At 39.1% G+C, this 72,089-nt stretch overlaps 1 protein-coding gene across 1 annotated transcript; it reads left to right on the forward strand.

The window, feature by feature from the left end:
• Positions 1-3,464: 3,464 nt before the first annotated feature.
• Positions 3,465-58,023, forward strand: SLC17A6 (solute carrier family 17 member 6). The gene is made up of 12 exons (XM_034769812.1): positions 3,465-4,437; positions 7,306-7,558; positions 9,024-9,142; positions 34,578-34,692; positions 36,544-36,631; positions 36,746-36,832; positions 38,235-38,377; positions 42,745-42,894; positions 49,385-49,517; positions 51,227-51,337; positions 54,457-54,584; positions 55,865-58,023. Exons 1-12 carry the CDS (start codon positions 4,352-4,354, stop codon positions 56,198-56,200), a joined length of 1,749 nt encoding a protein of 582 aa, XP_034625703.1. The 5' UTR covers positions 3,465-4,351; the 3' UTR covers positions 56,201-58,023.
• Positions 58,024-72,089: the final 14,066 nt, after the last annotated feature.

The raw sequence follows: 72,089 nt of genomic DNA on the forward strand, positions 1-72,089 counted from the left end.
TTTGGGATTTTATAGTTCTCCAGTCCCAAAGGAGGTTCCAAACTACCATTGTTAAGGTGAAATCCTGGCTTTATTGATGTTAATGGTCAATTGACTTCAATGGACCCAGAATTTCAGACTTAATCTGTGAGCCTTGCTCACACTAGCATCATTCCCAAATTGATTTGGATTCCGTTGCAGTCATGCACCTTACTGCTGAATTTTTATGGGATAAACAATTGTGAGCCTCAAAGAATTGTACTTTATATGATGCTATTTTACTGAAACAGATTTTCAAAGCCTCCGAGGTGCTCTGGATACCCCAAAGTCTCAGGCTGAATGTGAGTGTGTGCGTACAGGGGAGGGTCTTTTAAATCTTTTAAATTTACATCTACAAAGTTGCACTTTTGTAAATAGGATTCTATCGTACAATACCACTTCATTTGTGGATCTGTGTGCATGTCACATAATAAGAAAAGACAATACATTTTGTAATGAGTGATGTAGCAAAAGCAAGGTTGCAGACAATCTCTAGAGAATCCAAATATTTTTAAATTAATAAAAAATCACCAATTTATTTCACTGATGCAATCTACAGATATCTAATATGATAACACTGTACTGTGTTCATCAGCAACACAACTAAATTTAGCAAGTGGACTCAGACACCTAGTCAGAGATGTATATTATCAGGTTGATTCTATAAATCTCTAGATACTATTGTGATGAGTGCTATAGAAAACTTTAAGGATGGATGGATCAATATTAATATGAAAATCTGAGCTTTGAAAAATACAATCATGAACTCTTAGCTTCTATTTTGCTTAATTCATTAGGAATACAGTCAGTCAGAAGACATATAGGGAGACTGTGCAGTATTCGGTTCATTTCAGGCACCCAAAACCTGCAGTCTTCAGTCAGAAAAAAAAACTTCCATTGACAGGTAGTGGGAATGCTGCCTGATCAAAGGGTGCAGGATCAAACATAAATACAATTGTCTGCATTCAGTTCCATGAGAAAAACTTCAGGGATGTGCAGCATCCTGCTGGACTCACACATCAACCTACAATTGTTCCAAGAGCTTCTTCGAGAACAGTGTTCTTATTGGGTTGTTTGAGGCAGATTTATCTGCTTTCAACCAATGTGTGCAAACTCTCGCAGTGCTATCATAACTGGTATTTACTGCATAAGGGCCTGATCCAAAGCCCACTGAGGTCAATCGAAAAACTCCAATTGATTTCAAGTGTGTTGACAGATAGACTTTAACAATAATAATTAACAATGATTCATATCTTCAGGCCACCAATTAAATAGGTAAATGTCATTTAGAAGGCTGACTGGTCTGAGAATGTTTTATAGCACTGGCCCTCAGAGCTTCTTACTACGCAGTGATTCCTGAACTACAGTTGAAACAATTAGTAGAGCTGTCATTGGGAAATGACTCAGGAAACTGCTAATATGGTATACACTAGGCATAGTATACCCACTTCAGAACTACCGCTACACCTATGGATGGTACCATTTTAACTTTCCAGGGTCCATTGTTAGAGTTTATTTTTATATACGTAAGGACTAGTTCATTTTTTTCAATGAAAGAGCACATCAGGCCTCTAAAGCTATTCTTGGGTAGTGTTAGGCTGGATATAGACTGACATTATTAATTATTATTTAATTCTCCCAAACCATTGAGCACTCCTTATTCAATGAGCTTTCGTAGTAGCAGTACAGTAACAATGTGGCAATGCTAAGGAATCCAATTCGGGCTCAGAGCCTGTTCATAGTAGGTACTGTGCAAATGAATAGCACAAAGATAAGCCTCTGAGGCAGAGACTAACACTATCAAGCCCTGATTCAGAAAAGGACACTTTTAATTTTAGATATGTGCTTAAATGCTTTCCTGAACAGGGATGCTTTTTGGAATTTGAGTCTAGAACATTTCCCCATTACTGACTGAATTACTCTCTATCTCTTCTGGCTCTTGGAAATGTCTATTAATAAATAGGTTGTCTTAAATATCTGCAATGATAAACTGGAGAAATGAAGCAACAGGGCACAATGGACAGATGCAGTTATAAAAATTATGGATGGCAATAGAGACTGTAATAAATCCTAAAGTTCTTTTCAACAAACGAAATGAGAAGTATAAAGAAGAATCTATAATGAAACCTGCACTGAAAACCACATCTAGTATTTAGCATGCTGTATAAAGCAAAGCTGAATTACAATATGAGGAAGCATCTTGTTTTAGGAGCATATAGTTTAAATGTACTTTCTATTGTGGTACTTTATGGTGCTTTCATGTCTTTGAAATACCACTACAAACTGGAATCTACTATCATTGCAATAGCTGCAGTGTTATAAGAATTGGCCTTACTGATATGAATGTGCTATGCTAATGTAAAATATCATTGTCCTTCCACCAGGGGGCAACATTAGTAAAAATATTTAAATAATCCAGAACAATTGTTTTTAGAATATTGTGGCAGGACTATATATTTTAGCAGGACATTATTCTTTTCACCTTGGTTTTTAAAATATTTTATTTATAGACACTTTTGTTACAGAGAAAGTAAGCAATGCAAGGGCTTCAATTTTCAAATAAATTTGTTTTGGGGTATAGAATTATGAATTTCCTTTTTTCTAATTAATAAACATTGTAATAGAAACTCTGAGATGGATTTCATATTGGAAAGAGGTCTAATATAAATGCAATCATCATGATTTGGAAATAAAACATTACTTTTGACATGTACAATCAACTCCTGGGTGATTAAAACTGATAAATGACTACCAAATTCTGTTTGCAGTGGACCTGTGTAAGCTGGAAAGCTTGTCTCTTTCACTAAGAAAAGTTGGTCCAGTAAAATATATTACCTCGCCCACCTTGTCTTTCTACCAAATTCTGGAAAGATAAGATGACCAAACTCTCAGAACGTACCTTGATCACTGAAGTGGTGAAAAAATATCGTATGTAAAAGTTATATTAGATATTATACAAAAGTGTCATTAAAGGGCAGGACACAAAGGTATAAAAATTATACATGTATAAGAGTTAGAAACCATGTACATGTCTAATATATGGATCTAAATTATGACAATATATTAGAGAGCTAGAAATATTGAGCTAGAAATAAAATATGATCTTAGATTCTATCTATCTCTGGAGATACATCTGTCAGATTATATCTGGTATTAATATTCCGAGGTATTTTGCCATTGGTGCCCTGTTTTTCCAGGAGCTCTGAATGACTATCTTTAGCGAGATGATCACGTCCTTTATTTACATTAACAGCACAATTGAATTAAGTACAATAGCCTCTGCATGCAGCAAACTCCCTCGTAAACGAGTCTGTAGTCCTTGCTCTGAACAACAGGGTCGGGCTATGCGTCAGAAAAGGCACGGGGGGGGGGGGCGACGCAAGAGTCCAAAAGTAAATTGTCAGCGTCTCATAAACTCCAGTTTCCCTTTTAGCTGCATCATCCTCTGGAAAACCTGGAAGGGGACGATGACACGGCTCCTCTTCGGTTTCCGTAGCATCCAGTCTTCAAGCCCCCCGCAATGAATCCGCCCAGTTCCCCTAGGAAGTTGGCAGCCCGAGAAGCTCCCGATTGCGCTCTCCCTGGTGCTGAGAACACTCGGGAGCAACCCGAGAGCCAAGGGCGCTGTCTGTGGTGCTGAAATCACTCTGGCACACGCTGGAGCGATAAAAGGCGCTGGGCAGATTAGAATCACCAACCCCCGGCGCGCGAACTCCCAGTCTACTCTAGATCGTTGCTCTGTGCGCGCTGCCCTGGGAGCAAGTGGCTGCTGACTTGCGCACAGTAACGAAGCGCTAGGGCTGCTATTGTCCGAGAGCTTGGAACTTAGCCGTCAGGTTCTCTCAGGTTGGCACGTGCTGGGCATTGGGAACTTTTGACTTCTTTGGAGTGATAAACTAGATGACCCCCGCCCCCACCTCTCAACCCCTAGGGGTTAGGGAAACGTTCAGCGGAAAACCAGGATTTATTTTAAACACTGGACCATCTTCTCCTAGGAAGTAGGGTCATTCCCCCTCCCAAATCAGCCATGGCACAGCCTCCACCTTCTGCCAATGACTCCTGCACTTCCGAAAAGACTTTCTAATTGTGGCTCCCAACTCTGTTCTGTTAGGAAATCCGTGGGTTGCATGTAACGCGCTCTGTCTCTCTCTCTGTCTCTCTCTCTCTCTCTCTCACACACACACACTCACTCACGCTCCCTTTATCTGGAGACGCACCAATAGCCATTTAATGGGTGAAAAAGTTAGAGATTAAACCAATATGAGCGATCATAGCTGTTCATAGCAGTGCTCTGTTCAGCACAGAGTGGAGCCCAGTGAAAACCTCTGCAGGCATGGAGTCGGTAAAACAAAGGATTTTGACCCCCGGCAAGGAGGGAATGAAGAATTTTGCTGGGAAATCGCTCGGTCAACTCTACAGGTAAGAAAGATCTCTTTCGGGGGGCTGGATTTCTTATTGGAAAGAATGGGAGGCTTTCCTTAGCCTAAAATTGCTGGATCAGTTCGAATATACGCTATTTGTGTAAGTTTGGTTGCGAATAGACTGATAGCTAATTATAGGTTTTCTTGATATCATCTGGCTCCTACAAACTAACGCTATACCATTACACTATGGCACCGAAATAACTTGTATAGTTGGCTTGCGGAGGATGTTTTTAAATATGTCCTAAGAGATTTCCCCCATCTTTCTACCCCAGAAATTTGATCTCATTTTAAAACTAGAATCAACAGAGAGCAGTACTCCTATACAGTATTTTTATTTAATTTCAATGCAGGGCACCCGTAGGATCCTTTTCACTTTCCTTAGAGAGCATTTTTTTTAAATTAAACTATAAAATCATTCCTGATTTCGATTAACCGATTCCCTTGTGTAATCGCCCGTCAGATGAAGAAAAACACGGAAAAGCATAAATAATTGATAACCGAACGATTTCTTTCTTTGAAGCTAGGACAAATATATTGAGAGAAATACCGTCAATTATTTATTCGTCTGCATAGAAAAGGGTCAATTTCTTTTGTAGAAAATGCACTACCGCAATGGATGAAATCATAAAGTTAATCCAGCAATAGAGGGGTGCGTGTATTTCCATCGTCTTCAGGTGTGTATATAGATGCATGCAACCACACACCTGAAGTGCATTGACACGAAATTTGAACACACCATTCCTCGATTTGAACACACCATTCCATCATAAATGGCCCTGTGAAATCTGACGACTTTGATGACCCCCAAAATATGTTTTTACGATAAAATTATAAAATAAAAATCGGGAGAATATATTTTTGGACATTTTCCTTTAAAACAAAGTACCCCACTCTCTCCAACGTTATTAGAATTTTCCGAATAAAGCAAAATGTCTTAATACCTACAGTGGATGTTGTTTTTCTCCACCTATGCGGCAGTATTGTACACAGGCACAATATTATTCCAACAATAATGTTACACCATTTACAACTTCCTATGCAGTTTTGAGAGGAAAGGCAATATGAGCTAAATTATCAAGGTAAAATGATGCTTTCTATTTTAATAGAAACTAGAACAGTTAGAGTCTAGAAATACATGGTTATTTTACCACCAGCCTACATAAATTCAATCGTTTTAAACTGACTGAAAATATGTAAAATATCTGAAAAACAGAATATATTATTATGGGCCTCTCGAATATTATGGAAAATGTACATTTCTTCTCTACGAATATAACTACAATAATCGAGTTCAGCACTAAATATTCTTCGAGAGATATGAAAACACACTTGCATCTCACAATGCCTTCCATGTCATATCTCAAACAGGTTTTTAAAGAATTATCTAAATAAGATACTCTTTGAACTTCCGAGGACTTAACAATATTCTATCAGGGCTAGCCACATTCTTTTAAGAATCAACGTATAATTTTCTATCCGTAATTTGAAAGTGGAAATAATCAGTTTATTATGTCCCAGGATCTTTGCTTCATTTCAGGGGAGACCAAATCAATTCTATGCGAAAGCTGGTGCTCAGATTTTATCATTTGAATGAACCAGTTTTAACTATAAAATATATTGTTCTATTTTAACTACATTTTAAAAGGATGGGGATCTTACAAGCCTGACTCAGGCGAGTAAGCCTTACCCCAGTGAATAATAAGAGTAAATTCAACTGAGTAGGTGTTGCAGGGCATTGCCCATGCTTTCGTTATACATAATATGAATAATGTGTTGGGTCTGATTCTGCCAATCGTTACTCAGACATTACTCAGGGGAGTTGACCTCGGTTGAATTACTCACCTGCGGAGAATTGTTCACGTGAGCAAGGATTGGCAGGCTTGGAGCGTTCTAGCAAAATGGAATGTTTGGATGCAGTTTTCAAATACCCTGTTCTGCAGGGGCTGCACTTCTGAGTAGTTAATCTGCCTCTTTTGCATCTTACTAAGAATCAGCAGTGTGGGGAATATTTTAGCGATAAACCCAGCACATTTTTTCCTCAAAAAGTCATATTAAGATTTTTCTCCCCTATAAAAATAAAATGCATGTACATGTTTTGAAGCATACTATCTGGGTGCAAATGTCTGCATTGATTCATTATATTATAATCAAAATGTGTAAATATGAATTATGAATTTTCCTTTATACGTTTACACTTAAAACCCTGGGAGCTTCGATTTAATATTTCGGTAAATGTGGACACTGAGAGAGCAACCTATAAACCAGACCTATACTAACTCTAGTTAATGATCACCGTGCAGATTATTGAATGTAATCTTTACAAATTCAAGTTATTAATAATGCAAGGGTATTGAGTCATCTGCAGATGGGTAGTTCTCAAACACTAGCATGTTTCGTTCAAATGTCTATGACAGCCATTTTGCAGATGTGGAATAAATAAAAATAATTGCTCATCTTTACAGCATTTCTTTCTCTCCCACATCCACAAGCAGCATGCACTGTAGAACTAATTCCTCTCATGTTTATAATGTAATAGCAATAGAGTTAAACCTCCAAGATAATTTTTCATCTCCCAACAATGCCCTTTGAATTAGACAACATGGCGCCTCTGCAGTGGTTGCAGCTGATGTCTTCTTAATGTACCCTACATATTTAACCAGAGATCTTTAATGATAGATGAAGAGTTCTCATCTGCTGCTCCTCCCTGTTTTTTTGGGGAAATGAATAATTATGAATCCCACAGGTCTTGCTAAAGAACAACTGAAGGTGATTTTTTAGTCATAGTGACTTTGACATTCAAGTGACCTGTTCGGGAGAGTTGGCTTCAAGTCTCTTGCTTGTCTTTCCCGTTTATGTTGGGCAGAGTCCTAGAGAAGAAACAGAAGCCTGGAGACAACATCGAACTGACAGAAGATGGGAAACCCCTGGAAGCGCCCGTTAAGAAAGCCCCAATGTTCGATTGTACCTGCTTTGGGCTCCCCCGGAGGTACATCATTGCCATCATGAGTGGACTGGGATTCTGCATCTCTTTTGGAATCCGTTGTAACTTGGGAGTAGCCATCGTGGATATGGTCAATAACAGCACCATACACCGAGGAGGAAAAATTATTAAAGAGGTGGGAATCACTCCCCTTTAATCCCGCAACACGAATAATGCCCTCAGGATAGAGTAATAATAAAGAATGAATAGAATAAATAAGGGCCCTTTAGCTTTTTATGATATTTCCAATCATTCTAATAATAAAATCTAGACGGTTTCCTTCTTCTCCTATACTCTGCTAGTTTCTGGGTAGGAGAATCCTATACTGAACTGTCATATTTTATTTATAACTGAAAGGACAATGATCCAAAGAATGTTGGGGGGGGGGAGAATAAAAGATCGATTATGCCTATTTTGTTTTCTTTCTTTCCCAGACCAAGAGGTCATTCCGTGGCACAAATTTGAGTGCAGATATTTTGCTTTTTTACCCAGCTTTGGAGATCGCAATCATTTTCGTAAATTAAATGCACGTAACAGAGAACATGACCATGAATAAACGACTCCAAAGTGGCTGCCCAATTTTCGAAAGGAAATGGAGTGGTTTGTTGCGGAACGTTTGGAAATATCAGGATGAATGAGTTTTGGTTAACAAAATACAACGCTATAAAAGCAATCTATGGCCCAATGAGAAAGCATATTTAATTTATAAGGTGCTTACCCATATGTATATAGTCTATGTACACAAAGACAAGAATATATATGATACATAAATGTAAACATTTATATATCGTATATAATGTATATGTGTGTATATACACATACACATGTGTACACACACAGAGGGATAAACAGACAGCTAGATAGACTGATATGGCCGTTTTCGATTCCCCTGAGTCCATACTATATATATATTCGATGGGTTTCATTGCAAATGCAGGTGATTCACTTATAATGAGACAAATAATTCCCTCCCCCCCAAAAAATACCCTGAAACATTTTCCTCATTCCCATGTTTGTGAGCTTACCTGCGATGTATGCAACTGTCTCTCTCTCTCTCTCTCTCTTTGTAGAGAGAGATGTATGACAACTGGCTGTGTGTGTCAGAGTGAGAGTGAGTGTGAATCTGAGTGTGTTTGTGTGGAGAGAGAGAGAGAGAGAGGCTCTTTCCTCCTCCCTCCCGACCCCAACCTTCGCTAGACTGGATCGGACAGAAAAAAACATACTTGTTGCCACCCCTTTCTCTAGGGGATTCAAGGACATCTTTAGTTCCAAGATTCACATATTTTTAGGGTTAATAGCGATCACGAGATATAAATCATGTCCCTCCTCTCTCCTCCAGTACTAATGCCAGATTTCTGTAGGTATTCTAGCATATTTGTTCTAAAGACCAATTGTAAAGTAAATCGATTATTATTTTGGAGGTGAGCACCTTGCCCCATTTCTAAATCGTACCGTCTAGTAAATGGGCATTTTCAACATTAATCGAAATTCCGCAAAGATTGCCTAGTGTTAAACTATTATTAATAAAATGCTTTCTTTTGGCCTGCTTACATCCTTCCTATTTTCTTTCTCCCCTTTCTCCTTGCTTTTTGCACTGGAAGAAAGCGAAGTTTAATTGGGACCCTGAAACAGTTGGCATGATCCATGGCTCTTTTTTCTGGGGATATATAGTCACTCAAATCCCAGGGGGATATATAGCATCCAGACTAGCAGCTAACAGGTAACGACGATCTAATATAAATATATAAATGTATATAAACATAAACATGTATACTATACATCGGGTTGCTATGTTTAGATTTTGACTGTTAAAACAGCCGGTATAAATGCAGGCACATTTTGCGAAAAGCAGACGGAGCAGGGTGTCTGGTTCGTTAGTGCTAGTCCGCTGATGGCTCCCTACAAATGTCAGCTGTTGAATTCAGTATAAAGCCAGCTTTCCTCTTTTCAAGGCTGTTAGAGGGGCAATAGCGGACGGGCACTTTCCTTCGGTAAAACTCCACTCACTGTAAGATGAGCCTTTATGGATGGTGTAGACGAGACAAAATATGTTGGGCTCTGCTTCGCTGTATCAGCGGTGTCGTGCAAACCAAACATGAACCCCAACGTAACAATTTGCCTCTGCAAGCCAGCATTTATAGCTGGCACTGCAGCACATTGAGGCAATAGTTATATAGCAAGGAATTATTATTCAACTCAAGTCACATAGACGCATCTCTTCAATGGCATATTTCTGAAAAGCATGGGGGTATTGAAAAATACGTCTGTGTTCTTCTGTAGTCATAGAAATAATAACACAATAATTTTAAAGGACAAGAAACAAACATTTGAAATAAATGAAAATGAATACTGGAATTGTATTTTATTACCATTTTAATTATTTTCTGATTTTATATGGATTTCCTGTTTGTTTCTTGTCCTTTAACATGTATATTAAAATAGAGATGCTATGATTATTTTTTACTTTATTCAGTCCCCTTTTCACTAAGATTATCACGATAGAAATTTTCAAAGTTGAAAGACACTGAAATCCCTTTATTTATTTAGACATGGTCTTTTTTAAAAAGAAAGGGGGAAAATAGCAGATATCAGTAGTTATTAATTGACACTGAACTGAATATAGTCCACTCTGAATAAAATGGAAGAAAAACATGTTTCAATGAGCTTTGCACAATGAAAAGGAAGTGCAGATGGTGCAGGGTCTTAAAGATTCGTTTCTATGGTGTCTGGCAATATTTCAAGCACCCAGGGTGTGATTCCACCTGTTAATTAGATCCACTGAGTATTCAAGACACACGAGGCATTCATATCCATCCTTAATGCCACAGACTCGCCATTTGGAGAGGTAGGAAAGGTCCTAGTGCCACTCTTCTTGAGCAGTAATGGACTAGGTACAAATGGATATTAAAAGGGAAGATACAGTTTAGCTCATCACGAGAGTGTGTAACATCAAAGGTAGGAGTAGGAGCGTTAGACAGCCTTATACAATGAAGTTCTCTCACCAGGCTATGCTTTTTTTTAAAATAAAGACACAAATATACTTGCCAAACCTCCATTTCTCTTGAGAGCACAGAGCTCCATTAAAAAATAAATCAATGAATGGTGAGATCCTTAGCTGTGTAAATTGGTGTAGCTCTATTGATGCCCATTCACACCAGCAGAAGTTTTGGTCCATGATTTTGGAAATAAAACAAAAGCACAGTGTTAACATATATAGTAACCCCTTATATTTTTATCTTTTAGTTAAAATGTCCCTTTCCCCATCTTCCCAATAATAGATCAGAAATATAAAAGGCGATTAAAAAAAATCACAAGAGATCATCCCCTAAAAGGCCTCTGTCCATCCAAATACAACACCTTTGGCTTCCTTTCTGTACCAAATCCTGCAATCTTCATTCAGTCCATTACTCATTTACTTCAATAGGAGTTTTGCCTTAACAAAGACTGTAGGGTCTGAACCAGAAAGCCAAATTCCATTCTTGATTATTCCAGTGTAATTCCATCTATGTAATTTGACTCAATATCATTATAAAAGTAGAACTTCTATCAGAATTGGATCAAATAGGTGGAAAAGCCCTGGAAGTCACCAGGAAAAATTCTGTAGTGGAATATGTAACCTGGAATGTTTGAACCAAAATCTGCTCTCCATTACACTGGTGTAAATCCAGAGTCATTCTAAAGTCACTTCAGTGATGAAGGTAGTCTGCATCTACACTAGCATAGCACAGAGCAGGATCAAGGTCACTAGTTGTAATAGCCAGGTAAGTCTTAGAGACAAATTCACCAGTGATGTAAATGGTGATGTAAATTACACATCCAGCCTTATAAAACATTTGCAAATAGTTGTAAATGGCAAAGTAATAGAACTTGCACAGATTTTACATTCAATTTGTGGGAAACATTAATATAAATGTTAAGGGACAGAAGTGAGGTGCAGCAGCAGAAAATTTACAGATAAAGCAAGTTCCCAAACTTTAGGGCTATGTGCTGCCACCCAGGTACTCAATCGAAATGAATGGGGTACTGGAGGAAGAAAAGTGCTACTCAGCGAGGTCTGAGCATCTAGCTCTTTTATATGCATACCAGTCCCAACAATCCTAAGGCCTAAATGAAGTCAAAGTGAGATGTGGCTACTTAGGTGAGGGCTGAATTTATCAGTGTAAGTTACCTACACCCTATTTCTGACCATATTATACCTGATGTGTGACTTATCTCCACCATTTTCATCAGTGATGACTTTGGCCAATGAGGTCCAATGGGAATTTTGCAGAGTATGGACTAGTAAATTGGACCCTATGCTCTCCTAGTTTGTACCACACCCTCCAAAAATGCACACACATGCACAAATTCCCTGGGCCAGATATTCAGTGGGTGTAGATTAACATCGCTCCATTAACTTCAAGGTGATCTGCAGCTCCTCCAGTAACTTCAGTGTAGCTGTACATGTCAGTTGAAGTACACTAGTTTGAACCAGCAGAATATCCGTTTAGAAGTGAAACATCACATCTAAATGGATGATACATTGATTTATTTTTATTTGGGGGAAGGGATAGCTCAGTGGTTTGAGCATTAGCCTGCTAAACCCAGGGTTGTGAGTTCAATCCTTGAGGGGCCCACTTAGGGATCTGGGGCAAAATCAATACTTGGTCCTGCTAGTGAAGGCAGGGGGCTGGACTCAATGACCTTTCAAGGTCTCTTCCAGTTCTTGGAGATAGGTATATCTCCATATATTATTATTATCCATGCTGAAAATCAGGAAGCTTTACCAGTTCCTTGAATCTCCCCCTCCTTCAATGCTGCCTGAACAGAAGTTTGATGTAGCAAAGAATCTAGGCTGCTTTGTTACATTTAATTGTTTAAACTTTCTAAACACCATCTTTGCTTTACTTTCTGTAATTTCTTATTTATCTTTAAATGTTAATATTTAAAGTTTAATTCCAATGTGGTCACTTACTTTAATTTAATTTTTATTATGAACCTCATTATATGTCTTGGAAACATTGGTTTTTGCTTGCGTGTGGAGCAGCTCAGAAATTGCTAGTGGCTCTGAGGCTAGGAAACAAATTTCAGGTGTGCTCTTCATACTTCGCAATACAACAGAACTCACCATCTTCCACCGAGGGTATTACAGGCTCAGTCATGAGCTAAAGAGAAAAACATGACTCACTGTCAGGGAGAGAGGGAGACAGTGATCAGGTTGATGGGAATGGCGTGAGGGTAAGAGTGACTCCTAGCTTCCAGGAGTGCCAAGGGAAATGGGGGCGGGATTCACCAGGCACTTAATTTGTTATTGGCAGGGTGCTGCTGAGTAAGCAGGAGCTTGCTTGTTTGACATTAAGATTCAGTCCAACAGCCCAGTTGTAGCTTTAATTACAAGGATTTGGACATATCTCTAAAATGTTATTAATTTATTAAAATACGGAAAAAAATCAAACTCCAGTTAAAACACATTCATGTTCACATCATGAAATCCTTCCTACAGTCCAGTAATTCTCAATTTAAATAGAAGAATATTTTTATTTTGTTGAACTGAAACACATTAGCTAGGCCTTTAAAGCTGTCCCCCCAACCATCATCTTGATCTTGCCCAGTTTTAAAGTGTTTACTACTTCCTGCCAAGCAAGAATCATGAATGGTGAGCCAAGCCCTTGCTGCTATTTATTTTTCATCTGGTCAATCAATGAGAGCTTTTTACTGGGATCATGGATTTCTTTGCTAATTGCAGAAATCAAGACAGTTGCTGCGCATTGGCTCACTTTCTAATTTATTTGCAGCCTCACTCTCACATCTATTACCGTGCATATAATTCGCAGTGAGTTCTTCAGGTTCACATTTCGAGTCCGATGACAAGGAGGACTGAATAGAGATTTCTAGGGTCTGTTTATCTAATTATTTTTGCATGATAGTTTGGGTCATGGTTAATTTCACATTGCAACAGTGAGATATTTTTTTTCCTTCAAGAAGTGTCTGTTTTTAAATAAGAAATCCTTCTATCCCTATAATTAGATTGATGTTTTCGTTCAAAGATAAATACATTTACAAGACTGACAATGGTGGAAAAGAAAATAATGGTCTTGGACAATTCAGAAATATATTTTTGAATTGTCCTTGATTGACTCCAATAACATTTTCAGTTTTGAAATCAATGGGCCTATTTGCATGAATAGCAGGAGGTGGGTTTGGCATTGTATATTTCATTCTGATTTAAATTAATGGAGCTATCCTATCTCCTAGAACTGAAAGGTCATTGAGTGCAGCCCCCTGCCTTCACTAGCAGGACCAAGTACTGATTTTGCCCCAGATCCCTAAGTGGCCCTCTCAAGAATGGAGCTCCCAACCCTTGGTTTAGGGGGCCAATCCTCAAACCACTGTGCTATCCCTCCCCCCATTTACATTGTTGAAGGGCTTTCTAATGTGCTTCTAAGTGCTGGTTATCCCCTGAGCATCCTCAACTGTGTTGAATATCAACGGGAGCTGGGGATTGAATCATAAAGGCCTGATCCTCTGTTGTGCTGAACACCCTCAACTCCCATTGACTTCAATGCACTTAGTGACTCACAGGACGTAATCAGCACTTTACAAAATCAGGACCAGGCCCTAAGAGCCCAAAGCTCATTTTTAACAAAGAGTTTCAAACATTGCATCTCCCTGTGTAGTAGCTAAAAATGGAACAGAGATCCCTTTGGCTAGAATGCAAGAGTCATCTCTCCTCCCAGAGGAGGTTCTGCCATTGGAGGATGTTGATGTGACATCACCCTGCAAAGAATGAGAGCAGAGAACAGGAACCTAGGGCTGCACAAAGTCCCAAGACCTCACATTCCCTCCAAGTGAAGATAATCTTTCCATTGATTAAACATTAAGATATTAATAGCATGGAGTACATGGGACCATTCTGGTAGTTTAGTGGCAGTGCTCTGCCACATAGGAATCAGGACTAACAATTTCTTTCTCCCCAGACCCTCAAGCTCTGGGAATGTTGTAGAACTAGTGGGCTCACTTCTGGAGGGGTATCTTGCCTCTTATTGAACAACACTACTTTCCTCCCAAGGCTAATTTACACTGGGAATGGAATTAATGGGATTTGTAGAGAGAGAGAGATCCTTAGATGGAGAAAATGTTGTCATGATGCAGGGCCCTTGAGGTGACTATGGCAAAGGAGGAGAGGTGGATTCCAAGAATTATCCCAGAAAAATGCACATGCACAAATATACTATAGATCAGTTACAATACCATGCCTGTTGATTCTCTCATGCAAGACAAGCAGGGCCAGGCTCATACTACTTGCCCAAAGGTCTAGAAATGATGAGTATTAATTATTATTGGTTTTACTGGATTCACTCTGGATTTCCTCAGGATAACATACAGCAAAATGCATCCCAAGGAAGGAGGGAAGGAAATGAGCACACAATTATATTTGTATTTTTTAAAAATTCCTTTGAATATTATCAGTGAAACCAGGAAAATTCCACTGCAGAATTTTGGTATCAATTTTCTGCATTGCTAAATCAACTGAGTCATAATTCACAATGCAAGCTACTGCCAATTGAAAGCCCTGAAAATCGTATCTGGGGTTTTAAAGGTTTGAATGCCAGTATTATAGTGGCTCCCCACAAGAGTGCCTAACATTAGGGACTGACAGCATTTCACAGTGTCTGAGTGAATAGCACTCCATGAAATGCTGACTGTTCTCTAACCCTAACCCTCAGAGTTTTTATGGCCTAATTCTAAATAATCATGGTTCAGCTCAGACCAACAGAGATTTTTAAAGCAAATGCACTTTACACTGATTGAAGCTTTGTTAAATAATGTATAAATAAATATGATTTGTGGTTTGGGAGCTCTTGAGATCTTATAATTCAAAAATGTCTTATATAAAATTGATGACCAAGATGGTTAGGTATTTTATAACCATGTGGAGGGTGGGATATTTTGGTAAAAAATGCAGAAATTATTTTTCAATAATTAATTTCTCTGTCCATTTGTAGCATAGCAATGACATTATACTGAATATTTTCTAAGTATTACCCTTACACTATAGTCCAGAGAAGCTGATGCAGTTTGTTTCACTAATATATCAATTGATTAAAATACATCATAGGATATTAGGGCCCAGCCCTGCAAATCTTAACCCATGAATGGTTGTTCTTAAGTCAGAGGGCTAAATTGTTCCTTGAGTCTGACCTCTGCTTGATACAGGAGAAGGGTATTGGGGAACCAGTTACAATCCCTTATTCTGTGCCAATCCAGACCCATCATTTGTTAGAGCAGCCTAGGGACTGCATTACCTTATGCCACAAGTGCAGATTTCCAATCGGAATTTAAATCAATGAAAGACTGAAAGTGTAGTGGAGCTCTACCAATTCCCTTCCCATGTATCCTCTTCCCTATACTAGGGGAGCAGTTGGCACATGAGTCAACTCTACTGGGTTTATACCAGTGGTGAGTTCCTACTCCCATCATGGGATTTTCCACTGATGGGTTGCAGTAAGGATCTGGACCCTTTGCATTACCTAAGCGCTTTGGGGAGCGATAGCTCAGCATTGGCCTGCTAAACCCAGGGTTGTGAGCTCAATCCTTGAGGGGGCCACTTAGGGATCTGGGGCAAAATTAATACTTGGTCCTGCTAGTGAAGGCAGGGGACTGGACTTGATGATCTTTCAGGGTCCCTTCCAGCTCTATGAGATAGGTATATCTCCATATATTAAAGTGGCTGGAGTGTAATGCAGAATCGGGTCCAAAGTGATAAATCTCATGACAAAGGGTTTTACACAACCAGTCTCTTACCGTGTAGAGACAACATTGTCTAAAGGGGTGAGAACAGGACTGGACAAAAAGAACTCTTGAGTTCTTATCCTGCGCTAACATTGACCGATGGTGTGAAACAACTCACTTAGGACAGTTCAATGGTGCCATTTAGGCAGGCCTGGCATTGTGGGAATCTACTGCCTAATGTGAAGCTGCAGGAGGAATTCTGATGCAGGGAGACTGATCTCCTCCCAGAGCTCACTGGCACACAAGGGGAGTGAACCGATGTTAACTATTTCCCTTGTTGTGCTGGTCACACTCCAAAAGATAGCACAGAGGAAGGCACATGGGCCTGACTCCTTCTTGCCACTCTCACTCCCCTTTTGGGCACTGTGTAGCCCTGGAGGTGAATGGAAAGGATACTCCTATAATTGTGACAGGACCATACAAGTAGAGGAGAAATTCCTTGTGCCTTCCATATTCAAGCCAGTGCCTGTAAATGAACCAATGCTGATGAACACATTGGGGGTGCTGTGAGGATTAGCTATTTGTGCATCCGTCAAAGATTTAAATCTCTATTACATAAGAGGTGCTGAGGGTTAACTGTAGTTTACCTTTAAACTAGAAAAGTAATGAAATTCTGAATTTAGCCTTCTTCCACACTCACACCTCCGTGAATGCTACAGAGGTCTGAGAATAATGTGTGATTTCATGTACCGGTTGTGCTAAAACACCAAAGTGAAAACGTGTGGAACTGTAATATCACTTTTATATTGTTTTGCTGCATTTGCCAAGCAGAATTCTAATAATCTATGATAGTTAAAATAGGATTTTTAATTGGAAACAATGGGACCACATTCCTATAAGATAGGCTAAAAATCTGGGTGAAATCCTGGCTCCATCAAAGTTAATACCACAATTCCCTTTGACTTCACCACTGATTGATTTCACCACTGATAGACAGCTAGATAGTGTAAATCAGGGTAGGCCCATTGAAGTCAATGGAGCAATGCCAATTTACACTAGCTGAGGAGCTGGTCCCATGTGTGCAATTTCATGCTTAATGTAGGAAAGCAATACTTGTGTTTGTACAGGAAAATACGGAGCTCAGTATCCAGGCGGCCAGTCAGATGCACAACTGGTCATGAGCACACACACACACACACACACACACACACACACACACAAAAATCCATTCAGCATGAGTAATTATCAGTCATTGCTTATGAAAATTCGGTTTTTGAAAATCAAACCATAAAAGAGTTGCAGGCTTCTGTTGATTAAAACAATGGGTCATGAACATTTTAAATGGTGAGTGTTCAGATGTTAGAACTTTCACTTATGAAAAATCATATAAAATCTAAGAGAAGATAATGATTTTAAAAAAGGAAAGAAACAACCTATGAAATTCTATGGTAATGACATAAGGTTTTCTTTCTCTGTTAAGTCCCGTGGGTCAGATTCTTAGATGGTGTAAGTGGGTATAGTTCCATTAAAGCAAGTGGCCTAATATGTTTTTAGTTCATTTCACAGAATGCTGCTGAATTTCTGTAGAACCTTTGTTAATTTAATTTATATTAAATTCTATAGTATTTTCTCATGATGACTTAAATAGAAATATATAAAGCAACCTGTGACTTCAAGTTCTTCCTTTTATTTCAGTTTTTAAAATCCAATTCACCCAAGCAGTAAGGACTGAATTCTGATCACCCTTACTCATAGCAAGTAATCCGTTTGATTCCACTGAGATTACTTGCATGAATAAATTGAGCTATATTCCACACAGATATATCAATGCATTTCTTCCCAAAAGGTCGGAAATATTTTAATCTGAACTCTGGCATTAGAGTGAGAGTGAAATTGTTATTATTGTCACTGATCCCTAACTAATTAGTAAATTAATAATAATAATAATTTAAAGCCAAATCTTTCTAAACTAAGATATTCTGAATTCAAAGTGTGACTACAGTTTAATAACTTTCTATTCACTTTTTTGCAGGATAAATTATTCCACACTCATTTTGTATGTAGAAGTAACAAAGTATTCTTATATTTAACATAGAGTATTGTTATATTTAACAAACAATAAATGAGTCATACTGTAACTGGGATATGTAGGAATGTTTGATTTCCTGTTTGGTTCTGCAAGTTCTAATTTCTTCCCTTCTAATGTAACTGGATTTTAAAATAACCCCTGAGGCTACTCCTGCCAACCCCTCCTTTCATGTTCACTTCAAAACCATGCAGCTTGAACTGGGCTATGCTGCCAGACACAGGTGCATGCCTCTTCTGTTTCCAGTCAGAGCAGCAGCCGACACAGTTCAAAGCACCAAGAAGTCTCAGTCACCCCACTGTGTTGCAGGGCCTTTTAAGTACCACTTATGAGGGTGGCTGGTGGTGCTGCTCCCTGTGCCATATGGCTCTGGGTCCTTCCATTTTTCTGTCATGAATGATGAAGCCATTTTCACAATTTAATGATTCACCAAGGGATTTGGGTGGGGTTTTTTGTTTGATAAAAGCGAGCCTCAGATGTGTGGCAAAATTAATAATGCAGCCAAGCCTTTATTAGATTGGATTAGATGGTGAGGGATCAGCTTTTACATATTAATGCTTCCCGAAAGGCTTAAAATAGGATTTAGTATGAGCAGCACACAGACACCTCCCCCATCCCATGTAGACGTATGAATGGAAATAGCCCGTTTCATCACCTTTTCTCGATGACAAGCAAAATTGCTATTCTGGCACAGCTCGTTGAGATACATCGCATTATGAACAGGACCAGCCTTAAGGCCAACAGCACCATGGACAAGCACAGACAAAACATAGGCATTGGGGATAAGAGTTCACCTCTAATTTTGGTGGTAGCTTCTTGTATTTGTCTTGCTTAGCAGCTAGGTGGGTAAGCCTTTCTGATATTCATGGAACAATCCCAGTTTCGTTGGGCCTATTCTGTTTCATTTGAATTCGGAGGCCATTTCAGCAAAGTAATTAGGCATGTGCTCAACTTTGAACACGAGCCTTCCTATTCCTGTTTAAGTAATTAAACACGTGTTTAACTTTGCATCAAATGTTTCCTAAAATACCTTCAGACTAATGCAATGCCATCATCATGTTCTGAAAATATTAAGACACTTTAAAGACAACTTGGAGACTATACCTTTTGGATCAATCTTGAAGAGTCTCTGGAAATGTGAAGTCTCTCTCAATACTAGTGAAGGGTAAATAAAATGGGATTGGAAGAGAAACACTAAATGATATAAATCTTAAACTTATTGAGAAGTTCTGTTTTTCTTCATGGTCAGGAGTATGTCAGCTTGGTGACATATCTGCTCCTCACCTTGAAAAGGGTTGTGTTCTTAATATAATGAATATAAGCATTTAAAACAGTATCTCCAAATAGGTGTCTCAGAATTCTTGGACCAAGTTAATTGACCAAATTCTCAAGATCACACACATCAGTGACAATGCTGAACGTTGCTCTCCTGTATTGCCATATAAGCCATGAAAATGTTTGCATATGGTGGGCAATGTACAGTGATGGATGGTATTTTGTCTAAATATTAGGACTGTCAAGCGATTAAAAAATTAATCGCGCGATTAATAGTTTGATAAAAATTAATCGCATGATTAATCACACTGTTAAACAATAATATAATACCATTTATTTAAATGTTTTTAGATATTTTCTACATTTTCAAATATATTGATTTCAATTACAACTCAGAATACAAAGTGTACAGTGCTCACTTTATATTTATTTTTTATTACAAATATTTGCACTGTAAAAATGATAAAAGAAATAGTATTTTTCAATTCACCTCATACAAGTACTGCAGTGCAATCTCTTTATCATGAAAGTGTGACTTACAAATGTAGAATCATGTACAGTAAAAACCTGCATTCAAAAATAAAACAATGTAAAACTTTAGAGCCTAAAAGTCCTTGTTCAGCCAATTGCTCAGACAAATAAGTTTGTTTACATTTGCAGAAGATAATGCTGCCTGCTTCTTGTTTACAATGTCACTTGAAAGTGAGAACAGGCATTTGCATGGCACTGTTGTAATCAGCATCACAAGATACTCACATGCCAGATGCGCTAAAGATTCATATGTTCCTTGATGCTTCAACCACTATTCCACAGGACATGCGTCCATTCTGATGATGGGTTCTGCTCGATAATGATCCAAAGCAGTGCAGACCGACGCATGTTCATTTTCATCATCTGAGTCAGATACTACCAGCAGAAGGTTCATTTTCTTTTTTGATGGTTTGGGTTCTGTAGTTTCCGCATCAGAGTGTTGCTCTTTTAAGACTTCTGAAAGCATGCTCCATACCTCATCCTTCTCAGGTTTTGGAAGACACTTCAGATTCTTAAATTTTGGGTTGAGTGGTGTAGCTATCTTTAGAAATTTCACATAGGTATCTTCTTTGCACTTTGTCAAATTTGAAGTGAAAGTGTTCTTAAAGCGAACAACGTGTTCTGGGTCATCATTCGAGACTGCTATAACATGAAATATATGGCAGAATGCGGGTAAAACAAAGCAGGAGACATACAATTCTCCCCCAATGAGTTCAGTCACTAATTTAATTAACACATTATTTTTTTAATGAGCGTCATCAGCATGGACGCATGTCCTCTGGAACGATGGCCATTAGCCATCTGGCATGTAAATATCTTGTGACACCAGCTTTGCTAGACTGTTGTAGAATATGTGACATTCAGGGTCTTTGCAAATTCTCAGGCGTTGAGCCTGCAAGCCATTGCAGAGCATGCAGTAGAGAAAACAAGGTGGTTGCACCCCAGTGCCAGTGTGAGCAAAGACTTCATGTCAGCACAGTTAGTGTTAAACACTCTATTTAGTCCTCAGAACCATATGAGCAGTGTAGATTTCAAATCACTTGTCTTCCCTGCAGAATTAACTCAATTTATAACTTGGGGCTTCTCCCTAGTTTAAGTCCTGTACACACACAAACCCTTTTAAATCATGTGTGGAGGTGCTTTTAACTCAAGTTGGCTGGCCCAAGAGGGGGTATAGACTAAAGCCTGAGTTAGTATGATTCCTCAGCTGTTGACACAAGTACTGTGTATAGTGCACACAGGCTAATTCCACATGAGTACCACTAGTCCTCCGATGCTTCCTACAATTCTCCCCGTGTGCCCGGAAAAGACAATTCCCACAATTCACTAGGATAGAATTAATAGAGTAGCTCATCTTAGTGTGGTGCTAAGAAGCATGGGATGTGCGTCCAGAATTCTTAGTGTCACACATGAGAGAGTACAGTGCCAGTGTGGACACAGCAACTTGAGTGCTATTTTGCAGTCTGGCTGCTCTTGCTTGTGCTAGGGTAACTTGAAAGGACTAACTTGAGTGTTGAGAACATGAGCTGCCTGGGAACATTATGAAGACCAGAAGTAGAAGTGCGCTCAAAAAAGAATTAGATAAGTTCAAGAAGGATAAGTCCATCAGTCGCTATTAGCCAAGATGGTCAGGGATGCAATCCCATGCTCTGGGTGTCCCTAAGCCTCGATTGCCAGAAGCTGGGACTGGATGACTGGGGATGGATCAGTCGATAAATTGCCCTCTTCTGTTCATACCCTCTGAAGTGTCTGGCACTGGCCACTGTTGGAAGACAGGATACTGGGCTAGATAGATCATTGGTCTCACCTAGTACGGCTGTTATGTTACTCTGCAGTGAAAACATACTCTGCACCTTCTCTGTGGAGGATTAAGCCCTTATGAATCTCTACCTAGGGTGAAATTCACCCACTAATTTGGCTGTGTGAGTTCTGGATGGACTAGTGTTGAGGGAGTAATGTGGGCTGAGTGAGGAGAAGTGGTTGGTCAGTTGGGTCCATGATTACACAGACACAGTATTCCTATGCATAATTCATATGGGTCACAAATCCTCTTCCCAAGCAAGGGCTGGTGTAAAGTGGTGGCTATACCCTGCCAGTGGGTTGTCTCAGCAAACCCAATCGTTCTCACACATAAAGTTGTTTCATTAGGTTTTACATGAGTGTTGTTGAATTTCAACCAGAAGGAACTAAGAATGCTGAAATACACCAAAAAGGTATCCACCATATTGCACATGTTTTCACTGATGACAGCTCCAGTTTTTGCTTAAAATGCTCTGGAAATGATGTGAAGATCACAAAAGGATAGAAAGGAGATGGTGAACAAAAGTAAACAGAGTGTATTAGTTTGGTCTGAGATTGTTTGGGAATGGGTACAGGGAATGCTGTTCTTGGTGAAAATACTTAGTTCAGTAAATATAGGAAGAGAATAGAAAAGTAGGAGAGTTCTTCTCTCCTAAGGCTTAAAGATACAAGTGTGCAGTGGTGAGAGATCCTGGTGATCATGCAGAAATGCACACCCAATTGCATGCCTAGGGTTGTGCATATAGCTGCAAGCCAAATTCTGCCATCAGTTATATGGGTATAAATTGCCATTATTGGCAGCACAGTAAAAACACATGCTCATGCTCAGTGCAGAGCAATAGTTAATAGAGCAAGCAAGATATTAGGCCATATTAAAAAAGGGACAGAGAATAATAATGAAGATACCAGAATGCCACTAAAATCACTCAGTGGTATGCTCTCACATTGAATACTGGGTTCAGTTCTGGTCAGCCCATCTCTAAGAGGGAGTGAACAGAAATAGAAAGGTCCAGAGAAGGGCAATCAATGTGATTAGAAGCAAGAGAATGCGTCCATATAAAGGGAGATTAAATAGATTATTAGGACTATTTAGTTTAGAGAGGAGACGAATAAGAAGTGACATGATACTTGCATATTAAATAATGAAGAGTGCAGAAAAGGTCAGTCAGGCGCTCCTAATTAGCCTCTCTCATAATATGTGATCAAGGAGATTCCAGTGAAACCAAGAGGCAACCCTTTAACTCTGGTAGAAGGAAATACATTTTAAAAAACACACTACATTATTATCATGTGGAACTCATTGTCACAAAATATTATTGAGGCAAACAATGTAGCAGGAGTCAGAAAAGGATTAGAATGAAAAGAATATAATCTGCAATTGCATTCGCTGGAATAAAAAGGGATAAGGGATATCTATCCTCATTCTTCAGGACATAATCAAACACTAACCACCAGGGTTTAGGACAGAACTTTCTCCATTACTGAGAAACATCTGATACTGGTCCGAGCTGGAGACATGAAACTGGACTAGCCATACCATTGATCTGAACCAGAATGGCAATAACACTTACGTTACTAAATCCAGAGTACCAACATTCACTCCAATGGAGTTAATTTCAGAGAGTTATATCAGTGTAATTGAATTCACCATCTGGCCCTGCATGTGCAGTTATGAACATCAAAAATGAGAGCAAAAGTACGCTGTAAATTAGAACTAAAGATTGGACCAAATACTCTGCTGGCGTACATCACCAGAATCATGGCCATAGTCTGTACAGAATGACACAAAGGTGTCCTTTCATAAAACTTTGGGATAAAGCAGTATAAACAAACATACGATTTAGCTAGATGAGATACCTCTGGGTCCTCCACATGGTAAATATATCACAAAACAACTCCACAAAGCATTTTAGATTAAAACACACTGGATTAATTCTAAAAACAGCAAGTGCATCTAAGTCAAGAGAGAAAAGTGGGAATAACAAAATGAGACCAAGATCTTTAGTAAGGTACTTTGAATGAGCTACTCTTGTTTTGCAACATGATCTACCAGATTATATATGTAAGGACTGAGGCATCCCAAAGCTAATGTATTAGAAAGAATGAGTCAAGACATTAGCTAGACCTAGAAGATTATATTGAGCTGTAAAGTGAAACCCCTGGGTTGAGTGTTATCTGCCCATGGATCAATAAATGTCTTCCAGCAATGCCAAAAATATACATTCACATTTCAAAACCAGCCTGTGAGCAAACAATGGAGAGGGCAGCTTGATAGCCACATAGGGCCACATCTGGGTCATTAGAGTCAGTGAGAATTTTGCCATTGTCTTCTAAGTGGCTCGTAGCAAAATAAAGGCAGGAGTTATTATGCATTATTGATGCACTGGATTGTTAAACTCAGCCCTGGAGTTTCACTATGCCACTCAGTCTAGCCCTTCTAGATAATGTCTAGAATCTTTCTGGCGAATCAGTTAGCTTTTGGGTGTTTTGTTCTTTCTTCCACATGTCACCTGATGGATCATGTGGCAAAACAAGTGCAGATCACTGAAGTACTAATGCTCTAAACCAGATTTTTATATACTTGTACCTTGATGCAAATTTAGATGGATTTAGACTTGATAAAAATAAATTAGTCTGGAGAAAAGAGGAGGCTTAAATATCTGCCTTAAATCCATCAAGGGTAGAATGAGCAGATCATTTGTGGATCCTAGAGAATCTATCAGAAGGAATGGTCTTCCACACAGAGGCTTCTTGCCTCCACACAGCCCCCTGGCCTACTACCTCCCCTTGAAAGTACAGTTCCTGTAATCACTATCCAGGCTACTAAGAATGCCCCATACAGCCTGCTGTCCCCAGAGCCCTCTTGGAGTGGGGGGTCTTAGTGAAGCAGCTGAGGAAATGGTATGTGCAACTGACAACTAAAATTGAGGGAGGTGTAAGCGTTCGGCCAGTGCTCAGCACATCACAGGATTTGGCCTAATGAGAAAAAAGCATAGGCGTAGAGACAGAATAATGGTGGCAACATTTGCAAGATGCTTCTAGTAAAAATCTTCATGGGAACAAGTCTCTGGACATTCTGGGCCAGATCCTGGCCCCTGCTATGTCCCCTGGAATTGTTCTTGCACTGAAAAAGAAATGGAGGGCTGGCTTAAATTTGCTGTCTGGGAATTACACAAGGGATTTCCTAGGTCATGTAAAGACAGTGTAGCTAGTCATATACCATCTGCTGCTGATATTCTGCTGTAGATGTGCTGGGGATAGGAAAGAGTAGGATAGGTTGTAGACACAGGATGTTACACTCCAGTAATTGTGGGCTGGCAGAATAGTCCCACGGAGCATTATCAACTAGGCAAGTTAAAGCTGCCTTGCTCTGACTTGCACTGGGAGATGAAATAGCCCTGGCTTCCCTCCAAATCAGCATGGTGGAAAGATAGCAGAATGCCACCTATATTCATTCCTCAGGTGCTCAGCAAGCAGACTTCGAACACATCTAAGGAGCTGGTCCTGGGAGTTTTTGCATTTTTTAAAAATAAACTGCTTTCATTTGTAGCAATATTTGTACCTTTCACAAGGGTGGATAACGTGCCTCATCTGGGAGGATGGGGAGGTGGCAGGTGCAATAATAGGCATCTTCCCAATCCACCAGCCAATCCACATTTCTGGATGCCAAATACCTTGCTTCTTCCACAGGAGGCAGCACTCCCACCTCACTTTGATAGAAGAGTTAGGAAAGGGAAACTCATGGATTTTCCCTTTACCTTAATCTGCTCCCAAAGGGTTTTCTGTGGTAACAGAGATCTAGATCTAAGACATCAAAGCACTGAGGAAAAAGTTGTTATATAGTTGTCCAGTACTAAATCTTGAAGTCCTTTTACAGTTTCGACTCAGTACCTGAAAAAGGCAAAAACCTCATTGAGTCACATTTGCAAACTTTCATTTCAATAACAAAATATTAATTCATTTTGGCTTTTCACAGACATTCCATTTTTGTTTTCAAGAATGAATGTGGAAAGGCTACATACTGTGAATACTTGTACAAAGGCATTCACACAAATGTGCACACTGGAAGTGTTCACACAATCGTCTGTAAAAGTATGGGAGTTGACCGGTCCAGGAGCAGAAACAACAGTAAGAATGACAAATTATGAATTGTGAATACTCCAAGAAATGGTGATGATTAGTAGTTTGTAAGTAACAAATAGGCTGTGAGTAATTCACTAAGAGAATAAGGAAATAAATGTGTTAAATAAATTGTTCACTGTAATCAATGCACTGGATTTAGGACTTAAAGATTTGGCCAATTAAGAATAAATCACCACTTTATTTGTATAATCATTTACAATTAAAACACAGTTACAAGCTTCAGTAATATAGTAATTGTTATTTTATGATCCTTAAATAAATCCAGGTTCGCTTCTTGGTCATATAATAACTGGGCAGTTTCTTCTCAGGCTTCTGCTTCATGATCAGAATAAAATGCTGTGTATTATTTTGATTTAATTTACTGTAACAATATAGATATTAATAGTTGTCTCTCTATTTCTACGAACAACCTTGGAAACAAAATGCTTCATCTTCAATAGGTGATTTAAATAAAATGGAGCTTGGCAGCTTTTGGCAGTGAAATACTCTTTGTTCCTTTGTAGTTTAGAAATAGTTATGGATCTGAACCAATTTCCACTGAAGTCAATGGGAGTCTTTCCAATAGCTTCAATGGGAGCTAGGTAGAGCCTTGTGTGTATAAATAATTACATTTTTAATGAAATTTCATGAAAAAATGTTCATAATTTTGTTCTGTCATTTGTCACCTGGAAATATCTTTTTAATGGATTTTTTACATTAAATGGCGTGTTTTAGATTTGAACACATTAAACCATTTAGTATCTTTCAATTTAAAAAAGTCTCTCTCAAATAACCACAAAACTTTGATTTTCAAAATTAAGGATTTTATTTAATAGTAGGATAATATTTAGTGAAAATAATTTATATTTAAAAGGATTCTAGTTTTTGATTTTCATAGGGTTTTTACATAATGTTTTTACATTCTGAGCATAACAGCTATGGTTTATCTAGCAATTTGTCAGTGCTATCAGTGAATGGTATCAATAGAACTATGTCAGTTTACACCAGCTGAGGATCTGACACCTAATCTATAAGCATATAGAAGTAACTCTTAGCTTTTGAATATCATCCTAATAGCTTTCATTCACAGTCCTTGGAGTTAAACACATGTCCACATTATCAACACCACAAAGGACACCTCCAGACCTGCACTCCTGCTCTATGTCATATCTCTAACCCAATCAGCCATCCATCTGCCTTTAAGGAATTTGAATCTTTTTTGGCATGTATCTGTACTACCATTATTTTCAGTTCAGTTTGGGATCTGGTGTTTCTTCCAAGGCAGCAGCAAACAACGTCTCCAACACTCCACAATGCTGTGTAGTCATACAGTGCCAGCTGCATGCCAAAGGCAGCTGACAACTGCAGAGCTGCAGAGTTGTGGGGATGAGAAACCCAGAGATGAAGAACATTTATTTGCTTTCATTTCCCTCAAAGGAGGGCTATGAACCAATCAGCTTAAAGGCAAAAAAAAAAAAAAAAAAAAAAAAAGTTCCCTCTGCAACTTCTTTCCATTTTAAATCACTTTCTTCCTGAGTCATCATCTTTTCTTTCCCATCTTAACTATTCCAGTTCCTCCTCAAAATTGCTTTTGCTGTTATTACTCCTTGTATTACAGAAGCACAAATAGGCATACCTGTTGGCATTCCAACCTGCCAATGTGTGTTAGCATCAGCTGAACATTGGAGCTCAGTAATCCTGGGTTCTATCCCTGGCTCTGGGAGGAGATTGCATCTAGTGATTATACCAGTGATTGGATATAGGATAATCTAAGACCATAGGTTTGGCACACTCACTCTGAAAGGGAGTATGGCTGCTTGGATAAGACTTGGGCCTACCTGATAAATGACCTGAATTATAGTCCCAACTTTTCCTGAAGTGACCATGTGAAATTTATTTCTAAAAGGTGGAGTTAATACTTCACTGATGTCTACACTTGAGGTATGAGGCCTTGTTTGGTAACAAGGGTCATGATGTGTCCAGAATTATAACTAGCAGAGATGAGGCCATAAACGTGTGATTTCCTGTCACCCAGTTTAGTGCATATTTCCCTAGGCTACAGGATATTTGGAGGAGAGGTCTCTCTCTGAATGTTGCTTGACTTGCTGGTGCAGCAGCAGAACGGGCAAACAGATTCCATTCCAATATTCTGTGTCTAAGACAATCCAGTACACCACAGATCCCCCCCAGATAGCCCCATTATGGTAGGTGCTATTTGGAGTTCCTTCAGTTCCCAGATGTGTTTCAGCACTGTTTGTGCTGGCTTCCATAGTGCCATTTCTTTAGACTCCCATTGGATCAGGCCCCAAAAGAGAGACCGCAAAAGATTCTAGATCCTGGGTAAAAAAAGTTAAAGTGTCTAAGTGACCTAGGAGCCCAAGTGCCACTGACTTTCTCTGAAATGGTGAGGAAATATATGGGTGAACTGAAAAACCAAGTAGGATGGGAAGCAGTGAGAAATGATGGTGGAAGTTAAGGGAAAACAGGATTGGGGCGGGTGGCTTAAATAGAGTAATGCAGCAGTAGCAGATGTTTTGAAAGATGGTGCTCTTTGGTGCAGGGACCATCTTCTTGTTCTGCATTTGAGAAGCTCCTAGCACAATGGGACCTTGATCCACAACTGGGACTCAGAGGTGATACCATAAGGCAAATAATAAATAATAATAATATTGCTGAGATAATGTGGATAGGAGCTAAGTGTTTTAAATATAATTGGGGGAATCCTGATATTACTATAGACCTATATGTGTTTTAGAGTAAGACCAGAATATAGTGTGCAGATGAGTGTCATTTAAAGGACCAGAACTTTGATCACAAAGGACTTTGATTACTCAGATATTGATCTGGATAGGATTTCAGTAAAAACAGAGGGAAAATATTTCTGGAAATAGTGCGTGTTTACTTTCTTATCTGCTCTGCTGAGCAGAGTACAGGATTAGAGACAATTCTGAACCTAATTTTATCAGATGAGCCAGGTATAAGAAACAGGACTGAAGCTAAGGAGCATTTAACGTATATTGATCAGAATATTATTTGAATTTAAAATACTAACAAGGGTGAGAACTAGAAGGAAGCAATCAACTGATTTTGATGTTAAGCAAACTGATTTTGTGTGACTATAACATATCCTGAGAAAATTGCAACTTCAACTCCCATCTGTGGGTGTCATCTATTAAAATGGGAACATTAAATATATACTTAGCAATGTTATAAATGAAAACTATCCTGGTTTAGTTCAAACCAGAATAAATGTCAGCTGTGGACTATGTGGTTAACCAGGGTTATATGAAGTAATAAACAGAAGGCTTATAAAAATATAAACACTCTGCTAATGAGGAAGAATATGAGAGCTGTGGAGAAAAAATAAGCACAACAAGGTCAAAAGATACACAAGCAAAAGGAAACACTATGTTCAACTGCAGGAAATAATGAGCTGTTTATATACGTGTGTGTGTGTGTAAAGGCATAGGCAGATATAGAAGGATAGATTTACTCAAGACTTAAGGTAATATAGAAAACTGGCTCCCGGAAAACAGTAAAGCATTAAAATGGTGTTACTATTTTTAATTTTGCAACAGAGAATGAGGATAAAGTGCTGCCTAAATCCAGAATAATAATTTTTGGTGCTGTTTTATCCTAGATTTGAGTTCATATCTATTTAGAATAAAAATAGCAGGGGAACAGGTTTTTAAGAGGCTGTGTTAAAGCGTGGTAGTACAATTAAAAATGACTTGTTATTAATAGCATTGTGGGGTTCTCTGTTTATTGTGTCATCTGCTTATAAATGCTACTGAATGTTTACTGTTATTTGTAGTTCTAAATAGGTCCCATCTGGGAGATATATGTTTGTGATCATTCTTCGGGCGGGCATCTTCCTTCCTCTTCTAGAAGAGGACAAGTTTAAGGAGTTAACTTATATCTGTTTGGTGGAGACTGAAACTAAGGTCATTCTGGGAAATATAGCCTTAAACTGAAAACTAAACTGTGGAAAACATGCTCTAGAGGCTAGAGTCTGAACTCAGTTATAGTGATATAGATATGGAGTCACTTTGCCAAAGCAAAAATTTACACTGATTTAACTTACAAGGAGGTGGTAATTTCCTGGCCTGACTGCTGAAGAGAATGGTGATTTCCACTGTTTTCAACTAAGTTGCATTGATTCACACCAGCTGAGAGTCTAGCCCAAGGAGGTGCATCTGTGAAAGAACAGACTTAAAAGATGTGCATTATTATTGCACAAGACACTTAGCTAGATGAACTATTCAGAAAATAAAAGGAAAAAACCAAACCAAACCAAAGAGCCCTTCATCCCTGCTTATGAATAAAATAAAACTCACCTTGCATTCTGTTTTTGCCACCCTTGCATAGGACAGTTACAGTCTATTGCTCTAGAGAGGTTGAAAAAACCACTCTAGAGCAATAATAAAAATGCATTTTTAAAACAAAGTTCCTAAGAAGCTGAATTTATTCTCATTTGTAAAACAAAAAAAATATTTTAATATGACATCACTGTAGTATGCTTGAACATCTGGGGGATCTGATTAAAATGAAAGGAAATGAACTGCACATGCTTTTGATGGGATTCATCAACCAGGAAACAAAACCTATACTTTAAAAAATGAAGAGCTAACACAAAATTCAGGCATCTAGAAAAAAATACAGAAAATGTTGCCAAGCCTGCCATAAATATATCCTGTAGGGAGCTAGGCGTTGTTTAAAGGGTTGATAGGAGACAACAACAAAGAAGAAAAAAAGGGGTGTTGAGAGATATATAAACAGAGGCCACTTCCTGTACAGCTGCCCTTTACCATTTGTCAAAATTAAAAGTTCAGTATATTTAATTTTCTATTCAGGGATTTGTATCAGTCTGTAGCCTTAAATAGATATATGTGAAACAAACATATCTTTGGAAGAATTCCTCCTTGTAATTAATCATTCCTTCCTGCTTGTTCAGATTAAGGCCTGGTTCTCACTAAGTTTTGGTCTTTAGCCAAAGATAATGTTGACAAATGCCTTGGTGACCTCTTTCCCATCAATCAGCTCTGGATGTGATAGCAAAATGTCATGTAATTGGAGGTCCCTATCATTTATTTTAGCATTATATTGTTCATAAATAAATGGCCCAGCCTTGGCCACTGGCTGCATCCCCTTTGTGTTGTTCCAGTGGCACAAAGGGGACCCTTGGCTGGTGTAATGATAGAATGGCCGGTTGGTTGCTACCTGCTCCCATCTCACCATCCACCCAGCATACGGAACGTTTCTGGGTGGACAAGTAGCATGGGCCAGGAAAGGAAGGGGACAGAATGCAGAGCCAGAGGTTTACTGAGCTCCAGCAATAACCATCCAGTGGAGTTGGGCACCTCCTTTGTCTCTCATAGATAAGGCCCCTGCCTCATCATGGTGCCCTCCCTGGGGAAGCTGGGGATGTGCTTCTCAATATTCTGTGCCACAACTCTGAAGCACTCACTCTGTGACACTTTCTGGGCTGGAAAAAAAAAGAATAATTTGATTTTAAGAATGGTCATTTTTAAAGGAATCAGTTTTTCAACACAAATCCACTTGCAATTTCAAGGTGACAGAAAGAGCCATATAATGAATATCAAGAGACAAAAGGGACAATCATATAAGGCCCAAGACAAAGCCCACTGAGAAATCTTTCCACTGAATTTTGGATCAGACCCTTAATAAATGTCAAGAGCTAGGAGAAATGGAAACTAAAATAGACAGCTGAGCTATACAGTCTTGCAGACTCTTCTGTAGTAGGGAAACTGGATGGCTCCTTCTTTTTTGGATCTTGTCCTAAAATACAAAATAATCATAGACAGTACATAACAAGATTTCAGTCTAGTCACTAGGTAACTCTTTAAAACATTCAGATTGTTTTAAATCTTATTATCATCATGTAGATTTTGTATTAACAGACATACCCAACAGGAATTAAGGTTATAAATGATCTGGTTTAACCAAATGATCACTGTAGGTTTCACATGGTATGTACAAAAGTGGACATACTTTTTTGGATAAATGTGGTTTACTTCAGACAATTAGTTAATGAAAATTGGAGTGCTTTTTGAGCACTGCTGTAGAACTGTTATACAGTCATATAAGCCATTCTGAGCTTTTATACTGAGCAGGCTATGGAAACAAATGATATTTTAGGAAGAATATATAAATTTCACAAAATTACATGGAATACCCACAGAATCATCTATGCTGTAGAACTCATTAATTACACAATATCTGCAAACCACTTTAAAGATGAGAATATTTATATTGTTTACTTTAAGCACTATTATTAAAGGCCAGATTCTGATACACTTAGTAATATTCAGTGGCACCAATAAAACTATTTGAGGAATAAGATGTAAAATTTGGCCCTAAATTAGCAGGAATATTGTATATTGTTAGACTGCAGAATTAGAGCTTTGAGGCAAACAGATATTGTACTAAATGTTACAGTGGGTCATTTTCTTAAAGTGGAGAAGAGTTTGAATATTATTGTTATATTTCACATCTGTTTGTTTTAAATATTAACAGGCTAAATTGTCAATTATCCACTGTCAATTACATCAGTGGAAGTCCGTTAACATCAATAGTTACTTCTTTACTACTTTATACCAGCATCAGACAAGAGTCAAACACTTGGGACCTGATTTTCAGAGGTGTTAAGCACATATGCAAGTCAAAAGGAGTTATGGGTGCTCTGTAATTTCAAGATGAGGCCACTAGTTTCCAAGTAGACACTGTGTTTAAACAGTGTACCTGAGGAAGAGATTACATTACACTATATTAAAAATAATGACATTTTCCCTAGTTTGGATGTTTTATTATATTTAAATAGATATAATGGAATGAAGAGAATAACAAAACACCTGAAAAATCATGGTATGATATGGTCTAACCAGCAAAGTTTCCGGAAAGAAATATAGTGTGTCACAATTCTCACAATGTCAGCAAAATGTATGCGCGTAGGGGTGTGAAAACATACCCCTCCCCTAGAGTGACATACCTTTTGCTGGCATAAGTGGTAGTGCACAGCGCTATGTCAGTGGGAGAGCTTCTCCCACCAACATAGCTACCACAGCTTGTTGGGGGTGGTTTAATTATGTCAACAGGAGAGCTCTCTCCTGTCAGCATTGAGCGACTACACAAGATCTTACAGCGGCGCAGCTGCATCAGTACAGCTGTGTCTGTGTAAGGTCTCTAGTGTAGACATAGCCTTAGAATTCTTTAAAGGTGTCAGTAAAGTAGTGGGTACAAGGGAACCTTTTAACATCATTAATTAGACTTCCAAAAGGCCTTTGACAATGTCCAGTGCTAGATGCTACTAAAGAAGTTGAATGGACATAGGGTGAGAGGCAAGATATTGTGATGGATGAAAAATGGGCTAGGAGACCAGAAGCAAAGAGTAGGACTGAAAGGTCAATTTTCATTGTGGCCAAAGGTTAACCATGGGCTGCCTCAAGGTTCCATACTAGGTGTCCATGTTGTTTAACATATTTATTAAAAGAAAAGAAGAGAGGGGAATGAGAAGTGAGGTAACAACATTTTCAGATGATACAAAAAGTTATTTATGTTAGTCAAATCCAGTGAAGACTGTGAGGAGCTTCAGAGGGATTTAATCAAGCTAGGTTAATGGACAACATGATGGCAAATGAAATTCAGTGTTGATAAATGCAAAATAATGCACACTGGAGGAAAACAGTGAAACCAACCATATACATTACAGAGTTCCAAATTAATGGTATCAACTCAGGACCTGAGTGTCATTGTAGACAACTCAATGTGCAGCTGTGATCAAAAAAGGAAACAAGACATTAGAATGCATAAAAAATGGGATGATGAAAAATACAAAGAACATTATAATGCATCTATAAAATAAATGGCGTGACCTCTTCTGGAACAGCATGTGCACTACTGGTCATCTGTCTCAAAATGGTATTGATGAATTAGAGGAAATTCGGAGAAAAGCGATGAAAATTATTGCGGCCTGGAAAAATCTTTCATATGTAGAGAGATTGTAAAGACAGGGATTGTTTAAATTAGAAGGGTGATGAATTAGAGAGGCATGATAAAAATATGTAATGGCAGAGAAGGTAGAACAGGAATTTCTGTTCTCCGTGTCTCATAATGCAAAAACAAGGGGACGAACATTCAAAGAAATTAAAAAATAAGAAATTCAAAATTAATAGAGGAGAAATTTTTTTCACACAATGTTTACTTAGACTGTGGAACTCAATGGGAAGATGCTGAAGTCAAAGTCATTGAAGCCAAGAACTTTGGAAGATAAAAAAAAGTGATTGGACACCTATATGGATATCAAGAAGATTCAGAGTCTTCATAATTACTGATACACATTTTGGATGGGATATTAAACCTTATGCTTTAGGGCTTAAACCAATCACAAACTATTACATATCAAGATGAGCCCTATGTGTGGAGGGGGACCGATTATGCTGAAGTATACAGTGCTGGCCACTATCAGGGAATACTGGACTAGATAGACTGTGAGTCTGCTCCAATGTTCCTCTGTAAAGAATGTTCATTTAACACGTGTGTGTGTGTGTGTGTGTGTGTGTGTGTGTCATTTTGACCACTACTGCAACATTTCCCCGGTTTTCTTTTACAGGGTGTTTGGGGCTGCCATATTGCTGACCGCCACTCTTAATATGCTAATACCATCTGCTGCTAAGGTGCATTATGGGTGTGTCATCTTTGTCCGGATCTTGCAGGGCCTTGTAGAGGTATGGAAAAGAAGTTGGAGTAAGAAGAAAATGTGACTGTGGATGTTCATTAGTTGCTAACCAGCAGTCTTTGTTTTAAGTGAAAAAATATGATTCCAGTTAAGAGCTGAATCCTAGTGCAATGAAATGCAGCCATTTGAACTGTTAGGTTTTGTTTTCAATGTATCTTTCTTTCACCTATAAAATTACATGGTAAAATCCCCCCTGTTCAGAGGGACAGCACAAGGCATACACACTATTTAATTCCCACTAAAGCCAACGCTGCATAGACCTTGATCTGGTGGGTCTCCCACACAGGGTAGTTTGTGGACCAGCACCGGAGAATGAGCACTTTCTTTAAAATCAAGTTTGTGTTTCTATAATAGTCACTGACCATGTACCCACTGACATCAGTAGGAGTTTTGCAACTGAGTTCAATGGGAGCAAGGTCAGGCCTGTATTGTAAATTTGATTGTCTCATTAATATTTTTAGACCAGATTTGAATACATGGTCTCCAGATCACCAATGCACCAGTTTTGAACACATCTTATTATATAAAGACCTTAGATTTGGGTGAACAAGCTACGTGCAAGGTGGATACTTTAGAGTACTGCCCATATTTCCATGTGCAAGTTAGGTAGTGAGGCATCCAACTATATAAATTTGCATGCACAAATACAGGCCCAGTCTTGCAAATTAATTGATGTAGGCAGATCTTTATACCTCCTGAGGAAGTGGGAAAGAAAGAAAGAGGACTAGGAGATAAAAAATAAAACAAGATATTTTTAGACTTGTCACATTAAAATATCCCCTTTCCCTCTTTGATGGAATTCTGCATGCAAAACTCGCTTCTGAATAGGATTGTGAAGAACGTTTGCAATGGATTCTGGAAACCTCATAATTGGAGTTTTGCATAACTTGTTGCAAATTCACAAAAAAATGTCCAATTTGTAAAAAAAGAAAAGTTTTGAATTTAAAAATTATGTTCAGTTGAAGATCAAATGTTACATTAAAAGAAGGAAAAATACTACTGTTCTAAAAATGTGCAAAAATCCAAATTTTAATGTGTAATTGGCTATTAAGTGAACATTTTGTAAAAACTTACTGTATATTACAAGGTTGCAAATATGGTCCATAAAAATATTAATAATCGGAGTGAAATTCTACTATTTTATACAATTAAGGCTGAACCTGTGTTGAAGAGAGAGCAGTCATTTAAAAATGAAATCAACTAACATTATTCAGATTTCCTTTTTCATATGTGCTTAAGAATTTATTACACAAAGACATTGAGAAAGATTTCACTTACAATATTTGCTAGTCTCCCAGAATCACACTGCTCTTGTTTTCTAGGGTCAGAGTGAAGGGAAAGTGGCTGATTTTTAGCTTCTATGTCATTGTACTTTTCAATTATATTACTGGTGGCTAGAACTTAGGATAGCTCAAGTATGGTCTGAGGGAAAAAACCTGGGTTTAGGAGAAGTCAGGAGGTCCTGAGTTTGAATGCTGGCTCTGCCATGGATGTGATGGCTGGCCTTAAGCATGTCACTTCACCTCTGTGCCTTACTATCCCCACCTATAATTATTGTAACCACTTATTTCACAGGGGCATTGTGAATATTAACTGGTTATTAAATTACGTATGGTGTAGTAAACATATAAGGCTTGATCTAATTGCCATTCAAATCCCAGGGAGTTTTTCCATTGTAAAATGGGAGTTGGACTGTGTCCATGCAGTGCTATAGAAATGCTAGTATAACTATTAGATCATCATTTTCTTTATATTAGTTTTAAGCAGAAATAAATGCATAAACAATACTAATTGACTAATTGATCAGCACATGTTAACTTATGGAATGCCCACTCCACAGGGTGTCACTTATCCTGCCTGCCATGGGATATGGAGCAAGTGGGCCCCTCCTTTAGAAAGAAGTAGGCTAGTAACCACTTCTTTTTGTGGTAAGAGACCCTTTAATATTGTCCTCTTCTCTTCTCCCCTCCTACCCCAACTGCATTAAATAGTCCAGTAGAGAATGTATGTCCATTTTCAATCATGTCTTTCTTGTTTTATAGGTTCCTATGCAGGAGCCGTTATTGCAATGCCTTTAGCTGGGATTCTAGTGCAATATACTGGATGGTCTTCTGTGTTTTATGTGTATGGTATGGTAGTTTTTGTTTACCTCCCACCATTACTACATGAATCTAGTCTGTACTGTTAACGGCTTCATTATTTTCATCCTATGTTAATAAAGGAAGACTAAAGTTTGAGTCTAAACATACAACCTAGAGAAATAGGTGTTGAAGGAAGGGAAAATGTGAATGAATTGTATAATTAGAATAAGGAGCAATGGGGTCTTAAACAGGAGAAATTTCAGCTGATGAAAGCAAGAATTACTTTTATGATTATGGTACAAACTAAATAGGAAATGTTGTAGAATCACCAATTCACGATGCCTCATTCTCCTCTCATTTACATCCGTGTAAATCAAGAGTAGCTGAACTGAGATTGAGTGGCAGATCCTCGGATGGCATAAATTAATTAAGCTACACTGATTTACACCAGTGGAGTATCTGGCCAATGGAGTTAATTATTCAGTGTAAAACTTGTATGAAGTAGAGAAAGATCCCATAAAGAGTGATAATAGATCTGAACTATTGAGAAAGATTTTGAGGAAGTTTGAAAACTGCCCTGCAGTAGTGCAGAGAACTGGATTAGATGTCTCAAAATGGCTATAATTCTTAGTGCTGTATTAGAAATTTATAAGTCAGAAGAAAGGCCAAAGTATAATGGTAAAATTTTGTATTATATGCATAAACATACACTCTGTGTAACCCCACTGAAAACTTGGGGTGTAAGGTATGGGTTGAATTAAGTCCTAAGGATTTATTTCTTTAATCTAAAATGACTTTTAGCCAGAATGAATACCTCCTTATGGTATAATATAATTAACCAAACTAATCACAGGAAAAAATACAGAATACCCACACTGCTCTAATTAACACCATTTATTTCACATGCCTCCTAGTGTATCACACCAACAGAAACTAGAAAATTTCACATAAGAGCTGTTACTTAGACAAGACATTTTTAAAACCCATTTCAGCGTTGGTATGAACAGAGAATACTCAAAATGACACAGAAATGTGGTGGAAACAGTGCCACAATCTTATATTTTTCAGGTAAAAAATGTTAGTGTAGTGAATTACTAACAGTGACATAGGATAAGTAGAAATGAAATTTCACTCTAGGTAGAATGAAACTCTGAAGCTGTTTCCATGCACTGAAATATACCAGTGGCTATTCAGGATTCAGTGATTCTCCATTTATAGCGAAGTCATTCTGTAAATGAAATGACAGACTCTCTATGGGCCCAACCTGGCAAACAAACACTTCTCACCGATAGTAAGTGTTTGTGGTATCTGGACTTTGTGAGAACGACATTGTAAAGAAGGCAACCCCAAATGCCATTGAAATGAAATATGCCGGTGTTTTTCCTCGTTGGTTCCTTCAGTGCATTTGTATTTCCTTTCAAGGTCCTTCTTCCTTTTACATTTTCAACAGGGAGCTTTGGGATGGTCTGGTATATGTTTTGGCTTTTGGTGTCATATGAGAGTCCTGCAAAGCACCCAACGATCACAGACGAAGAGCGCAGATACATAGAGGAGAGCATTGGAGAGAGTGCCAACCTCCTAGGTGCAATGGAAGTAAGAACTTATATATATTTCAATCCTTACATACAGTTGCATCAGATTATAGCATGGTTTTTGGGTGGAGAGGAAAGGGGTAAAAGAAACTTAATTGAGTTAACTCCATTCAAGATAGACGTACTTATTCTAAACAATTCAACTCTCCAGAAAAACAAATTCCATCAGAAATGTCTGTATGGCTCGTGCTATTACATAAAGCATACAAGGTCTAATTCTTCCCTCCTTTTAATGGGATTACACATGGAATAAAGGACTGCTCTATATAAGGGTGACAGTAGATCAAAGCTCAAAGCTCTTGATCATCAGAAAAGGGGCCTATGCCAAATGAAAAGGGTTTGAGCTAACCTTTTCACATAGTTGGCAAATCTCATGAAGCTTCTATTCCTTTAGCTACCATTCCCCAATTACCCCCCTTTGCAGCTTCCTTCACTTCTTTGCTAGCTTCCCAAAGCATCTTTCTGCATCATCCCCCTCCCTGCCTCAATCCAATCCTTGCTATGTACAGATATCAGGTACATAGCCTAATTTATGTCCGATGGGTTTGTTTTTGCACAATAATACAACAAATACCATGCTATGGAATCACTTATGTTCAGTTAATCTACATCTGTTGCATTTTTCAGTTCATTTTTTTAAAATCAGTGTTTAAAAGTGGCCTATGCTAGGAGTGATTTTGAGGATATTCCTTTAGGATCCATGCTGTCTCCCTCACAGGCGCAGAATAGCTGCCATAGAGGGGACCTTGAAGGTGCTAATCCTCTTTGGAGCAGCATTAACTCCTAATCAGACATGGTCTCTGTGGAGTTTTCCTGATATTTCAGGGAAAGCAGGAGCATGCTGTGGAGTGGATGTTTCTCCTCACACTCCACTCCAGATCTAATGCCTCACCACATGTGGAAACTCTGGGGGGTTGTTGGGCTCTTAATGATGTTTCTAGGTCTAGGGCAGATCACAGTGTTTCTGTTTCCTTCCCATTCTATCCCTTCCCAACCATTTTACTACTAAAATGAGGAACAGCTGAAGTAGAGGCGAAATTAGGATACACAGTGAAATGCTGAGAAGTAGAATCAGATAGGGTTGCATCACCATCTGGTCTGGTCTAAGTTCAATTTGTCTGAAAGCTTATGTATTGAACTGAGAGAAGCTCTCACAATTCTGTGCCTCCAACTATTGTTTTTTAAATCACAGTATATAGCTTAACTGCAGAGATGTAGGGGGATAATAGTTCTCACCTTGCCACAGCTTTGAGAAACAATTGTAACTTCATTACCTAAGGTTGATTTCAAGAAGAAAGACTCTAGTGGAATCACGAGGACCTTTCCAGTTATAATAAACATCCTTTCAATGAACAGCCTTTTGGGCCCTGTGTAATTTGAGATTGTCCTATACAGGTTTACATCTCAGAGAACCCTGTGAAGTCTGGTATGACATGGAGACATTTCTAACAGCCATTAAGTAAACCTGCCATGCAAAATGAGCACTTTCCCATTCCTTTAATTTCTAAAAAAGTTTAAAGAAATAGCTTTACAAATGCTAACTAAGGAAAATCAGACTTTGCTATTTGTTTCTTAGCTTTCTAGCCTCCTCTATTACCCTTCCTACCTTCCTTTATCACTGATTCCCAGAGATCTCTCTTAATAGTGTTTTCTAATTGGATCAGACCATTTGCTGTGATTGAGCACAGGCTTAGGCCACTTTTCCCATGATCAAGACCTTTGAGCTTTGATCCACTGTTGACAGCTGTAGTATCCAGTTGGAAATTCAGTGCTACTTGTGCTTCTCAATGACATAGGTGCTTTTGAAAATCTCATGCTTGACGAGAGAAATTTACACCAGATTGAAATTCTAAACACAATATCTAAGGCTTGGGCAAATATTATTTAAAGAGAAGTCAGTATATTCTGCTCAGGTTTGAGCTGGAGATTTCCTGTTTCATGTATTTGTACTTTCATTATTCAAAACTGGATTCAAAATTATATTTGGAAGTGATTAGTCTGTATTAATGGCTTAATTTCTTTTGATATGTGCAGTATGACATTCTTCCCAGGGCATTCACCAGGTCCTCCTCACAATTAAGGATCGTAAGTGGAATTTAATAGGTGCACAGGTCATTGCACATACTCTGTGTATTAGAGTGAATTTCACCACTTCCCTTTGGAACCATGCCAGTTTTCAAGACATAATAGACCTAATCTTACCCTCAGCTGCACCCAGGAAACCTCTTTGAAGTAATTTCCATATACTGCTATACAGCCAGATTCAGCAGTTGGATCCACACAGACAGGAAGAAACCTGGGCCAATGTGGAGCTCCAGTCAAGTTACTCGGGCCTGGATCAACAAAAGGACTTAAATGTTGTGATAGTGAGCATCACAATGCCTAGAAAAATCACAGGAACAACCGTGTGATCCACAAAGCCTGAGCTGTGTGCCTAGCCTCCTTATACAATGCATGCAGAGAGACAGTCACTTAAGCATATGATCCACAAAAGCCAACATACTAGGTAGGGAGCCACCTAGATTAACCAATGGGAGATGCTGAGGGGAGGGGTGTGTCCTAAACCCTGCCAAGAATTAGATGCCTACTGCATCTGCATACAATACACAATGAGGAGCCCCTCTCCTGGAGTCAGGTGACTTAGGTGCCTAAGTTGTTTCTTGTAAGAATGAGTTAGGTGCCTACTCATTCCACATACTATGGCAGGAGGAGGAGGTTGGTTTGGTGCACTCCCCTGGGACATAGGAAACCAAGGTTCAATTTCCCCCTCTGCCTGAGGGGAGAACCAGGATTTGAACAAGGAGCTCACACACACTCAGAGGCACACATTAATTATAGAGCTATGGGACAGTCTAATGGGGAACCCTCAAACTCTCCTGTTGAAGGTGCTCCACTGAGTTTAACTAATTAAAGAGCCATTGGAGCAGGTGTGTGCCCTAATCATCAGGCTATAGAGTCATTCTGTCGCTCTGGCCCAATGACTATTTAAGTCTTTATCCAATGTGGAATTGCTGTAACAGGCAAAGCTCTGTAGTTCAGAGGGTTAGAGGTGTGGTCTTGAAAGGTAGGAGTGGAAGGTTCAAATCTTGCTGGGGGCCTGGGTAGTAATCTCTGCAGAAATTGAAAGAGCCCTATATCAGAATTCCCCCTAACCTGGTGGTTAGAACACTCTCCGGAGACGTGTGTAGAGATCCCTCTTTAAATTGTTTTCTGTTCCTCAGACAATGGTGGAGGCAGAATAGAATCTAAGTCTCTAACATCCCTAGCTGAGTGCGCTAACCACTGAGCTAAATGTCATAAGGTGGGGACCACCTGCCAGATTTTCAATGGGACCCAGTCTGGTAGGTAGTCACTGAGCATGCCTGCCAGATTGGGCCCTAAGAGTGAGATGGACTCCTCTGCCTATCTTCTCCTCGGTCCTGGATCATTTGGGGACTTAGGTAGGAGATAGGTGTTTGAAAGCCTAGAGTGAGGTGGCAGTGCATATACCCAGAGGCAGAAACTTAGGTGCTGAGGGAACTTTTACCTTGAACACTTAGGTGCTGAGTGAGTTTAGGTACCTACAGAGATTGGTAGCAGTGAAGCAGGAATTTGGTGGATCACAGCGTTGCCTAATATTGGGACTTAGGTGCCTAAGTCTGGAGTTTAGGTGTCTAAATACCTTTGTGGATCTGGGCGTGGGATGCTGTAGGGTTGCAGTGTTGAAATCTGTAAACTTTCAGCAACTCTAAATTCTCTCCCCTCTCCCTCCTCCATCAGCCTATATTGGTCAAAATGTATTATTTTAAAAAACTAGAACAAAGTGGTGCTTCAGCTGTGACGTTGTTTAAAGAAATTTCCAGAATGTCATAATGAAACTATACAGGCAATTTAAATAGGGTTCAAAATACAGAGCTAGATTCTCAGCTGGTGACTTCACTGGAGCTATGCTCATTTACACCAGCTGAGCATATGTCCCAAACTTTACAATGGAAAAGCCAACTGCCCTTAATGATAGCATAACTACCTGACATTGCTATATTACTTATGACTGGTTCTAATCATACTTGCAGAGATTGAATGAGATTTTTGCATAGTATTTGTACAAGAAGAATGGAAATGAATGACAGTATTGAGTAAATTTGAGTTGCTTCACTGAATACTATTGTAGACATCTGTCCATTTGCTCAGGTTTCTATGCTAAGTCTTTGATCCTCCACATACTTATGCATATATTTTACTTTATGAACATTAAAGCCAATGGAACTACTCGTGTAAAGTTAAGCACCTGTTCCCTTGAACAGTGGCTAAAATAGCATGTATGCTAAGGGAAGCTTAATATTTGTTAACCAAGAAAATATTAACTGGGCTTTTCTTTCCACATTTCAGAAATACAAGACTCCATGGAAAAAATTTTTTACTTCTATGCCTGTCTATGCAATAATTGTTGCAAACTTCTGTAGAAGCTGGACTTTTTATTTGCTGCTTATTAGTCAGCCTGCTTACTTTGAAGAGGTGTTTGGGTTTGAAATAAGCAAGGTATTTAATCATAATGTAACAGCATATATTTTAAGTAGCAATAACTGAAGAATCATGTTTGTAGATATTTACTTGGAGAGGGAAAATTGTAATGCACATATTTCCCCGTGTTTTATAATTCTTGATGCTCCTCTCCAGTGCAGAAAGTCACCATTCCTTTTATGTACCAGCATATGTGAGTGAAAGGACAAAACTGAAAAGGGATTGTATCCTTTTGATTAGGCTAAAATTTACACATAGTGCACTCACTAAATTTTTTTAAGAGGAAATAGTTTATAGTGATCTGTCTGGAGCCATCTTGGAACAGGACTTTGCACTGGTGTTTGGGGGTGGAGCATACAAAGTGCCTCTCCCATGTAGACTGCACAAAGGCCCATCACAACTGCAGTCTGTCAGTGCACCCCCCAGAGAGCATGGTGCCCCCAAGACTGTGGGGAAAGTTGGGGGGGAAAGTAGGACCATCCCCTTCCACCTCCCTGCCCTGGTCTGGAGAGTACACTGGTAATAATGGGGACCAAGAATTGCACCTCCCATTCTCCCTGAGGTTGATGGAGTTATGTATCACCCCTTGCATGGATCAGTGGCACAATCTGACCAATAAGGACTGATCCAAAGCAGTCTTTCCATGGAATTCAGTGAGCAGATCAGGCCCTTGATTTGCACATTAGATAGATGGAATAATAATTTATCACCTGTGTGTCTTAGGTCCTATGCTGCAAACAGGGCCGGCTCTGGCTTTTTTGCCGCCCCAGGCAAAAAAGCCTCCTGCTGCCCCCCGGCGGGGATCGCGGCAGGGGAGGGCGCCGAGCGCTGCCGTGGCCCCGCTCTCCCCGACCGGCTGGAGCGCTGGGAGGAGGGCCTCGAAGGCTGGTGCCTGGAGACGGCCCTGGCTGCAAAGAGCGAACAGAAATTTTTCCTAGGTCAAGTGGTAGGGATCTGAGGTTTTGGTGCAGGAAGATCTAAATTCTATCCATGTTGTTACTATGAAGGTCCAACTGTCTATGGTGTGCAGCATATTGACATCCGGAAAACTCTAGGTAGCCACAGAATTGTTAGAGTATTATAGGATACAATCACAATTATGTTATGGCATTCAGAAGTCAGAGATGGGCATGAGCTGCAAAATTAATATCTGGATTCTGCACCACTCACTCTCATAGAATATCAGGAGGTCATCTAGTCCAATCCCCTGCTCAAAGCAGGACCAATCCCCAACTAAATCATCCCAGCCAGGGCTTTGTCAAGCCTGACCTTAAAAACCTCTCTCAAAATTCAGATTCAGTTTTGGGTTTAGCCATCACACAGAGAAAGGGACCAAGGGTGAAATTCAGGTCCAGATCCAAGATTGGATTCTGATCAACTCTCTTCCCACCTCTAAAAACTGGTTTTGATTCCACCCCTTCCTTAATATACATTCTACAATATTGCAGCGTCAAAGAAAAGTGTGAATGGTCTATGGGAATTTAGCACTGCTTCTAACTTTTTCACAGAGGAGGCAATATTAGAAGTTCTAGTTAAAATCCATTGTGCCCTTTCCATTCACTGATGAACAAGCAACATGGCTGCTTATCATGTTTTACTTGTTCTAGTACAGCAGATAAATTAATCTGGAAATTTAAATGTTAGTCTTCATGTGAAGCTATGTACTATTCAATATTCTGGGTTAAGAAAATTAGTCTAGCTGGGGGTATTCTAAGAACTTTTTTTTTAGTTTATGTTTCTAAAGAAACCTCTTCTATTGGGCATATGATTAGAATGGTCATTTCATATAGAGTTAGTCTTAACATTTCATCCCCCAAAATTATTTTAAGAGCTAGATATTCAAACAATGGTCTGCCTATTGTAAACTTAGAAAAATATTTTTGGCATGAGGACCAATATTTTAGCTCCCTCAAATGGAGTTTGTTTACGGACAGTGGTTGCAACCGAAAAGCCAACATTTACCTACAGTATCGTATAGTGGTACCTGAAATACTGCAGCTACTTCCTATTCTAAATATCTGACTAAATTGGAGTAACACCTGCTTTCAGCAGGGCTGAATCTGGCCATCTGATTAGACTTCTATCTTGTAAACTACAGCAAAATACAGAATTTCACACTTAAGATAGAAAAAGGAGATCATTTTCTGCCTTCGATCATAGTGCATTTTGTAAAAGGTACTACAGAAATGCTGTTCCCCAACATAACCTCATTTTGAATATTATCCTTGGCATACATAAAACTGCTCTACAGCCAAAATGCTTCTGAAATAAATGTAGTCAAACTTTACTAATTCTGGGTCACTGAGAACGAAAATGATGCTTAAAATTGTTGATTGGCTCTAGTTTTCAAGATATGCTATTGGGTCAGTATATATGACCCTTGACTTGGGAATGGCGAAGGATAAGTGAGTTATAAAGGGAAGGGATCTCAATTTAAACCAGAAATTACTAATATACATCTTTGACTGGATCTATGAATAAATCTATGACTGGGTTTGGACAGTACTTGCTTTTTAGGCAAAACAATGAATGATGCAATCTGAAGCTGGTATTGCGTCATATATGATATGAATTGCATCATGTTATTCCTAGAAGTCATGGATGATGTAATCATAATGAAGCTTACATCACTCTGCTGAACAAATTGCCCTATATTAGCTCTAGAAATCATACAGTGTCGTGCTCTCTTATTTGTCAGTGTTTGATTTTGCAAAGGGACACATTTCTGTTTAGCCAAAGTGAGCAGAGATGCCTCGTACTTGTGTGAACAGTGCACATAACTTCTGCTATGTTTGTGGTGAAGTGACTTTTGCATCACAAAAGCACAGTATAACTGTGACGGGTTGGATCACAGAAACCCCCTTGGGAGCTGCCACCCGATGTGCAAAGCCTACCCCTGCTTCTGTTTTCCCTGCCAGCTCAGGACTCCAGCACCCTGTCTTGCTGAGCCAGACACTCCCGTCTGGCTCCAACACAGACCCAGGGTGTGAATCACTTGTCCCAAAGCTGCAAGTTTACCTGAAAACAGCTCACAGTAGTGTGCTTGTCTTTAGCACTCAGATGCCCAACTCCCAATGGGGTCTAAACCCAAATAAATCCGTTTTACCCTGCATAAAGCTTATGCAGAGTAAACTCATAAATTGTTCGCCCTCTATAACACTGATAGAGAGATATGCACAGTTGTTTGCTCCCCCAGGTATTAATACATACTCTGAGTGAATTACTAAATAGAAAGTGATTTTATTAAATACAGACAGTAGGATTTAAGTGGTTCAAAGTAGTAACAGACAGAACAAAGTAAGTCACCAAGCAAAATAAAATAAAATGCGCAAATCTATGTCTAATCAAACTAAATACAGATAATCTCACCCTCAGAGATGTTTCAGTAAGTTTTTCTCAGACTGGACACCTTCCAGGCCTGGGCACAATTCTTTCCCCTGGTACAGCTCTTGTTGCAGCTCAGGTGATAGCTAGGGGATTCTTCATGATGGCTCCTCTCTCTCTCTCTGTTCTCTTCCCCCCTTTATATATCTTTTGCATAAGGCGGGAACCCTTTGTCCCTCTGGGTTTCCACCCCCCCTCACTGGAAAAGCACCAGGTTAAAAATGGATTCCAGTTCAGGTGACATGATTACATGTCACTGCAAGACTTCATTACTCACTTGCCAGCACACACATATACAGGAAGACTCACAGGTAAATACAGCCATCTGCAGACAATGGGAGTCATCAAGATTCCAAACCATCATTAATGGTCCACACTTTACACAATTACAATAGGCCCTCAGAATTACATTTTATATTTCTAGTTTTAGATACAAGAGTGGTACATTTATACAAATCAGATGATCATACTCAGTAGATTATAAGCTTTGTAATGATACCTTACAAGAGACCTTTTGCATGAAGCATATCCCAGTTACGTTACATTCACTTATTACCGTATTTTCTCTAAAACTATCCCAGTTACATTATATTGACTTATTATCAAGTTTTTATAAAACCATATAGACTGCACAACGTCACAATAACCGCTATGGTTAAGAAAGCCTCTCACCTTTATTTTGGCTGCAAAATTGGAAATCAGGACAAGAGGTGGGCCCCACACATATGCTGCAACACTTGTGCAACAACTCTTCGCCAGTGGTTGAACAGGAAAAGGAAATCTATGCCTTTTGCAGTGCCAATGATTTGGAGAGAGCCAACAGATCATACCGGCAAACTGCATGGTGCCTCCAGTTGGGAAAGGTGTATCAAAGAAGAAAAAGTGGACTGTGCATTATCCAAACATTCCATCAGCTATACGCCCAGTACCCCACGGAGAAGGACTGCCGGTTCCTGATGCACCAGAATCATTCTCACTTGAGTCAGACGAGGAAGAGGAAGAGGATGAAACTTCTGGTCCTGAACCATCAATGTCACAGGACCCACATTTTCTCCCATCCTCCTCCTCTGAACCACACCTCATAACACAAGGTGAACTGAATGACCTTGTCAGGGATTTGGAACTACCCAAGAGTAAGGCAGAGCTGTTGGGCTCCAGACTACAGCAGTGGAATCTCCTGGCAGGTGATGTTGGGGTTTTCATGTTCCGTGACAAAGGATCTTGTCCCATTCTTCTTCAGGGAAGGTGATCTTGTAGCCTGCAACAATATCGATGGTGTGATGGCAGCCCTCAACATCGTTCACGATCCAGATGGTTCATTGAAGACAAGTCTTAAAGCTGTTTTACTGCATAATGGCAATGTTTTGCCATCAATTCCAGTTGGTCATGCAGTCCATATGAAGGAAACCTATGACAACATGAAACAACTTTTGAGGTGCATAAACTATGACCAACATCAGTGGCAGCTTTGTGGCGATTTGAAGGTTGTTGCTCTCTTGCTTGGTCTGCAGACTGAATACACATAGTATTGCTGTTTTCTCTATGAATGGGATAGTCGTGCAAGAGATTCCCACTACATCAAGAAAGATTGGCCACTCCGACAGTCATTGGAGCCTGGGAGGAAAAGTGTTCAGCATCCACCACTTGTTGAATCAAGGAAGATTTTGTTACCATCCTTACACATCAAGCTGGGTCTGATGAAGAACTTTGTCAAGGCCATTGACAAAACACAAGCAGCTTTCAAGTACCTCCGTGGAAAATTTCCAAGGTTAAGTGAAGCTAAGATAAAGAAAGGTGTCTTTGTTGGTCCTCAGATTCGTGAACTTCTTCGAGATGATGTATTTGACCATGCACTGCGTGGCAAGGAAAAGATGGCATGGAAAGCCTTCCAGTTAGTGGCAATAAATTTTCCCGGAAACAACAAGACAGACAACTACAGGTTGTTGGTGGAAAACCTCCTCAAGGCATACAAAAGCCTGGGTTGCAACATGTCACTAAAGATACATTTTTTGCACTCTCATCTAGATTTTTTTCCACCGAACTGCGGAGCAGTGAGCGACGAGCACGGCGACCGATTTCACCAGGACATTGCAACAATGGAGAAACGCTATCAGGGCAAATGGAGCCCATCAATGCTTGCAGACTATTGCTGGACAGTGACAAGAGATGCTCCATTTAATGAATACAAGAGACAAGCCAAGAAGCGCCGAGTAGACACTGAAGAGGACTAAACTATGTACATAATAGTTTTTTGTCTTTTGTTTCATAATCAATTTTATTTATATAACCCTTTTGCTGATTTTTAAAGTGTTACATAAACAAGACAGGTGAAATATTGTCATGTAAAGCAACCATTAACACACGAAAAGACCTAGGTTTACAATTTATGATTAAAACTCTACTATCTACACAATATATATAGACATAAAATGTAAAAACTTAAATATCTTAGAAACAGTAGCCAATCAGTTGTTTTAATTGTCATATTTGAATTCAGCACATCAAAATACATAATAAATAGCACATTTTATCTCTGAAGCAGACTTCTCAAAAATTGTAGACCAGTGTAATTTATTATGTATTTTCAGTGAAGGATTTTCTGTGAAGGTTAGTGTGTGTATGAGCGAATCGTCAGAAAAATACCACTGATTTACATCTGAGTGTGTTATTAGTGTGTAGCTTACATATGATTTCTAAACATGGAGTATTCTGGGCCTGATCCTCAATTCCTTGTACATTACAAAGTTCCACTGGCCTTAACAGGAGTTTGAAAGTTCAAGGAATGTAGATCCAGGACCTCTGTGCTTCCTGATGTTTTTTAGTTCTGAAAACCCCTGACTTAATTTACCTATTGATCTGTATCCTGTAATGTTTAATACTTAGAGTTCTGTGCATGATTCCCAGTTTGTCTTGGCTATCCTTTAGAAAAGAAAATGGCAAGTTACAATCATGCACATTGTCACATTTCAGTCATTTAATAAAATAAATCAAGATGCCTGCTTTAAACACCTACTCTGAACTTGTAGAGAATCAATTAAGTAGTTGTTGATTGCCTGATGCTTCAGAAAATGATAAATCAATATTTTATTATGGTGCCAACACTTCCCATTTGTCATTATTTTAGGTGGGTATGTTATCTGCTGTGCCGCATTTAGTGATGACCATTATTGTGCCTATCGGGGGACAGATTGCAGATTTCCTAAGAAGCAGGCAAATTCTTTCAACCACTCTGGTGAGAAAGATAATGAATTGTGGAGGTAAGTCACTCTACCTTATTTAGAGGTTTCCCATATACCTTGAATGTGATTTAGAATATAGCCCATAAATAAATCGCATATGTGCATTTAGGAGCCGTGGCTATATTAAGTATTACTTTCACTTGTATGATAAAGATGTGGCTATTAAACAAATGTGGTTACTAACTGAAGGTGACCTCCAAGCAGAGATATAATTCTTATGCCTTCTTATTTCACTCACTGGGGAGATTATTAGGAAGGACAAGGGGACAGTTAGATATTTAAAGGTGCAGATAGTGCCTAGTGAGATTTTCAAAATGTCTGAGGAGGTTAAGTACCCAAGTGTCATTGAAATCAAGGAGGGTTTGGTGACTAATCTGCTAAGGAACTTTTGAAATCCCATCAGGCCTATCCACATCTGTAGGCATCAAATACCTCTGAAAATCTGGCACAAGATGCCCAGTAGAGTTTCTTTCTCAGGTTCCTTTGCCACTCCTTGATCCTCCCTCTTTTTTCTTCATGCCTTCTGGGACACACAGAATTTTACTGAAGGAGTGGTGGTTACCACCCTGGGATGAAGGTTTCATACATGTCTTTCCCCTACAAATGCTTGTTTTATTTCCTCCTGTCTGCCCAGTTTCTCCTCACTGAAATTCAACCCCTTCTGATGTAGACATGTGGTAGCCATTACAAAAAGATTACAAAGCAGAGGCTTTAATAGGGAGACATTAGAAAAATTCACACAATGTATGAAATGGGAAATAGGCAGAATTCTAGTCTAAGACTTCTTACAGCTATTTGACGTTACTCACAGTAGATTAAGGTATAGGGCTTCCCAACAATTCAGTGTGCACCAAACAACATTATTCAAATAGCTGAATACATAAAAATAAATAAACTATCACATTATTGACCTCTACAATTGCAGATAGAGTCTAAGTGAATAATTAAGTAGGGGGGAAAATTCACTCAGTGTGTGTAATTTTTAGCCATCTACTGTATACTTCTGCATTCCCTTGAAAAGTTGTTATATGCTCTTTGCATTACTCATAGGCCTGGTCCACACTAACCCCCCACTTCGAAATAAGATACGCAACTTCAGCTACGTGAATAACATAGCTGAAGTCGAAGTACCTTAGTTTGAACTTACTGCGGGTCCAGATGTGGCAGGCAGGCTCTCCCATCAACTCCGCGTACTCCTCTCGTGGAGCAGGAGTACCGGCGTCGACGGTGAGCACTTCCAGGATCGATCCCAGAAGATCGATTGCTTACCGCCAGACCCGGAGGTAAGTATAGACATACCTATAGTCTCAATTTCTAGTGACTGGACATATGAGAAGAGAACATAACCCTTACAGTGAGGCTCCTTCAGTTCGAGGGTGAAATTCACACTTAGGACCTATGCAGCACGTCAGCCTTTAATACAGATAGCCAAATTTCAGCTGCATAATAGAGGTGCTGCATTTGGATCACTGTGAAGAGAGACATACAAAAGCTTGTATGGAAATACTGAACAAAGAGGTTATTTGACATTGCAAAAGTGTGTGCTTTCTTGGGGGGAAAAAGAAATTTCTAATTCTAATTAAGAGGCATTTCTAAAATAATGAAATTTAAAAAAAAATGTTTTTTCACTCATTATTCTAAATGAGTACCAGGTCTGGTACCTTACTGCTTGCAGTTTTTAATAGGCAGTTAAAGCTGATGTGTATTTCCTTATATTATTTCCCGAGGTTTTGGTATGGAAGCAACTCTTCTTCTGGTGGTGGGGTATTCTCATAGTAAAGGAATGGCTATTTCATTCTTAGTACTCGCTGTGGGCTTCAGTGGATTCGCCATATCCGGTAAGATACCATTTCTGCTAATAGGGGGAAGTTATTTCATCTCAAGAAAAAGATAACGTGAGGTCCTCACTCAGTTTTCACTCAGTGACATTAAAATTGAGTAAGAACCTCAGGATTCAGCCTGGTGTTATTTATTATCATTTTCAGAGAAAAGAATAATGAATACGACATCTTGTATATTTATATTTGCTCAAGTATTTCCATTCTTCACCCCCATATAGCCCGCACGTAGATAAATGCAAATATATTACTGTAAATTCTGCTTTGGAATCTGCCTTCTAACAATCTAGCTTGAGTTTTCATGTTGTTGTTTCTACTGTGTATTACAAAATAATAATTTTGGCTATTGTTTTCTTGATGTAGTACATATTCAGAAGCTGCTTTCTCTGTTTTAAGGTTCTGCACAACTCCATTCCTGCCTGCATCTCAGCACTCATACTTCCCTTCTCGTGCACTTCGCATTACCGGGGTCATCTGCCTTTGCCTCATTTTCCCACTGTCATCTTTGCAACCTCTCCCATGCAGGCACAAATGGAGTGAGGCATCGTGACACTCAGCATTACAATGCGTAACTTTTAGGTGCTTAGAAAATCACCGCAATTCACAAAGCTTGAGTTTGACACCTAAGTTCCTATCCAATGAATGGGGAGAAATAGGCACCTTAGACTGCAATTCACAAAAACCAGCATGCTAGGCAGGCAGTTGCCTAAACTACCCAATGGGAGATGATGATGACAGGGGTGTGCTAAGTCCTGCCCCTGTTTTGGAGATAGGAACCTATCTCTGCTAGCAATTCTCAGCTGTGAACCTTCTCTTGCAGTTAGGCACGTACAGTGTTTTCGTAAGAGGCTGGCGTGGGATGGGGAGAGGAGCAGCAGCTCCCTCATAACTTTTAACCCAATGGCTAAAGTATTCACCTGGAATGGGGGAGACCCCTGGTTTAAGTCTCCCATCCACTTGAGCAGGAAAAGGGATTTAAATGGGGCTCTCTCGTGCGAGTGCTCTAACCATTGGGCTATGGGATATTTTGGTGTGGGGCTCCCTCAGTCTCTGCTGTTGAACCCTCAGTAAGTAATTAAAGAGTCACTGGAGCACAGGAACTGGATCTCTCATCTCCCAGCTGAATGCTCTAACCACCAGGCTATAGAGTCATTTTCACATTTGTGCTCTCGCTCTTTCTGCGCCAAGAGAGAGAGAGAGAGCATTCTGTAGCTTGTTATAGTGGCTAAAGCACTTATGTGGCAGACCCAGGATCCAGTCTCCCTATTCTAATGTCTTTAATTATTTATCCATGGTGGAACAGGTTCAACAGGGGAGACTGAGGAGTTTCCACATCAGACTATCTCATAGCTCAGTGTTTAAAACACTCACTGAAGAGGAAGCAAATCCCTTCTTATCCATTGGAGGGATTTAGAGTGGTGGTCTTCCACCTCCCAGCTGAGTACCTTAGCCACTGGGTTAAAACTTATGAGGGAGTTCCCCTCCCCCGTTGGCTGTTGTGTGTGAGTTTGCTTGAGGCCCAGTTCAGTAGGTATCCTCTGAGCATGCCTATGGGGATTGGGCACCTCATGAGATTTAGGTGACTGAACTCCTATTTTCCCCTTGTTTGTGAATCACTCTAGGGCTTAGGAGAGAGAGAGATGACTGGACACCTAGAGGGAGGCAGCAGTATGCATGCCCTGAAGCAGAAACATAGGGAACTAGGGAACTTTTACTGCAAAAATGTAGGTGCTGATTGAAGTTAGAGGCATAGGGGTTTTAACAAAAGTTTTGTGCATCACAGTAGTCCCAAAACTGGGACTTAGGCACCTAACTCCTTTTTGTGCACACAAGTCCTCATATATGGAACAGCCTCCATGGTCATTTATGTTAAACATTTACTGTCTCCTTATTCAAATCTCTCATTAAAATCCATTAATCCAGCAAGACCTATCAGCTCTAGTTCTTCTACTGAAACATAACTTAATTCCATCATTGTAAAACACCTCTAAACCTAGTAACAAACAAAATACCTAACTAAAAGAACTTTGTGGTGTATCCAGTGTTTACCACAAACTTTCAGTAAGAAATTGTGCCCTGAAAGGATGTATTATACTTTATTTTTTAACAGTTGTCCTCCCCACACCATCTATCTTTCCCCCCGATGCCTAGGGATCCTGGTGTTCAGATTCTGTTTTGATATGTTTTTGGTGTTTATAGACTCATAGACTTTAAGGTCAGAAGGGACCATTATGATCATCTGGTCTGACCCCCTGCATGCTGCAGGCCACAAAACCGTCCCTACCTCTTCCCTTGACTCTGCTGTTGAAGTCCCCAAATCCTGTGTCTTAGTGACTTCAATTGGCAGAGAACCCTCCTGCTAGCGATCCCTGCCCCATGCTGCGGAGGAAGGCGAAAAACCTCCAGGGCCTCAGCCAATCTACCCTGGAGGAAAATTCCTTCCCGACCCCAAATATGGCGATCAGTAAGACCCCGAGGGGGAATATTTGGGGGAATTTTAGTGTCTTGTAACTTCCTAGAAACACTTTTCCCCCCTTAAGATTCCTTGAAGAGTGGCAGCCTACATTTGAAAATAATTTGCTTGTTAGAGCTGCAGGAAATAAACACATTTTTTTAAATCAAACAAATATGAAATCTTTTTAAAATAGTCTTCTTTTATTGATCTTATCTTACCCTCCCACACAAAAACAGACATTACCCTGATGCTTTGTGTGACCAAGAAGAGAAATGTGGAGAAAATGAAGACGAAGTGATACAGGCTGTAACAGGAAGTGACACACAAAATCTGTAATTTACAACATGAAAGGGATGTGAATTACACTGCAAGTCCCTCTCTGAGAACTTCCCCCAAAGCCTAATCATTTTGTGGTTTCCATTTCCCTCTTCAGAGTTTATTTTTTTAAAAACAGATTTTTGGGGGAAAAAATACAGTTATAATTTTATAAGCTGTTTTCAGTTTAAACTTAAAAGACACGAATCTGTCTCATATATTCATGTCTCATATATGTCTCAATATGTCGTACTTCACATTTTCCTGTAAAGCACCCCCAAAATGGCTCTATATAAATAGTCATGGACACATTTTATGGTGGGAATGCCCATTTGTATTTGTATTGCAGGATTCAATGTCAACCATTTGGACATAGCCCCAAGGTATGCCAGCATCTTAATGGGAATTTCTAATGGAGTTGGGACATTGTCTGGAATGGTTTGCCCTATAATTGTTGGAGCAATGACAAAAAACAAGGTAAGCTGTAATGTGGTTTTCAAAATAATTCTCATTAAATTCAAGATGAGCAGTTTAATTCCACTAGTATTAAAGACAAAACCCATTCCTAAACTTACTTTCCATATCCCTTAACTTCTGGCTTTAGCTACTAGCCATCCAGTACTTTGACTTCCTGGAAATCTCTGAGCAACCTTCATCGTATGTCACCTGAGTCAGAAGTCACCTGTACCTTGGCTTCCTCAGCTTTGTTGAATTTCCCAGACTGTTACTGTTTTTATTTGGATATTTATTACCCTCTCTTAAAGTAATCAGTAAGGAAAACATCACCTTCCGGCACACAAACAAGTATTTAAATTGTTTAGATAAAATCAATAGCAAAATTGACCCATATTTCAAGTATGAATTTGTACATTTTTAAAAAACAATATTTAAAAAATATTCCCAGATCAAATAGTCCATGAAACTTTTCATAACTAAAAGTAAAGTACAAAAGGAGAACAAGGTCTAGTGACTGAAAGTACTCATGGAAGAGAGAAGAAGTGTAGTGTTGGGGAAAGCGGTAATAAAGCTGAATGTATTGGAAGCAGTGCCTTTGTTTCATGATACTCTGAAATATAGTGATGTTTTCCTTTATTAACTGGTTAACATTTTTCATAGAGACTCCCTCTTATCCTCTTTGATGTCAATGGGTGTTTGCCCATAGTTTTCAATGGTTCCAGGATTGAGGCCTAGAACTGGAAACAACAGTCCAGATTCTTTGGTCTAGCTGAGCAGTGCTTGACACAGATTTTGCATTTCCCCAATACAGGGGCCAGTCCAGACCATAGTGTACGTTAGGGTAGCTAGTGGCAGGACCTCACCAGCAACACTTTTTTCCCCTCAGATGCCAGCAGGCGGGATTCCTGGGGCAAAGGGATATTTCTCAGGGTACTAAATATGTTGGGTTTCCAGTTGTTTTGCACTGCACACAGCAGTATAAGAGAGTCAAAACAGACCTGAGTATTGGGTCAGATATTTTGGTTAGCTTGTCACGTTAACTTGTGCATATGAATTAATGATGGTGGAGGTGACTTTTCATTGATTTTTATAGAAGTTAGCCAATAAGTAAGAGAAATATATTGCAGTTGTACAAATTGAGCTTTTAGACTAGGATTATCAGAGGAACCTGAGGGAGTTAGATGCCCAGGAGTCGGGCTCTTTTGAAAATTACATCCTCAGTGCCTTAATCAGCCCTTTCAGCTCAGAACAGCTATCAAGTCTGTGCTGCTATTTTGACGTAGCAATACTCTTCTTTACAGACACGTGAAGAGTGGCAGTATGTCTTCCTTATTGCTGCTTTAGTGCATTATGCAGGAGTTATATTCTATGGCATATTTGCTTCGGGAGAGAAACAACCTTGGGCTGACCCTGAACAGACAAGTGAAGAGAAATGTGGTTTCATTCATGAAGATGAACTTGATGAAGAGACAGGGGACATTACTCAGAATTACGTAAATTATGGTACCACTAAGTCTTATGGTGCTACGACCCAGGTCAATGGTGGTTGGCCAAATGGTTGGGAGAAGAAAGAAGAATTTGTACAAGAGGAAGTCCAAGACTCATTCAGCCATAAGGAAAGAGAAGATTATTCATAACAAATCTCAATATTGGATATATTTTGTAGTGTTTGTGATTAAATTCATTGTGATTGTTTGCACACAAAGAATGTGGTATAAACATGTAAACACATATCAAACAAGAAGGTCTAACTATTTTAAAAAAAGGTTACCATTAAAGTGCAATCTGTATGAATTGTGATATGTCATCACCTTCACTCGGGTGTATCCATTCTATAAACATTAGAGTTTTAAGGGTTTACTGGTCAAAACTATAGAGGCAACTAGATACTTTCAGTATACATGAGCTAAAGCTCATCATTAAGGATTAAAGCACAACTAACCAACTAAGTTGGCACATCTAATAGTCTGTTTAGAAAGCCAAAACTACTTGATCTTTAAAAAATGCACTTATATATTTGTTACACCATATTGGAAGAGATCATAAACTGATTGTGTTAAGTATACACGTTTACTCAGTAAAATGTAGAGATTGTGTGTTTGGTCTAAGACAAGGACTTTCTTCAAGAAGAAAGGATTCAGTCCTAGACATCTATAAGGGTTTGATACAGTTCTCTTCAATGGGAATTGGATCATGCTCTACAAGAACTAGATAAGACCTACTGTATGTTTATTGTGATTACATGCTGCAGGCTACTCTGTGATAAATGAAGGAATTTATTTGGGTGTTTTATATCAAATGTTTAGGCACAAATTCTTATTTGTATTCTTTATAGAATATAATGAAATTATAGTATGTGTCATGTTCTTCCTTACATTTACCAACCAGTATAAAAACAACGTATAATGTTCAATCTGAATTTTCATGCAGACTGTAAAACAACTTTTGCAAGAAATACTTCAGTGGATTTTTAGTTATAGTAAATTACTTTGTACTGGTTGCAAATCACTTTAGAAGAAAAAGAGAGAGCCTACAAAAATATATGCCCCCCCCCATATAATCCAAAGTAAAAATTACCATGAGCAAGTAGCCCTACACAAAATGGACGTATTTGTTTTGCAGAATATTTTGAACTAAATGAAAGAAACAGAAAATAATTTAATCAACCTTCTTCTCTTGATAGTTTTCCTATTTTGTCATACTGTGGCACAGTTGTATAAAGAGATAAAAGTTTATTGAAGATACTGTAATTATAGAAAATGTTGTTATTTTACAAATCCCTGAATTCAAAAATGTATTTGTCAAATAGAATTATAATGAATGCTGAATATAAGTAACAATCCTCACAATAAACCAAAGTGGCAAATAACTAGTGATGGATTTAGGAAGAGCATTACTTCTACTTTCATTATGCTTGTCTTCTCTTAGCATAACTCAAGAAGAATTGCAACATTAGTGTACCAAGCAATAAGTGCAATGCATTATAAAGTGCATAATATTTTAGTCTATATAGTACCTTTATATTAAGCTTGTTGTAGACATTTGGGATTGTTGGGATTAAACCAAACCAAATTAAAGTTAGCAACACTTGACCGCTTCTTAATGCTCTAAAAATGACAATGGTGATCCATTTCCCAACTCAGATCAAATGATTATCATTGTATGTAACAATCCATTCTGGATTTTTTATCTGTTAATTGTATTGTGCTAGTGATTGGAGGCCCTGCTATTGCAATATACAACTTGAGGATTGTTTCTTCTTCTTCTTTTTTTAAATGCAAATCATACCTTGACCTTAAGGGAAAAAAATATTTTGCTCTGTGCCTCAAAGTGATGTAAAATGTGACCATAGCTTTTGCTGTGTTTAATGAAAAGATGTGGACTGTGTCACTTTTGTTGCTGCAAAAAGTGTTAATAAAATGCTCTATTTATCCTTTTATATAAAAAAAGGATATTGTAATCTTTTTTGTTTGTTTGGGATGCAGAGAGGTATAAACAACATGAATTACGTTACTACAATTACTTATTCTGGGGTATGTCATGAGCACTGCTGTGCACCTATGCAGGGGAGTAAAAAGATATAAAGAGCCCTGCATGGGTTATTCACATTACCTATCTATACACAGATGTGCAGTAAGAGAAGCAGCCACGACCAGGTTGTTATTCCCCCTTCCTCACTCTGGCAAGTGAGGAGTGTGGGGCAGGGATGGGGAGCAGGTGGAGCAACATGCCAGCCAGGGCTGCAGAGCTGACACACAGAAGGAAGTACTCTGGGTCAGTAAAAAGACTGGTGCACTTTACTACCCCCGTGGAATGAATGAGAAGCGGGGCTCAGATTGTGACTCATGGAGCTGAAACTGTTTCCTGCCCTGTTTCTACTACTCTACCCTTTACTTAGGCTAGTACAGTATGTAGGGTTACAACCCATCCCTCTATAGCAGTGGGTCTCAACCAGGGATACACATACCCGTGGGGGTACACAACTCATCTAGATAGTTGCCTCGTTTTACAGCAGGCTACATAAAAAGCACTAGTGAAATCAGTACAAACTAAAATTTCATATAGACAATGACTTGTTTATACTGATTTATATACTGTACAATGAAATGTAAGTACAATATTTATATTCCAATTGATTTATTTTATAATTATATGTTAAAAAAGAGAAAGGAAGCAATTTTTCAGTAATAGTATGCTGTGACACTTTTGTATTTTATATCTAATTTTGTAAGCAAGTAGTTTTTAAGTGAGGTGAAACTTAAGGGTATGCAGGACAAATCAGACTCCTGAAAGGAGTACAGTAGTCTGGAAAGGTTGAGAGCCACTATTCTATAGACAATCTCAATAGAAATCAGTGAAATTCCACAAGTCCCAGAATGAGGGTGGATATTTTTTAATAGGAGCTTAATGGTGTTCAATTGATTTTACCCTGCAGGACAGAAGGAATTGTAGGGCTCAAAAAGATTAGGCAGAATGATTTTTGTCCCAGATTTTCCCACTCTTAGGCTAGGCTAGTTCTCAGAATACAGAGTCAGGTAACATTTGAAGTTATCTTTAATTGCTTCTGTGGGTCAGGGATGTCATGATGGAAACATGCTGAAAGATACAGAAAGCATAATAAATAGCACCAAGAATACTGTGGTATTATGGTAGAAAGTGGACAACTCTGAAAATGCAACTAATTAACAAAATGAAAATCAACTCGTCTCAGTTTTCAATCTATCTCAAAGCTTCTGTATTTTTAGGAATTATTTCCATCACATACTTTCACTAAGTTCAGGCAATATTTTTTCTTACTAGCTTGACATCTTCTCATCCACGCAGAACTCAGAAACCCAACAATTACCTTATTTTATAGGACTGGGAGAGCTCTGCCATTTTAAAGGAGATTTTTATAGGAATTGGAATATCTTATGGTTTGCAAATTCTTTAGAACTATTCAAAAGAGTTCTGCATATTTTGCAAAACTTTCTAGAATGTCTGAATGTCTGTTGTAATATTCATCCATCATTTAAAAATATAACGTATATACCACTTTTCATCTTCAAAGCCCTTTATTAACACTAACCCGTTAGCACACAAAGCATCTGGCTGATTTTTTCTGTCTCTTCAAAAGATATATCCCCTCCCTGAGAGTTCTCATTAGTTCTCCACCTCCTTTGACTTTCTCCTTCACTGCATCCCCAGGGTCTCCTGCCTCCTCTCTTTCTCTCACCTCCTGGTGCTTTCTAGTCCCCTGAGCATGTGGGAAAGGGATCTATATAGCAGGTCAGGAGGAGGAAGGGCTGTAGGCTTCTTCCCTACAGATCTGGGGTCTGTTATGTCCAGGAGCCAGCCAACAGCAACATGATCTAGGAGGTGAAGGGGAGAGATCAACTATTGTTTGATCCGGGGGACCAGGAGGAGGGCATGTTTAGGGAAAGAGGAAGCTTTTTCATTTTTAACTCCCTTGGCATGAAGATGGCAGAATTAGGAGGGAAGTGAGAAGGGAGTTGAGGGGACATGTCCCTTTCCCTTCCCATCTTGGCGATTATATGTATGCCTCCCTCTGTTTTAGGCTTTAGCCTCACAAAGTAGCATTACTTAACGCCCCCCCAGCCTCTCCTTGACTGTGCTAATTCCAGACCACAAGTACCCAGTCCTTCAATCAGTTCCAATGACTTCAGCTGAACTCTGCATAGGCCTTAAGGTACACCTGCCTTGTCTTTTAATCTTCCCTTTATTCCTGTGCTGCTCTGCTTACCTGATACCTGTGACTTGGTGGCTGTGGTGAAAGGAGGGGAAATGAATTGTCACACAAATCTTCACTGTCCCAGTTAGCCTTTCAATTGGCAGCATTAAATGGAGGTCAAAGCCAGTTTTGCCATTAACTTCAATGAGGCCAGAATTCCACCCTCTATGTCCAATGGCTAAGTTCTGTAATGATTTCACATGGATGTTATCACTAGCCTAATGACCACTATTTATATTTGAAGCCACAGTAGCTGAAACCCTTTCCTGTTCACATGTATTCTTTGTTGCAAAGATGAAGTTATCATAAAACACTTTCTGTCTTCAGAAGTGGTCATGAAATTTAATGGAGCAAATTCCATGAAAATGCCTTTATATGGAGAAAAAAACCTTCAAGGTAAAGACTGCATTCTAAGCCACAAAAGAATATCTGTGAATCAAAATGAAATCCCCCTTCGGTATGAAGCTTAGAATAGGAACAAATACTGAAGTCAGAATAAATGTCACAGTTCAAAGCTGTTCTGTTTGAAAGATCACATCATAGACTTAAGTCACCGCTTCTGAAAGATAAAAATGTTTTGTTCCTTTCAGTGAAAGCTATGTGGAAATTTGAAGACTGAGTATTTATTAGTCCAACTCTATATTAACTATTTAAGAGCAGGTGCTTTATCCTTGGTTTTTCTTTGCCCTCTCAGCTTGTTTAAAGAATAACTCACGCTGCACTCTGAGATTTAAAAGTAAATTATAATGAACCTAGAACTGCACTGGACTACTTTTAATTTGAATTTGAATATCTATGTACATTCTCTCCAAGCCACTGACTGTGTCTGATGTTACTAGTCTAGTTCTTAATATTTTTTCAATGTGCTATCGCCTAAGGCACAGCACAGAATAATCACTGGCTGGTATTGTGCAATTGTATATATTTACATGTGTGTATCTGTATAGCATATGTAATTAATTAAATCCAGCCAGAACCCCTTGTTGTGCTCTTCTCCCACCTTTGGAGGTAATGCTATAGAAAGACTGCTAAGTAATGCACCCTTTTTAGGGTTTTTTATACCCCCACCCCAAATCCGAGTATTGTTCAAAATTTCTAATTTTGGATTTTGATGTATAGCAACCCCTAAGGAAAAAGCCATGGATAATTTATCCTCAGGCAAGTCATTGCCTGCAGGAAAGAAAAGACTAATGCTGTCCAAAAGGCAGATGTGACCACATTGGAATTAAACTTTAAATATTAACATTTAAAGATAAATAAGAAATTACAGAAAGTAAAGCAAAGATGGTGTTTAGAAAGTTTAAACAATTAAATGTAACAAAGCAGCCTAGATTCTTTGCTACATCAAACTTCTGTTCAGCAGCAGTGAGGGAGAGGGAGGTTCAAGGAACTGGTAAAACTCCCTGATTTTCAGCATGGATAATAATAATATAATGAGATATACCTATCTCCTAGAACTGGAATGGGCTCTGAAAGGTCATTGAGGCCAACTCCCTGCGTTCACTAGCAGGACTAAGTACTAATTTTGCCCCAGATCCCTAAGTGGCCCCCCTCAAGGATTGAACTCACAACCCTGGGTTTACCAGGCCAATGCTCAAACCACTGAGCTATCCCTTCCCCCAAAAAACCACAGCAGCACTGAGCCTGGGGGCTGCTCTAACTTCTGCCAGCTGCCAACAGTCTCTAAGAGACTGTACATCAGATGAGCAAAGCTGGAGCACAGCATGCTGCAGCCACACCCCCATATTGTCCCTCCTGTCTATGATGTGCCCTCTGCACAGGAGCTAAGTGACAGTTGACACAGAAGTCAGCTATACCTGCTCCACATCAGTGGAGAACTCCCCCACAGCAGGGAAATTCTCAGCTGGCCAGATCTCCTGGATGCTTTCCAGCCCATCGTGATAAACTTATCCAGAAGCCATAACTCAAATCACAGTAAATCAAAGTCTTATAACAAAGTGATAAACTTACTCTAATTCTATGCTATACTGTGGAGGGCGTGGGGGCAGGGGAGGGCGGCTAGGTTTGGCACCAATATGGCTCATGTGTCCTTAAAACAGGCATTTATCTATTGTTAGACAAATTATGTATAAAGCAAAAGATTTCTGTCAGTGAGAAATCACACAAAAGTAATGATAAGTTAGACATTGCAACAATTACTTAATTACTTAAATATCAGTCCTTCCCAGATAATGACAATTCATAGCCAAGCCTTTTCTAGTCACATACACACACAAATATCACAAACCAACTTCAGGTATGCACTTGGGGACTGACCCATAGCTCATTGAAGCCCTTAATGACTGAAAGCTATTTCTAATTTTTTTTTTATAATTTACCATAGGCCAGGTATAACCCAAATCTTTGTTGAAAAGAAACTCTTATGTTATCCAAATATTAAACTCTTTGGCCCAAAAATCTCTCCTGTCTTACATAATTCAATGGATTTATCCTGGCAACTAATTTGATCCTTTATCCAATAGTTCATCACTTAGTACATTACTTCTATCCTAATAAATCAAGCTTTTGGTATTGTCTATGAAGCTGTCAGTTTCACATGATACTATAAATTGGGTGCTTTGAAAAATCTCTCTTCTCAAATTTCCCTAGGTAAGCATGCTGTTTTCAATTATCTTTTCACTGCATGTAAACACAGTTGCCTGCTAGAAGCCTATGCTGAACTAGTGTAATGAATTTTCCCAGTCTCAGCACATTTAGCCGCTTATTGACTCAAAACTATTTCCATACATGTAAGATGAAGCTTTTCATGAAATACAAATACATATTATGGCTAGGATTTTCAAAAGGGGCAGAAGGGTATTAGACACCCAATCCTACTGAAAGTTAATATCAATTGTGCATCTTCAGCGCCTTTGTAAATCCCAGTCCATATGTTTTAGTCATTTACATGTTTTTCATTACTCAGCTTTGAACTCTTTGAAGTGTTGAACTTAGAATAACCAAGTAAGCACTTAGATAAAAGAGGTACACATAGAAACTTACAAAGCAAAACTTGCATGTAGATAAATTCTCCAGCCTAGTGTGACCATTTGAAATGTCTGGTCTGATCGGGCAGCAATCGATCCAGCAGGGGTATATTATAGATGTGATAAATCGACTGCTGAGTGCTCTTCCATCGACTCCGGTACTCCACCAGAATGATAAGCGCAAGCAGAGTCAACGGAAGAGCGTCAGCTGTCGACTTACCATGGTGAAGACACCGTGGTAAGTAGATCTAAGTACGTCGACTTCAGCTACGCTATTCACGTAGCTGAAGTTGTGTATCTTAGATAGACCCCACACGGTCGTGTAGACAAGCCCATAGGTAGAAACATCAGTTCAGTTCTAGGCAGCATTAGCTAAAGACAGTATTATAACAGCAGTCTTATTAAGGTGGTATTACAGTGGTAGTGTTGCAACAGTCTTCCCTGACATACTTAAGCAACATCCTTTCTGTGAAAACAACAAAGAGTCTGGTGGCACCTTAAAGACTAACAGATTTATTTGGGCATAAGCTTTCGTGAGTAAAAACCTCACTTCTTCGGATGCATAGAGTGAAAGCTCACTCTATCCTTTCTGTGATAGGTGAGGACATATCCAGTAGAAGGAGTACTCAAAGGCCAGTCAATGCTTCTAGTTCTTTGTCTCCTGTGCTTGTGGGAAGTAATCCAAAGCTGAAGCCATCCAAAGCTTATTATCCATTTTATAGTGCAAGTCCCGCAGTTATATTTCTGTTCAAGATACGATCTCTGACAAATGAGTGGAAGAACCATACTTCCAACATCACTATCCATACATCCAACTAGAGTTGGTAATGTCTGCATGTTGTCTAGAACTTCCCTATCTTTCAGGTGTTAATTTTTTAGCTGGGCATACACCTGAGTATCTGTGGGGGAATTCCTTTTAACCCCAACCCCTCTTTTATGTTATTTATATCCAGACTGCTTATAACTAATGTTATTTTCTGCTTACCACCAGCTATTCTCTTTTTTCATAATGTACATGAAGATTGACTCTGCTTTTCCCTTGAAAGGCCAGTTTGTTTTTTACTATAGAGTTATTCAAATTATATTTTAACAGAAATTCTAGGACCCACAGCAGTTTGTCTTTCAGATTGTTTAGAAGAGCTGATGTTATCATCAGCTTTTGCTTGCTTGGGTACTTACCTTTCAACTGTGGGAGTCTTTGACATCAATGCACAGCATTCTTCTTACAACAGCTCTTCTCTCAGAGGTTATCACTGATGAATTTTTCTTTCTGCTTTTAGGCTATTTGTTCTGTAAAATCCTAGTGTGAACTGTACAGTTTTAACATTTCTTATCCTACTGTTACAGTATTCACTTTTAATTAATTTAAAATGGTTGAACATTGCTTCAGAGAGCCTTTTAGCTCCTGTGCTTCACTTTTCACATTGTGTGTAGTGAACTCACACAGTTAAGCATATGCTTAAGTCTTTGCAGAATCAGGGTTATGGATAATTATTCCCGATTTTTGCATCTTTTTTTTATATAGGCTCCTATTGCCCCGCACCCCCTGTCCCAATTTTTCACATTTGCTGTCTGGTCACCCTAGGCACCAGTGCCAGAATTGTATCCCTGTGCCCTGCTCCTCCTCTTCCCCTCTAGGCCCAGCTCAATGGCCAGGCCAGAAGTTGGAGCCAGGCCATGGTAAGAGCTGCCCAGGAAGCCTGGGCTGCTGTGGGGATTCTCGGACTCTTCGCCTGCCCAGATGCCAGAGAGCAGCTTCAGCCCGTGTCCCCACCTGGTTCTGGTGCTCATGGATCCCCAGAGTGTGGAGGGCCAAAATGTTCTTTGTTAACATGACCCCAATAAATCTTAATCCACCTCTGGCCACAGCCTTTTCTAACTCTTTTCTAACATTGGAGGCAGTCAATATTTCCTTGTAATGTAAGACTTATTTTCCAAAATGCATAGACCTTTACACAACTCCCGGCTTAGTATGGCTGCACAATTGCCCAGCCTCTGTTCACAAATACACGCAAGGACATGTTTTTCTTTGTCTTTCTACTAACCAGGTTCAGCAGTTCAAACAATGAATGTGTTCCAACGGCAGCGTGCAAGGCATTATAAAGACTCCAGTATCTCTGTTCTAATGACAAGGAGTCAGCATTGCTTGTACCCTGAAGATCAGCTGGCAGATTCTGTACACTTAGGCTAGTGAATGGGATGAGCATTTGAGACAGGCATACAGTCCAAGTGTACTTGGCTGGGTGATGAGGACCCCAGTTCATTAAATGCAGACTAGCTTGAATTCATCCACACAAGTGCTCTGACAGGTACTCCTGCAGCCTACATAACTAATTTCTAGGTAAGCTGTCTGCTGATTTTCCCTTGGAAGATATTGTGTATGCAGGAATAATAGCATGGTTAGAAAGTTATATATTTTAATTTTCAGCCTAACTAAATACATGAATGAACCCAATCAGAAATAGGAGCAATTTACTCCAAATGGTAAATATCACATATATGAAGAGGACAATAGCATTTCCTGGTCGAAATGTGCTATCAAAGATCAATGCAAGTCTGAAACTCCTGTTAAAATTAAATGTAATTCTGTCTAAAGTAATCTTCTTGCATGCACCCAACAATATAGCGGAATGTGACTGAAGAGAGATCTTAGAGCAGTGAGTCTCAAACTTTTGTATTGGTGACCCCTTTCACATAGCAAGCCTCTGAGTGCAACCCCCCCCTATAAATTAACCCCCCTTTTTAATATATATTTAACACCATTATAAATGCTGGAGGCAAATCAGGGTTTGGGGTGGAGGCTGACAGCTCATGACCCTCCCCCCTCCCGTGTAATAACCTTGTGACCCCCTGAGGGTTCTGATCCCCAGTTTGAGAACCCCTGTCTTAGTGGATATGAGGAAATTTCTTACTTGATCAAAATCCTGATATTTCCCAGTCTGTTCCATGAAGAATGTGTGCAAGGCATCTCTTGAAAACACAGCACTTCAAATTGAACAAAGACTTCAGTAACAAATGTCATCAGTTATGTGCAATCCATAAAAAGTTTGGAGGTCCACGTTCGTTTTGGTAGCACCTCAAAGTTTGATTGCTTCTCTGAAGCTTGCCCCAGCTATCCATCCCTCTTAAGTCTGCAAAACTGGGCTGGATATCTCAAGAGAGTACCTCATATTGAGGTACTATATCTGGAGACTTTAACATATGGTCTGTGTTGAACCCAGGACTGTAGATGTGTCTACCTGCCGTCACTTCACACACCATTAATTGCAAGAGAGGTGAGTTTGGAGAGTGTTGTAGGCTATGGAAGTTTATTCAGTAAGTTGCTACTTATTTAGACTAGATACAGTGAAGTTCTTAAAAAGTTCATGCAAGTCCTAAAGCTATCACCAGCTCTAGCAGTATTCTCCATTTTAAGTATAGGGAATATCCTTGAAACCAGAATTAACCTTTTAAGTGCCTCTACTGTGCCATTCACTTTAATTCTAAGGTGAAATATGAAAAGAAAAGTACCTTTCCTCAAGCAAGGGATTTCTTTCACTTATTCATCTTCTTCTTTCCCACCCAATTTGTGTCTGTCAGGATGTCCAGCAGCTGGGAAGGCCATGGAGCCAAATGGAAGGGCAGCTGTCAGGACAAGAATGACAAAAGACAGCTCCGTAAAGTGAAAATGAAGCTTGGCAACAGAAAATAAACTGAATTAGAAAATGTTCCAATAATAAAGGAGACTGGGGGTAAAATTACAAGGGTGCCATCTATTTAGGATTTGTCATATATAGTTGGTAAAATGTGTCAACATAGGATAATTGCCATACCAGTCCTGATCTAAATAATTATATAGGGGTCAGGAACAGCCTTGCAGGTGGGTGACTGTCCAGAGACTGTGGTCGGGGGTGGGGGGGCACTGTGATCAAGAGGCAAGGAGTGGAGCAGGCCTGGGATGCAAGGCCATGGAAAGGAGCTTGAGGCACTGTGTGTGTGGGGGGGGGGGGAGGCAGCAGGGCCCGGAGACAATGGGGGGAGCCTGAGAAGGCAGCAGAGGCCAGGAGCAATGGAGGGATGGATAGGTAGGCAGGGGCCAGGGGCAAGGGTGGGGAGCTGGGGGAAGCAGTGGAAGCCAGGAGTAATGGGTGGGGGGCCAGGAGAGGCAGAGGTGGCTGGGGCAATGGGGGAATGGATGGGGAGACTGCGAGGGCCGGAGGTGATGGGTGGTGGGAAGCCCTGGGAGACAGTGGGAGTCAGGGGTGCCATTTTCCCTAAGGCTGGCCCTCATTGGGAAATGATGATTTTCTTGCAGGCAAATACCAGGAAAAACAATATTTTTTTCAATCTCTACTCCATTCAATTTGAATTAGAAAATGTAAAATTTTCTAGTAATTTTTCCAGTAAACTTTTCTAAATATTGCTTTGCAGAATGAAAATTGTGATGAGCAACTAGAAGCTTATTCCAAACCTCTACCCTTTTCTTCTTGATCCTTCTTCTCCACGCAGGAGTGATTGATACCATAGCAAAGACTGTTTATCATTATCAGTATGCAGGTGAAGAGCCAAATTGCATTTAAATGAAAATCTGTTAGGCAATGTGACTATGCACATGAGAGAAAGCATTAAAGCAGCAGCAGAAGCATAAGATGAAAGCTGACCACCTTGATTTTGCCATTTCAAGACTGTCATGGAGACAATGCTCCACAATTGCTCCATGGATGATGGGATATAAAGAAATGGGGTTATAGGGAAGGGGGTATGCAAATGCACTCATACATAACTGGCTGACTTGACCACACAGTGGTCCACACAGTGGTCCACACACACATAGCCTTGTTGTAAATCATTCCTATTTGTAGCAGGAACATAATATGGGACTGCACATGGGGCTGATCTCTGACTGAAACCAGATTTGGAAAATGGCCAGGGTATTTGCACTGAGGTATAAAGAGATGTATGGAGCCTGCCTCCTCTGAGCTTGTTAACTGAATTGTGTGGGTTTGGATGTGTGTGTGGTGTGGGGGGAGAATTCTTACATTGCTTTTGCAGCATATATATGTGTCCGTTTTATGGGGAGAGAACAGATTGTGACACTTTCCCCACATTAGCCAGAACTGGGCCCACAAGCTGGAGTGCAGCTCCACATTCTTTCTTGAATACCACTGTTGAGGCCCACATTGAGTAATACCTTCCTATCCAAGTGGTCCCATGGAATTCAGTGGAACCACTCATGATATAAAATAATAGTCAATATGGCTGAGAATATTTGAAAATGTGTCAAAGGAAAATTGGGGTTTTGCCTATTTAATTATTTTTTGAAAGTATCCGCTTTTTGTCAAATAAAAAACAAAAACAACCTTCACTGAAAAGTCAGAATTTCATTGGAAAATTTCAGAAACAAATTTTTTAAATTATTTTTTAATTTTCATAGAGTATTTGGTGGAGGAAAAATATTCTGACTATTCAGCATGAGTACGCAGATCACAGGCTGGCCCCAAGTCTCTCGCAGTGCAATATATTTTTTGTCTGTATATACTAAACAGTCATGTTTAAATTCTTTGCTTTATTACAAATCCTGCCCACTTGTTAATGCACATCTATGTAAATTAAAAATACCTAGCATAACATACAATAATAGAGTTTCATTTCCATAAGCTGCATGTATAAATCCTCATGGAACTTTTCATCTCATTATTTTAATCAACTTAACCTGAAATTCAGTTGCTGAATTTACAATGTAGTAAAAATATTTAGAGAAAAATGTCAGAGAAACATTATTTTGATACATTGTTACTATTTTAGTAATATTTCAATCACATGCATCCTGTTAACATTAAACTTCTTGTTCCTTTCAAGACATAATCTCTTTAGAACTTCAGAACCATACTGAGAAGCTTAAAATTTGACCTTGTCATAAATCAATAAGCCTTATTTGTCAAACTAACTAATCAGTTTTAGGTATTGAATATGTCCCACAGAGATGGAAATGAAAACAAAGACAATAAGAATTACCCTTTTGAATCAATAATTGTCACATGGTGATGTTTCTGGGTTTATTTCTCATCCTGTGTTTCATATGAATAAAAACAGCTAAGGCAAGATATCTTAAACTCAAGCAAGCATTTGTTTGTTTGATTGTTTGTCTTAGAACATCTGTAGTAGGCTATAACCTTGAGCACACAATTGGTGAGAGCTAGCTTTATTGCCACAGTCATATAGTATATATATTACTAAATTTAATTACACTGTGCTTTATTTAGAATAAAATCCTCTGGGCCATGAGTGATTCACTTGTTCTTGACCTAGTTTACAGAATGTATATGAAGTCTATTTGACAAGTTACAAACTGTACTTAATAACAGAAGATATACAAATTAAAATGTTCACCAGGGCCCTGATTCAGCAGTCCATCCCTATGCAGCATAGCATTTAATCATGTGTTTAACTTGAAGCATTTGCTTAACTCCCATTTTCTAAGAGATGGACATAAGCATGTTTTAAAACTTTGTCGAACTGAGGCCTATTCTCTGATAAAGGGTCAGAGGTTGAGAATCTGTTCAGTAATAATACCCAGATCCTATATAGTGCTTTTTAAAATCAGTAGATCTCAAAGTGCATTACAAAGGAGGTAAGTATAATTATTCCCATGTTACAGATGGAGAAACTGAAGATTGAGGTGACTTGCTCCAAGTTACCCAGCAGAGCCAGGGATAGAATTCAAATCTCCTGAGTCCCAGATAGGGTGACCAGATGTCCCGATTTTATAGGGACAGTCCCTATTTTTGGATCTTTTTCTTATATAGGCTCCTATTACCCCCCCCCGCCCCACCCCTGTCCGGATTGTTCACACTTGCTGTCTGGTCACTCTAGTTCCAGACCAATCTCTAGCAACTAGGTCACAGTATCTCTGACAGTAAGAAGTGCAGTTGTGTGAAACTCAGTGGTCTCAAAGCCCTAGGCTTTTGGGGAGAGAGCTGTGATCTCAAGAGTAGGATGTGAGCAGTGAGGGTTGGCACTTGAGGCTGGGATAATGGATCTTCATTTCTTCTGGTTCTTGTTGCATTTATTTCTCTGTTATCAGTATATAGACAGTACTTTGAGGTGCATTTTCAAAGAAAAAAAAAGGTTGCATAAATCTTCATTTAAAAATAGCATGAGTAATTACAACTTTTGTTCTGTATTAGGGATTTGCATGTATATTGGCAACCCCTGAGTTGCATTCACTTGAATATAGACAGAACCTCAGAGCAAAAGTCATCCAAAACCACTGAGTTTTGTCTCATTTCAAGTCAAGGCCATATGAAAACACTGAGCTTCATCCAAAATTATAGGTTCCATCCAAACCCATAAACCACTCTATTTTTATTCAGGGCTTGACTAGAGGGTTTGCTCAAAATATTCCATCCAAGTTGAATACCCTCAAAATCAAGCCCTAGGTTTGCTCACAATTTGGCCAAGGTTCTCTTGAAACTTATCTCAAGTGCACTCAATATTTGCCCAACTCTGCTCAAAATTTGACCTAAGTTTGCTCAAAATTCTGCTCAGCTTTACTTAGAACTTGTCCCAAAGGTTCCCAGACTTCAGACACCTTTAGATAAATCTTGTCTAAGATTTCCTAAGCCTGGCTGTCAGCCTTACTCAGTAGTAAAAAGGAGTAAGGCTCCATTTAGACTGAGACTCTTGACAAGAAGGAATTACCCCCGAAAGCAAATGGGTGAGGATAGGATGGGAGTGGATGAAACCATGACTCTGTCCTCCACCCAACCTCCATTTGCTAGCAAGAGAGCACATATTGGGAATTAGCTACTCAAAAAACTCTATTGTTACTTCTCCTCCAGAATGAAAGAATAACAGGGGAGAAATTGTGACTCTGTGGTTCACAATTAATTTGCTAATCTGCTCCTGAGCTCATGCCACTACAATGCCTTTTCTACTCAGAATAGTAAAAGAAAATAGCAGTAAGAGTCAAGGCAAATTTAAAAAATATATATTTTATTCAGAGCAGTGAATTCAAATGGCACACCCAAGATGGGGTTTCACAAAGAAATCCACCCAACAGAATACTGAGTGTCAACACATTCACCCAATGAAACAAACTAAAACCATTATGTCATTAGAACATACACTAAATTAGTGGGCCTGACGGCAGGATACTATTACCTAGTAATTTAGGACTGATTAACTTTCTCTTGGTATATTCATTGGTACTGATTTATTTCCTTTTACGATTTTATCATTTCAAATTATGTTATAAAAATTAATTGGTGCATTGCACACTAATTAATGTCATTACTAGCAGCAGATCAGTGATCCTTGATCCTTTTCTCTAGGATTACTAAACCTTTTCATAATCCTTTCATTGCAAGTGGACTTGGCTCATAGATGAGACCAGATGTTTTCCCTCAGCAGAATCCTACAATAATCTAAAGTGGGGAATGGGGTTAAGTAAATTTGGGAAACCTAATTTTGAGAAAAACAAATCCTGCAGTTCAGTGAAGGGATAAGTTTTGAATATTTTAAGACATTATTGTCAAAATATGTTGCAAAACCAAAGATATAATTTCCACATTAGGAAAAAACCCCACAATAAGTGTGATTAACAAAAATAGAATGTTGCAGCTAGTAAAAGAATGGCATTGAGCAATAGTGTACACAGGTGTCATGTATACAAACATGCTTAAATTCTCTGTCACAAATAAAATACAGAGACCTCCTCATAACTTGAATAAGAAGGTAATATTAACTATCCCTTTTTCCTGAAACCTTTTTGGCTGTATATAAAGACATTTGAAGCATATATGGATACAAAACACTTATTTGGAATAC

This window comes from Trachemys scripta, chromosome 4 (assembly GCF_013100865.1).
Source record: "Trachemys scripta elegans isolate TJP31775 chromosome 4, CAS_Tse_1.0, whole genome shotgun sequence".
NCBI lineage: Eukaryota > Metazoa > Chordata > Testudines > Emydidae > Trachemys > Trachemys scripta.

Coding starts and splice junctions, on each gene's coding strand:
- SLC17A6 (XM_034769812.1), top strand. CDS start 4,352: ATGGAGTCGGTAAAACAAAGGATTTTGACCCCCGGCAAGGAGGGAATG. Junction 7,559..9,023: donor GAGGAAAAATTATTAAAGAG/GTGGGAATCACT, acceptor TTGCACTGGAAG/AAAGCGAAGTTTAATTGGGA. Junction 36,833..38,234: donor TTCTGTGTTTTATGTGTATG/GTATGGTAGTTT, acceptor CATTTTCAACAG/GGAGCTTTGGGATGGTCTGG.